Genomic DNA, 70,033 nt, shown 5'->3' on the forward strand with positions numbered 1-70,033 from the left:
TACGAGCATGGAAATAATATTAGAAGAATCAGCTATTATTAGAATCAACGAAAAAGCTCCACAGTTTATTTAGCTTCTACGCCATGGTTGTTTCAGCGATTTTTTTCTCGCTCCCGCCTTAATTCCGGTGCGGTTTTCTTTCCGGAGGTGGTACGGCTTGATGTGCTGTTCGAATTGCACCATCGCGGTGATGTATTGCGGCACAGAGAATTCTCCGGATGAGATTTCTGCGGATGCTTGATTCTGTACAACACCAAATTGCTTCCCTAGGTTCCCTTTGTTTCCATCTTGCGAGCAGCAGCGAAATCCCGTGCTTCTTCATGAATACGTCCGTAGATACTCCTGCATAGTTGTAATAATACAGTACGTACCTTCCGTAGAAATGGGCGGCCTGCGCGCTAAGCGTTATATAAAGTGTACTTAGGAATTCATTTTTTGAATGCGATTGCAGTGCTTTCTGTTGACAGAAAACTTTCACAATAAATGTAAGTTTCCGAAAGGATCACGTTAAGCATCAATCGACAGAGGCGGCCTAATTACAGCGAAAATTTGGTCTAAAATTGCCCTTATCGGTATTCGGTGCTGTCCCCACGATCGATGCCGCATTTCCTCGTTGGATTTCGAGGCTTATCCGCTGGCGAAGATATTCCGTGGCTCGTGTTTTGCCGGTTTCCTGTCGTATCATCTGGCCGAATTCCGTTACCGTGCGGGCAACGATATAAAACGTACCACCTGCCGCATACTTGCACAGTACAGCACGTACGACATGTTAATTAACGTGGCTCAAGGATCCTGTGGCATCCGCCGAATTTATCCGTTGGTCACGCTGCCAGTAATAACGGTTCGCCGCCGAATGGCGATGGCAGTGCAACGAGTGAGGAGGAGGACGTGATGGGTCCCCTGACATTGTACAGAGACTACTAGTCCTGCGTTTCCCGTTCGTTAATCGTCGGCCCATTTAGTCAACTCAGCAAACTTGCTTTATGGGACGCCAAGGGGACCCCATAACGCCAGCTTACTGAGTTGCTTGAACTTGAACTTGCTTCACAAGTTCCCCTTGTGCATCGATATACAGACGGTTCAAGGACCGTCGCGCCATCGCCGGACGAAATGCGCCCGCGTAATTATAATCGGGAGACGGGGAGGATGAGAATTGGATAATTCTCTAAGCCAGCAACACTGCGGATGTCCATTCCCTTCGTGGTGGTGGTGTCGGTGACAGTAAAGTTGAATCCAGTGTCAAAACCTATTAGTAAATTCCCGAGCCCCATCGGCATGCACGCGTCAGTCGGTTGAAAGCCAACGCAACCAGTGTTGCTTTACTTAGTAAACAGTAAGTAAACTGGCAGTAAACAGTAAACAGTAGCCTAATATTAAACAGTAAATAAACAGTAAAGTTTTTTTAGAACAGTAACAGTAAAAGTACGCAACGTGGCACATGCTTCACGTAGTCTAGCTAAATAAGCGACAGACAGAGATTGTAGATAGATTGTGCAGCTTAATTACGCTTGCAACTTGCAATCGACGACGAAAAATAAACTGACAGAGAGAGAGAGAGAGTGCCTGTATATGGCTGGGCGTGGCCACGCCGCTGCTATATTGTGAGCTGTGTTGGTGTCTGTCGTTGCAGCCGGGCGCTGTACCAAAGAAATGCGCGCAGCAGCGTGTGTACTGTACGAGCGTGGGTTAGGCACTGGGTGGGTTAGCTGCTGGGCCGGATATCGGATTAACACACAGCGTACCCGCATTTCCTGCATCTTCATCTGGATGGAGAACAAGGAGATCCGGCTTCCTTCAGCGACTGCTTCGTTAACCTGGGAAATATCTATACCAATTCAGCGTAACTCTTTACTGGAACTGCCGGAATTTCACTTCTTATAATACAACAAGCTTACAGGCCACTCTGACCAGGAGAATCACAGCGGTAACTGGCACGATTGTGGGCAGCGTGCTTCTATGTATGCCTCATCCTACTGATTCCGATCGCTGCCCGAATCCGCAAACGACGCGTCGGCGATGCCCATTTAGAAGACACGATAGCAGTGCCTTCATGTCTTCCCGGTGTGCGTTGCGGCCCCGTCGTCGGCGATAACGTACGTCAGGACAACGTGCTGTCGTAGCACGTTGTCATTACCACGCAGCACTGTGAAATCGCACGGTAAGTGTTTCGTTGTCTAATGAACGTACTTAAAATGTGTAAAACACGATAAATTACGTGGCAGCCTTGCACATTCGCCTCGGCACGCTCATACTGTAAAGGTCACGCTTTTTTTTTATTTAAACTTGGATTGCCCACTGAAGGACAGAAACATATTTTCGTGTATGTAGTTAGAAATACTTGGAAATAATTCTCTTGAACGCTTTAACAACCGCTTAAAATGACGACCACTTTCATAAATTCCTTTGTAAAATAAGGATTTAATCTGTTTTAGCGCTGTAACGTTTATAAACTGTACGGTAGTTATTTGTTTGACGGGGAGATTATGCGAATGTGCAGATTACCAGAGCGGTGTACAGCACAATCACCAATGTAACTGGTTAGTTAATCTGTAAGATTGTTCCGTTGGGTAGATTGCACGCGGTCCCGTCGGAACAGGACATGGAGATATACATTTCCGGTATATGCTCCTGTAGTGATTTATTACCATGCGGTCACATCCTAATATCCCTGCCGGAATATGCCCGAAAAGCCCATCAGCGTAACTACTGCTGTTATTTTGGAGAATAATCATGCTAACTGGCTTTTTTGGCACGATTATTCTCCTCAGGAGGAGCCAAAAGGATTGGCTGTGAAAGCAGCGCAAAGGGCCGGATGTAGTATGGGTGCGCGGAAAACCGCTGGCCGCGTCAGAAGACTTCCGGTTGTAACACTGCAGTAATTGTCAGTGAACCTCGCATCGCTTGCTGCGTGGTCTGTCAAGTTTTCCGCTTTGCTTAATTTCACACTTTCTGGCTACCTCGTTACTTCCGTTTTGCTGGCCGATTGCATGAATGAATATGTATCATAATTGTGTACGTCTATACATATGTACTGCATGCATTAATGTATAGAGAAAGTTGTGCATTTCTCGTACCTTACGTAAATGCTACCAGCCGATATAATAAAGGTCACCGTTCAACTAACCAAATACGACTTGGCTCTATAGTCTATGCATGTACACTGTAGACGGATAACTAAAGATGAAGTGGTTCTGAAATAACGTACTGCGTAATTTAGCATTTACGATTTAACCAATGTTCATTTGTATAACCCAATAAAGATTACCTTCACTAAAGATAACTGATAAATCGCAGTAATGAGCCTATATACTGCTCACACCACGGGATAAAAGTCACCATTACAACAAAAACAGGGTGCCTGAATGGCCGACTTATTGTGTTGTACCAAGTAACGACTCCGACGTCGCATCCGCGTTTCTTGTGGCTCGTCTTACAGTAACGGTCGCTGGTCACTCTCTGATTAAAAGCCCACCGCACCGCAGGCCGGGGAAAAATTTCGAGGAGAAATAATTAATTCGCCGTTTTAATTTTTGACCTCCTCGCTAATTTCATATGCTACTATTTTAAAAAGCTAGAGGTACAGCTTAGGTGACTGAAATTTGAACGTTGCCCGGTCCTAAATCACACAATACGCATTTTGGTTTTGTGAGTGACATGTACAGTACGGCTATACTATTACTTAAAGCCCCTTGACGCTTTGGGATAGCAACGAAAGGTCAGCCCTCGTAAGAAATTTGTTTTTTCTAAAGGTATAAACTATAAACACATTTTAGTAGGCTTTTGCCTCTTAGTTTTCGGCAAGAAAAGATTTCACTGCGAAAAGGATCGGGGAAAAGCGTTAGTAGTGCGAAAAGGAAGAGAATGATACATTAAACTGTGGAATTATGCTCTTGAAGTTGATAAGAGTGCTTGATAGACATTTGCGCTGGAAAGAGCACTTGGTTTTTAGTTGGGTGTTTACAGGCTGCAAAGCATAAAGGACTACAAGGAGCACTGTGGCCGGGTTCGGAAATTTTAATCGGCAGCTGTTGAAATCATTAGTCATTTAGAACGCAGGTGCCCCATCTGACCTTCCCGTGGAATGCCTTTAGAAGTGTACAAATTGACATAATAAACGAGAACGAGAACATATTTTATCACAAAAACGAAACAGCGCAACTACAGAGCACATTGTACTGTTTATACATGAAGAGCATACTTACAGAAATACATACAACTACATTAGAACGGTACTTACCTCGTTGTACAGTGAGGAAAACGTGAAAGTTTTACCCTAAACGATATAAGCAGAAAGTAATTTGTCGAGTTTGACGCGCAGTTTTAAGGGGCGCGGGAAATAAATATCAACAGAGTAGACTAGAACACCTGAGTTTTGATCGTTCTTACACGTACCCATATCTTACAAGATAGTGCAGAGGCATCTTATCGTGCAGTACTTTGTTCCTGAAACGTTCTTGGCTTCGCAAACCGCTAGCAGCAGATCTTCCACGAACTCGCGATGCTGTTTCCCGCACGGCTGGCGTCTGGGCCTGTAGAACGATGGAGTGACATGTACATTCGGCGAACCCTTACCAGGCCTCCGTAAAGCACTTCTCAATGGTGGGATGCCTGGAATAGCGATGTCTGGCATATATGCACCGGCCATTTCTCCGACGGAGATCCTGCAGGACAGCACCACGCGGCCAACAGCGCAGTGCTCCCTCGTCGCCGTGCACACATGAACGACAGGGTCTCTACATTGATTTTCTGTACTGTACAGCCAGTCAACGTAGACACCCCGGTCATTCATGTCCACCACGCGGACATGCCGCATCTGCTGGCCCTGTTGGACGACGTGAACCGCAGTACAGAGGTCAGTGGCGCTACTCAATCGTGCCAGTTCAGGCTGCGGATCGACCGAAATGAACAGTTCGCGCCGGAAACGTTGAAGAATAATGGTCCACAATTAACAAGCTAGAACCGGCGCAGATCCCCGTTGCACTCAGCGTCAACCTAGAATTAATCGGAATCGCCGGAAATGATATTATGGTCGCGCACACATGCTGTGCATACCTTCATTTCCATATTGCGCTTTTTCTGGACATTTTCCAGTGCACAGTGCAAAGTAATAGCTTACGCTACAAATAGCAGCCGATATGCCAGCACATGACTGACATCCCAAAAGTAGTACACCGCGGCGTAGGTCTTCCATGCAGCCGGCGACTTATTATGCCCAACTGCTCCGCTTGACCGCTTCGGTGCTTTCTCGCGGTTCCGGTAGGTTTGCACTTGTCGATTCGGTGATTCAGTTCACCGTTGGTTACTCTACACTATGACGACAGAATTCATTCAGTCGAAAACTATACTTTATGACATCTCCAACCAAAGAATTACTGCGACCGGCCATTTGCTCTGTTGCGCTGCTGTGTTACGGGCGCCCATTTCGTTGTGATGACGCGGTACGGAGCTGAGTCATAATTCATGGGCCAACAAACAACAACCAGAACGTGTTTTTGCAACGACAGATTTGTCTGCTTCGCCGACTATCTCCGCTGTATACCGCTCGTTACGATTCGGCTATCGCCTGGAATCGGCCGCAAAAGAAAAAGTTCAGTATCTACTGCAGATGCGCATGTGCGCGAACAAGCGAGAAAAAGCCGCTCACCTATCAGGATTTCGCAACGTACCGCGTAGCTGGCAAGTTGCAACGGCCGCAATTCTTTGCGCGCCTAAAACTTGACCAGTCAAAACATTATATTTCAGTCGATTGCACTAATTCATTCCGGACAACGTTTTGCACGACTAAAAATTAATGGCGACCGAACTGGGATTAAGTTTTTACTCTTATACGTTCACAGTTTATAATACGTATTGGAAATAATCAACAAAATCTAGCCGATTGTGTATCGTTGCAAATTATACGAGTACGTCGTGCTTTTCTCCGTCCACTTCGTATACGTTCTCTGCAATATTCATGCTGTTTCCATAACGCTATTACACTGCTCACGACGAAGCCACATAACCTGATTCGTGCCGCCTTTTTATCCAGAAGTAATGCGCTGATTGCAAAAACCGCACTCGAATAGCTGTACTCACAAGCCAGTGAAGCCGTAATATTCTATACTTAAACTCACCACTTTTACGAAAAAAACACATGACCGTTAAGAACAACCAATTCCACTTCATTATAACATGAAAGATCTGTTTCACTGTCTGCAATATCAATCCTCCCGCATTGACTCCTTCCGTTGTAACCGTTTACTGTAAATTGTAACTAAATCGATCATGCACAAGCTTGTCGAGAAATTGTAGGCGCATACAAACAGGGAAAAATTCAAATTTGTGAGTTTCTTAGGTTGTGCTGTATCTGTACTGTACTGTAATTGGCACTGTAGTCACGTAGTGTAGTGGTCGTTGCTTCATATGCAAACATTGCGCTCACAAATCAGTGCGCTGTATCAAAGTACTTACCTTTACGCCCATAATTCCTCCACAAACTTGTAAACTATTGTCACGTAATGTTTCAAAGTGCTAATGCACAGGTTACTAATAACTGATGTATGCCCTGATATGCCTAGCCTTTAACCGGACTGTGTCTGTTTATGGCTTTATGCATACTTAAATGACTGTTATACCGTAATGCATGAACCATTAGGTAACCCGATTGTACAAATCTTCCGAAGGCAACAGTACTAATCAGCATGCTGATTCCTGTTCTTACTGTTGACCAACTTTGCCATCGACCGATACTTTCCTAATAAAGCCACTTGACATGCGCTGCCGGCCGGTCTGGTCGTGACCTTTTTCCGTTCCCTAATTAGCTCTGCCAAATTGATCATATGTAACACTATTCTGACAGCAAAGCTGAAAACGCCACACGCTCACTGTGATAAGCAAAAGAGGGAGTAACTCAGTAACGGCGGTGTATGCCGAAGACAAAGCCATTGCCACGGCGCCGCCGCCGGGAACGCTCCTCAGGTGCAGAAGGACACTAGCCGCCACATCCATGGCCTCTTGTCCATACTGCACTCATCAGCTCGTGACTCGTGAGGAGGTCCTTGTTGCCACCGCGCAACAGGGTAGTGCAAGTCTTGGGCGGTTGGCAGCTCGCTAACGAGACCCCATCCTTCTCCACATCCAACAAAAGGGCCCGCGTTCCCGCATCCTCCTCTCGCATCCCGTCGCGCCGATTGGCAATGCACGCGCAACAAGCGCTACACGATAACAAAAATCTTGCCACGGGGCAAGCGGAGAGATCCAATAGTGCAACCAAGATTTTCTCAAAACACAACCTCAAAAAACCAAAACAGAAATTTTTCCAACTAACTGCCGCACGAGGGTGGCACATAGCGAATTGCACATACCGGCTACCGATGGATGGCCGCGGGATTGTTGCGGCTGCGCGACGCGGCGGGCCGGGCGACGGGGCCCTTGCACGTCGTCCCGTACCCTCGGATCCGCTATCCCGGGTCCCGGGGTGACGGCGGTCGGGGACGACGGGAGCAGTGTTCGGGCGGGAGTGCACGGCCGCGCCCGCCGGGGAGGAGGCGTTGCGGTGCTATTACGGGGTGGCCTACGCCGAGCTCTTGGTGGGTCCGGAGACGTTCGTCTTCGGCACGCTGCAGCTGCCGGCGGTGTTAGTCGCTGCGTCGGAGGGGACGCAGCGCTGTCTGATGGAGGCCTGGCTGTAGCGCTCCAACCGGGAGTGGCCGCCGTTGGAGTTGCGTCGGCTGGATGCTGGCCGCACCTGGATCTACATCGAGTACCCAGGCGGCGACCGTTCGGGGGTGAGTGGGGCGGGCTGGCTTTGGATGGCTACCCTGCACCTTTCGAAGAGCATACTGAAGTGCTTCGTTTGCAGATGGACTTCCGGGAGGCTGCAGCGCGTCGCTGGCAGGGCTGCCGCGGATGCTCCGACGGCTGGAGCTAGGTGCCCGTGAGCGAGGAGGCCGCCGCTGGCCAGGGACTGCAACAGCTGTCGGTCCCTGTCAACATAGACCAGAGAAGAAATCCTACGAGTAACCTGAACATCTGCTTATTCCCCCGTGGTGCCTGTGTTTCTTTGCATGTTGGGTTTTCCTGGGAATTGTTTGTCGTTTAGCTGCCGGTGGTTTCACAGCTTTTTATTTGTCTGTTTTTGCCATCTTGTCACGCCTGGATAATTATAACAACGGTAAGTTGGTAACATACAGCTACAAAATTTAATGTTGTCCGACCAGGTACAATTGTACAGTACAGTGCAGCCGCTGCGCTACTTGCCGCTTCTCCATAATAACCACAGAGTACGCCACTGCCTGCAGTCTCCGAGATGACCGTTGACAAGCACTGCAGCACTCACTGATCGTCATCTTGTCCATATCGTTATGTCGCTTTCCCCAGTGTGTCGTGCTGTGCATGTTGTCATCTGCAGTAGCTCTTCCTTCCAAGATTTACAAGCGCATAATTTATTAGGATAGTAAATGAACGAAACCGGCCAATTAGGCAATGGGCGCAATTACGCAATGCGTCTACTTCGGACGATAAAAATAACGGTAAAACCGGCTAAAAAGTGCTGTACATTTCTGCACTTACCACTGTTGCATCGATGATGGCAAATAATTCCGACTTCAAGTTCAAAAAATAGGCGAATGTACATATAATGAACAACAAAATTTAATCTACCAAAAACAAATGAAATGGTACTGGTAGAGCGCGTATACTGCGATCGTTGATGCTCCGTCGGAGTGGTTGCATTTGTCAGTTGCGCAGCCAGCTTGCTGCCCTGATCACAGCCGGCCGCCCACAGGCGACATCGTCGAGTCAGACTGAGCGCGGCACTTGATTGTGATGGCCGGGTGGGGCTGTTCCCACTAAGGCCACCGCCCTGACGACGCCGTTTGTCTCAACGCTCAACTGATGCTACGGCTATGTACGGTATACATGTTCGATGTTGGCAACATCGTGTTGGCGTAGCTACTGTATGTTGTATCGGCCTCAGGTGAGCCCGGCGTAAAGTACGTAGTCGACCATGTGTGCCTGTATTGAATCGAGAGGTTTCACTTTACGTTGTGCAGATATACAAGGTCTTCATTTGATTGTATATACTGACTGAGTGGTGCTCGCTGATGTACATATTGAGAATAAATGAACCCTTTTATTTACTCGTACGAATTAGTAAAGAAGCAATTAATCCCATCTTAATATGCTGAATTTATTGCGAGTAAATTACAAGAATAAACCAAAAACATATACGAGAAATAAAATGGTATAAATTCATAAGAAATTATTGAGTGTGTAGATTTCGCCGGTGAGTGGTCTGGAGGATGATGGGAGTTTCCTAGCGATCCGGTGGGCCGCGCAAATGACCTGAAGATGGACGACTGGACGGTTGATCCACCCCGGCGCCAGGCGTGGCCGGCTGGTCGGGGTGCCGTGTCGACGTCGTCCGGTGGAATAGCAAAGTACTGTCTGTACAAGCTCGTCCGGTAATTTCTGACGATTCAGTACAGCGATTTACACAAATTTGCGTGTTTCGCCAAACTTCACACTACGGCGCGCCACGCCACACTTTTTAAGCACGTAACTTGCATGTGGCTGGCTGGTGGCTTTTTACACGCCATATAATTTAATAAGAATAATAGTGACTGCCTGGCAGAAGGTGGCTGGAAAATGGTCGGTGCAGTAATCGACAATCTGACTGCGGAGCGCATTTAAGGAATTTGATAAACGTAGTGAAGTGGCCCTCGTTATAAGCGCAAAATTCGCGCTAGCTGTACCTTTACGTAGGAAATTACCGGACAAGCTTGTACATATACGCGTAATACAATAATAATGACCGACCAGCCGGATAATAGTACAGTACAGATACATCAATTGTATGGACGTATACACTGGACGTACGGCTGGATGAAGTGTACAGTATTAAATTTTACTATGTACTAAAATAATGTACTGCGTGATTCAGCGTTTAGCCAATGTTCATAATTTTGTATAACTGTGTAATAACTATTCAAACAATATTAATTCTCATGCAGTCGACGGGTCGAGCGAATGTTATCCGAGGTGAAGAGTATTACTTAATTAAATCGTATCATTTTGTATCATTTTAAGTTTGTTACACTTTTGTTACACTGATGGCCTTTGCCCAATAAACATTTATTAAATCGTAATGTTCGATGCGTATACCTCGATCGTTGTTGGTAAATACGTATATAGAAAAATTCGCAAGTGGAACTCGTTCTGTCCTTGTAATAAACAGCAGTTTATAATCCCGCTTGCTGGGCTACACACAAGGCCGGCGATACGTTGACGTGTTAATAATCAGCCAGAAAAATCGTCCATAGAATAGAATACTGTGCCGTGGAAAAATACCAGACAATCTGCATTATGCTGGCACCCACCCAACTGCAACCGGCAGCGCCGGTGTGCAGCACATCTTTGCTTCCCTGTACAAAGTTATACGTCTTAACAATTGTAAGCTGCGTTAGATATTTGGTGCAGTTTGGCGTGCATCGGCCAGTCGATCGGCATTCGGCATCGTGCTTTGTGCTTGCAGGACAACGTTAATTAGGAATTCGACGGCATTATATGTATACTAGAGAATCTGTGAAGCGGCTGGATCGATGCATCGGAGGTTGAGCGGTGGCCAGTGCCAAATCAACGTCAACGAGTGCCCGGCATTTCCCGTCTGCCGGCCATCACTGCACGGCGTCCGACGACGAGCACTGCAATTAATGGGAAGCGTGATTGAAATTAATTATTTCAGCTACACTGCACACAGTACGAGATGGACGAGCCGGATGTATATATGGACGTACACTTGTACGGGATGAGTATACTGTACTGTAAGTACATACAGCGTAGATCATATCTCGTCCTTGAGGACGTGCCACTGCGAGACGGCCTCCTTGGGGTACTGCAGCATGGCGTTCCAGTGGGCCACCGAGGCCGGGTCGCTGCGGCTGCTCAGGGTGACGCGCCCGATCAGGTCCTGTAGTCAGTACAGTGCTTCAGTCAATCGCAGTGATGACAACTTGTTGTACGTACCGGTATGTTTTATGTATATGAAGAATAATTATTATATTCCATTGCCAGCTTATAGTCTTACTGTGTATTGCAGTGGATCAGTACAGTAAAAGAACAGACTGCACTTATGATTACGTACGTTGCGCCCGATCTTGTCGTAGTCCATGACGGTGACGAGGAGGGCGGCCTCGCGGATCTTGTCCATGGGCACGCTGAAGGTGAAAGACTCGTTGAAGACCGGGTTTAAATCCCGCATGTGGATCTGCGTCTTCTTCTTCTCCATCTTCTTCCCGCCGAACATCAGCCAGATCTTCACGTACGGATCTACAATACATCCAGTTACACACATACCGCTATTACACGTAGTCAGTACAATACAGACAGCTTGTAACGACGACAAACATATTGTAAAGCTATAACTATACGTACAAGTTATTATGCAGCGAATAAAAAAATCGATTAACGTTGTTAACCACGTCACGATGTATGTGTGATGTATCTAGATTCGCGTGTTTCTTGACCTTCTTGTACTTTCTATATTTCTGTTCTCTGCCCTTTGTCCTAGCAATTTTCTGTGCTTCTCGTGTTCTCTGGTTACGGTTCTTCCCATTAACTTCAGTCAGTTCTCTGCTCAGCTGCGATACACATTAAAGTGCTACAATACGAGTCCATATCATACGCTACAATATACACACTACCGATTTCACAGTATGTAAAGGTCATTCGCTGACGCTGTATATATTTTTATAAGTAAACACTAAAACCTTTTATTATTTTTTTACTTAAGTTTCCGGTTCGGGTATAATGCACAGATCCATAAATACAGATAGATTTATACTGTAGGTACGATACGTCGAGACCGACTAATTAATTATATATAGAGCGTGCACCTGCGTAATACTGTACTGTATCTACATGTACTGCAGATACTCTGTATAACAGATACACCGGTAATTAACGGTACGGTAATGCCATGCACATACCGCTGGAGTGCGTGGCGATGTCCTGTATGCGCAGCTCCTTGCACTTGATGACGTTGACGCCGAGCTCGCCGGCGGTGACGTTGTACTTGAGCGACAGCAGGATCTCGCCGTACTTGTTCTGCAATCCAGTACACATTTAACTTACAGTACCTGTATGAGTATTGTGTAATGGTATTCGGCTAAAATGGTATTCTGTACGCTCTGTAGATGTATAGATCATACATGCACTGCAATAGCACAGAATGATGTACATACGTATATAATTATAACAGAGGTCACTCAGCAGGCTACATTTACCACAGCGATTAAAAACAGTGAGCAGACGTACTTTGGTCTCGGATTTGGGCGGGAGGAGGGGCTTCCAGACGTCGTAGTTCTGCGTGAAGTCCAGGTCCTGCAGCGGGATGAAGAGCTCGCCGATGGGGTCGTCGCGGCTGAAGCGGTCGTAGTCGAAGACGTGCAGGTGCAGCGTCCGCGTCTTCAGCTTCTCGATCGGGAAGTCTGCAGTACATAACTATCATCATCTTATTCTGTGCACGCGCTCATCAACTACGTTATAATTATATCTACAGATATGCATGTACTCGTATACACAGTGAATTACTGCCTGAATGCGATTTGATTTCCTCAGCAGACCATAATTGTCGTCCTCTTTCCGTCTTCATCATTATCCCATGAAATGATTGGTTAAGCTAACACGTGTAGGATTTAACTAATTTATATATGTACCGCGTCGAATATCAGCTGAGAATCAGCGGAAATTAATTTAATGATGAATTTTGTACATGAAGAGATACTGTAATTAGTTGTCGACTGAAAATTAATACTACAATAATAATTAGTATAAAAATTAAATGGTATTTTTCGTGCAGATGAATATGAGCGGACTGCGCGTGACTGACTCGTTCTTGTAGCCAACTTGCGCCACGACATGCAGGTAACTGAAATGCTGTACTGAAATAATAATCATGGCTGACCTTCAAAGAGAAAGGACTCGTTCCAGCGCGGATTCAGGGTGCGCTTCTTTATCTTCGTCTGCAGTTTGTACTTGTCTTTCGGCAACAACGATACCACGCAGTACGGATCTGCAACGACACATTAATTGATACAAAAATTATATAATTATAATATATGATTTCCAATTAATTTGGTTTTAATTTTGTTCCCTTCTGTAGAAATCTATTGCTATATGTAATTTCTTTTTTCTTTATGTAATCAATTAAGTAATAATGTAATTACACTTAATTACTTGCCTGAGAATCCGGAGAAGTCTTTGGCCGGCAAGCGTTTGGCCTGTGCAGAGAGAAATAATTCATAAAACGGCGTCCGTGTTGATAATTAAGAATGTTAATTAAGGTTTTATTAGACTTATCTATGACGCGGACGACGAAGGTGTTCTGCTGGAAATCGTACTTCATGGAGAAGTGGATCTCGCCGACATCCTCGGCGCTGCGCTCGCGGCTGGCGGCCGCCGAGGAGCCGCGGCCCGCGGGGAGGGCGCTGCCGGCGGCGCTGTTGGAGCCGACGGTGCTCTGGCTGCCGTAGCCGTTGGTCTGCTGCGACTCGCCGGCCACCGACGTCTGCCGGTTGCGCAGCATCGGCCGCGGCGACGGCTCACTGCGCGCCCTCTGCATTCCACCACACACTTTAGCAAAATACACCTACAAAGAATGTAATATTGGCGCTTACCGGTGTGCGAATGTTGAGCATTTCCGGTGGCTCGGAGACGGCCTCGTCGGCGCCGAAGAACAAGTGGTTGGTCGACTCAGAAATCCAGTGGCCGATCCTGCCCAAATTCAAATCCATATTTAATACAGGCGCGTAATCGGGATGAGCAATTAATCCCGTCTCGGAGCTTATAACGTTAATACACGACGAGCGGCTCAGCGCTCGATTTATATACCCCGTATTAATCACACCAACGACTCCTCTTAATTAATAAAACTATTTCCATTATACATGGCTCTCGGCAATCGATCACTGAGCAGCCGGAAATGGTACGTACACGAGGACATAATACCGATTAATAGGTGCAGCGTGATGCCGGCATTAATCAGTCCACGCTTTTCGCCGGTAATTACATTTAAGTCGCGTTATATGATTCGCCCCATTCAGAGCTTAATTACAACACTGTAAATATATATGCAGCACTTGTACTGCATCCCGTCACACGCGCCGCAATCTTCCCGAACGGAAACGGGAAGCGACAGCTGCTGCGACTGATGAGGAAGGAAGGAAACGGCGCGTGCCGAAAGAGAGGCAGCGGAAAAATTCCGCCCGGGCCGTGAGAAAGGAGAAGCACATAATACCCGGATCGCGTTACACGAGTGCCACTTGCGCCGCACAATGGACCGCCGGCCGCAGCTGCACGGGACAGGACAAACCGGGTCCCTCGGAATTTCTCCTACTTTCATTTGTGTCTTTTGATTCCCGGCATTCATACTGTAACGTAATACATACATCTGCACGCTAGATTTTTACAAGCGGGATCGTTTTTTCCACGGCTCATCTGGCCATAACGACAAAACGCCGCGGCTTTGTGTCCGCACGAAACGCCAGTCTAATTAAATAACGACCGATGACGGCAGATTATTTTACAGCACGCTAGCCGCATCCATCACGCGGAGGATGCGCGGGATGCACATCCGGTTGTGGATGTATACGCTGTATACGCACAATGCCGGGCCGCGCATTATGCGCCGATACGGCGGGCGGTTCACGCATGCCAGTGTTACGTATGCAGCGCTGCACGCTGCGGAAGCGGATGCCGAGTGTTTTTGTCAATTATAAGCAGCGCGTCAAGAGTTGTGGATAATAAATGTCAGCGGCGACATGTGTACATCTGGTACGTCTGTCGTCGACGCGGCCCACGTGTGCGGCTAGCAGCCGCTGACCGGCCGCGTTGACAAGCAGAACGGCGAATATATTTTGGACAAAAAAAATTCATTTTGGCTATGACAAATTTCTGGCTGTTAACATGGGCATCGCCGCTTATATTGCGACGGCGGCGTTTATCCAGCACGTGCCGTTGCTGGATGCAATTACAAGTTCAACTGCACATTAACGCGGCCGGCAATTCCCGCGACGCCGGCGTTTGTCGTTAGTAACCAGATTACACTCCCTGATCGCTGGTGGTTTTACGACGCGTGCGTGCGCCGGCAACGCGCCGTACGCCGGACGCCTGTGTACGGGGAACAGGCGGCCGTGGGTCCGCAATTATTTGCGCTCGACTGCCCCGCTGCATTCGCTGTAATCCCGGCGATGCAACCCTGCCGCGGGCGCCCATTAATATAATGCAAGCGCCGCTACACTGTGCAGGCTAACAGTGACAGGCAGTGTGGAATATAATCGGCGGAGGCGGTCAATTTGCTGATTAATACGCTCTTTAATTGGGTACACGATACGCGGGAAAAAGCGCAGAACTGTCGAGCTGCGCCCGGCGATATCCCGATAAACAATTACTCAAGTGGATCACCATCCACAATAACCTGATTATCTCCCCCGACTGACGCTGCGTTTCTCGCGGATCGAGCGAGGAGCGCGCGGCGCTCAAGCCGGGCTCAAGCGCTGAGCCCGGGCCATTATTTTAATTATCTCCCCGGGCGCAACCCGTCGCCACCGATTTGCACTGCTTTTTTTCCTTTTCTATCATCGATGCCAGCGCTTACGCCTAAACGCAGTAAATCCCATTTGCTTTCGTAAATCGGTATGGAAATACTTCTTATGGAGTCTACAAACAACTAACATGTTGGGCAAAAGGAAAACGACGAGCTGGACAAACACAGACCGCACTAGGAACAGCGATTAGGCAGGCGTGACATAATGAGCGGCGTAATGATGATCAGCGCATCCGATTTCCATCAGTGCGATTAGGCTGGGAAAATATCCGCTCCAGATATCCGTTGATGCCTAGGCGCACACAGAGATGGCGGATACAGAGAACAGAGAGAGAGACAACGGTTTTCGGATACACGTATAGCCGGCTTAATTATCATCAGTGCAATAAAGACAGAGATTTCCGCAGCAGCGATACACAAGGCAGAGAGAGATGATCGAGATAGAGGACAGACAGACAGATCGCGGTGTACGGATATACACCGGGTTAATTAGCACTTGACCCGGATGCACTTCGTTAGGAGATAGCGGCAAAGAAGCGGCCGCACTTAACGGCAGATTACGCGCGGCCAAACAATGCCGCGATGATTCCCTGGGAATTCTCGCGGGTTACGGCGGATATAATATTATTATATTCTGGCCGCGATGGTGTGCAGCGAACACGGCAGCAGGCAGTCGTCGCGGCACGCGTGTGCACGGCAGCGGAATCGTGACGGAAGCGGTTGCGCGGCGACAGCTGGATGAGGGAAGAGCGATTTACGGGCTCTCCTCAGGGAGAATTACGCTGCAGCCAGCGCCGGGTAAAAAACTCGCCGGGCGGATTAATTATTCCCGCACAGAACGGATTCCGGCGTATATATGTGTAGTACACAGGCTGATTATGCGGGTGAAGGCTAAGCGAGCCGGGTTGGCGCGGCGCTAACGAAATCACGCCGGTCAATGGGCGCTTAAACAAACACTCACTTGATAACAATTAAGCACGCATGCCCTCTCTGCATCTATACGCGTGCTCACACAGTGCGGCGGGAATCAGATGGGACTGATGAAATTACTGGCGATTGATGGGCCGCACGCCGGCGCACTTGTCGGCAACACGTACCGCAGTGCAGTGTGTGGATGCGGAGGCGGTTGGCTGCACTGGACCACCGCGGCACTCGTACGTCAGGCATTGTTGTTGCGATGCGATCCGCGGGCGCAATATACGTGTAATTACCCGCGCATGGCGCTGGCAGGCGGAAGGAGGCCCGGCCCGCCGCATTGTTAACACGCCGGCTGATACTTCTCCGCCGGAAGTCCCGGCCAATCCAGGCTGACGTGCTGCCGAGTAAGTCATCGCTTCCGCGGCGTAAGATGCTGTACGCGCGTACAGATTGTGCAGCTGTATTTTTGTCAAACGGATGTAGATGCACGTCACGTTTAGACGAGAGCGCCCTCTGCAGGCGGCTGGAAAGGCTCTCCAATTTCTTCGGTCAAGGCTGCTTCGTTTCTCCACTGGCCGATTATCGTCTGGATCGCCTGGAAAGCGCCGGTCGGTCTTCCGTTGCATCGCGGCTGACGCTCGTTCGCTGAAGTACGCCATATCCGGTGCTGGCGGAAGTTGTTCCTCAGCCGAGCGGACCTTACCGGAAGCCGGCCGTTCTTTTCCTCCTATTCAAAACTGCAATATGCCGCCGCTTTTTTAAAGCACAGCTTGCATTAGGCAACAACTTGAATCGGAAAGCCCTGCATTTGGCTATCTAACCGGCACCGCAGCGGCGTGACGGCCACGGCTGATTCGCCGGCAGTGCAGTTCCGGCCAGCTGACCGATCCAGCCGCGATTCGCTACGTATCTGCTTTAAAGTGCAACATGGCGTTAGTGAACCTTGTGCAGCAGCTTGCAGGCTTCTTACGCAAGCGCTCGATGGGCGTAATAGTATTTATTATCATGCCGGCAGCGGGAGTTGTTTTTTCCCATAAGGCAGCAGTTGTTTTTCCCTCTTGCTGCGATCGATACATCCAATAAATCCATCCATCGATTGGTCAGCCGCGCCCCGACTTGGATGTATAATTCATGTACGATACGTACAGTGTGCAGTTGTTTTGTTCGGGTTGTGTGTTATTAAGGATATGGATGTGGGCGGGAGGAGCCGGAAGGAAACGCAGCGGTGCAGCTGCAGCCAACACAAGTGCTCGTACGAAAATGTTTACATTACTGTCGAGATAGAGCGGGCTGTAACATATGGATGTGCGCGTTGTTTGTGACTGAGCTGGTTAATAATGCAGTACACTGGAAGCTGTAATAATACTGTACTTTATACTGTAAAACATGTAAAATACGGGACAATAAACATATAATATACATATTGCACCGCCCCACTGTTTTCATCCTGTTGGCATACTAGTGTACGTGCTAGCAGGATGAAATCTGCCACCGCCAATTTGCATGACCTCATAAAAATGAACATATCATTAGCCTGCACCTGTACGGCAAAACGTTTACCGGAAGTACTCAGAAACATACACAATAAATTTCTGACTCGATTGCACTCAGCTTCAGTACATTTCACTGAGTATCGACTTGCGAAATGATTCGGTATACTGTGCTGGTGTACGCAACCATGCAGGCGATAGTCGCAAGAGCTGGAAAATATTATATGCGCCGTGCTTAAATTACAATGTGTAATAACTGGCAATTGCTAACGTCATTTGAACTTAAATGAAATAATTGAGAAATGATCCGCACGTACAGTTGAGTGTACAGTACATTACGTTGTGCCGCCTGTACAGAATACAAATAATACGGTTAAGGAAAATATTTTGTAGCCCAGACCGGCAACATGTGGGATGAAAGTAACGTTAAACGGACTAATATAACCATAATATATAATTATACTGCACGAATACACACTGTGCACAGTACACAGCAAATACGTACTACAGCAGCTGCCGTCCCTAGCGGAGGGTGCAAGACTGCGAGAGTGCGGCACGCCGCCTGGCGCCGGCAGCTACCTGCAGCGCCAAGCGACAATAACGGGAAGTGCCGATACTTCCACAAGGGAATTTCCTGCCATCTCGGCGGAATCCCATTTTTTTGTTTTATGCCTTTAATTGATTTTTAATTCATTTTTCTTTATTTGTTTATTTGAGTGATTTCTCTAATGTGGACATTTTTTTAACATCCAACACCTACCGAATTTTATCAATAAGAAAACGCAACAACTGAGCGAGGAATTAACAGGTTCCAAACGTGCGCCGGAACTGATGAAATAAATAAACGCGTCGTTAATGGGGACACAATGACATCGTAGTTTTTCTATCCCACTCAAACACCGAACGCGCCGGCCGCGCTCGTGTACCGTATGCAAATTGCGTCGAGCAGTTTCGTTGTTTGAAGGCAGTGTCATTCTAAAGTAGTGGAGTGGGCGTCCAGAGCGGCTATTTGTCTTGGCACTCTCCCGTTCCGTAATGCAAATTTCTAATTCACTTTACACTGGCCACGACTACGATCGGCAGTGAACGGACAGAGTGTACGCGTACACCGACAGATGGATAAATATTGCTAACTACATCCGGCCACGGGGACCCATAGAATAATGATATATGCATCGATCGGCGAACATATATGTACACGGTTATACAGCGCCAGGCATTACTACGGCCATCGATCGCATCGCCGGCAGTTGACGATCATTATTCATCGCCGTTTAACAGATAAATGGGCGATTTACGCCGCCCATATATATGTAAATATTAAATTTATATACTGAAGTATGTGTTTTATATATGTAAGTATAATAGCATATATCATACAGTAATAAAAGTTTTATTAGATTTTTTATGTGTTCATATATGCGCTTTTATATATACAGTATATATATATATATATATGTTATGGATATATATGTTTATATATATGATTATATACATATATACATATACCTATATACAAATACACATATATACATATACATATATGTTATACATATATATGTTTTTTATACATATATATGTGTTTATATATGCGGTTTTGTTATACATATATATGTTATACATATTCATGTTTTCTATACATATATATGTGTTTATATAACTATGAACTTTTTATGTATATTTATAAACAGGGATTTTTTATATAACTGCAGTAAGTATTAAGGTGTATTATTTTTAGATTGGAAGCATTAAGTATTAATTTTTTGTACGTGTATAGGTACGCTGGGTAATGCGCTTGCTTAATGCGAAAACGGGATGATGAGATGGGCCGGTACAGCTGGCGGGCACTTCCGGCGGGATTACTGGCGATTTCTACAATGCGTTGTTTAGGATTAGCAGCGTGTAAGACGCAGATTAGCCGGGCCTGATTATACGCGTACGCGAATTATGCCGAACCCGGCCGACAAGTGTCAAATTGTCCAAAAGCAGCCTCTTCATTCTATAAAAGTCCAAACCGACCGGATGCGTATCCCGGCGTTCCCATTGTCGCTGTACTACGCGTTTTGACTGCTTTCACGTTGCATTTTCCAACAACAGTGAGTTAAAGCAGCGATCGATCCGCGCCGGCTAATCGATGGCAATTGTGTGCGCATCAAACATGTATGACATTGTGGCGTAGATAAACTGATTTGCTTTGCCTTTTTTTATTCCCGGGAAGACGCGCGCCAGGCCCGGTTAACGGAGCGGGCTGGTGCACGCTGTGAATGGCCGGGTTTAATTAGGGTCGCCATTTGGCGGAGCACGCCAATAATACAACGAAAGCTGGCTTATTCACAGTGGAATGAAACCGGCTGAGTGTTCCTCCCTTTTTCCTACACACGAGCGTATTCGCATGTAAATGCCGGCTCTAACGGCGCTGTCATAATGTCACTCAGTAAGCGCGTTTCCTGGATTGAGTGCTTGCTGCCGGCTTGTTATCCGTGCCTCGACAGGTGCAACGTGTGTATATATGTGCCGGTTAATACTCGCACTATTTCACGTTCGATTACGTCGCAATTTTCGATGCGGTCCGCTTCCAAACGACATATTTATAACGTAGAATGATTTTCGTAATTTACTCTACTTGTTTTAATACAAGTATTGCAGAGGAAATCATTTTTTTGTAGCGAAAATCAAACAGGAAGAGAACGGGAATTTATGTAATTTTCAAAATACAATTCGCTTTACATTGCCGCATCAAGCGGTTGCAATTGCGTCAAGCACCGGAAGTCCCTGAATTTCTTTCATTTAAAATCGTCAGCTTGGAGATTTTTGTGAAGCTAATGAGCTTTTTCGTCGGCGTGACAGGTAGTCTTCAGCGGACGGCAGTTATGTGCGTCGCGCGTGGCTCCGCCCTCCCGCACACAGCGGCCCAAGCGAGCAATTAGACGGGGCCGTGCAGCGTCGGCACGTCAGCGTGAACAAGCTTTACAGCAGCGATAAATCACAATCTCGGTTCGTTGCCGGGCCCGAAAGTGCGCATTACATCTGGGCAAACGATGCGCCGCACTCCAGTCCAGGCATAATCAGCACAGCTGTGCCGCGATGCCCGCGATTGCCGGCCATCCATCATCATCCCCTTTTGCGGGAATATGCAGCGGATAAACAGGGAAACGCTGCGGCGACAAGTGCTCTTCCGGCCACCGCCCGGTGCGCGGCTGGACAGCGATGCGCTGCTAACGACCCGGCCGGATTCATCCCACGGATTATGCAATGATTGTCAACCGCCGCGATAAGTGCCGCGCGCATTTTCCCGTCCGCGCGTGTTGATCCAGCCCGGACCCGCGGGAAGGCCGGCAGCTGTGGACGCGGCGCCGTTAGAGAGACGCATCATCTGACAAATGATCCCGGCCAACGTAACGGCCTTCCCGCCGATCCCGTAATGGGATAGATGCGCAATTGCCAGACGCCGGTCTAACTGCACTCACCTAATGTCCAATGCGATTCGCTTTATATGCGATGCGCAACATTAGACGTGTGCACATATATACGCCGCGGGACGCCGTTATCTGTTCGACACAGCGCGATCCTCCTGCTCGTTGCGGCTTGACTTAACGTTGCTGCTGCTGCAAACGGCCGAGTACAAGAAATGTGCCCTTTAAACTGAACGCATAGCGTCGAGCAATCCGGCCGGCGGGCCTGTTGCGTGCGCCGGATTAATTCCCGGTGCAGCATACAGGAGCCTGGAATTAATTGTGGCGCGGTGCAGGTCAGCGGTTAAGGAGAACGCTGTACGCGCCGATTGACAAGTCACGGCGCTGATGAATGAAGGGATGAATGGGAAAGGGACGCAGCGAACGTGCCGGCAGCCATGGCTGTTCGTTAATTATTCCGCGCCGCTGGGCCGGCGTTTTTGCGCCACTCACACTTACGCAGTACGTACGCTAACAAGGCCAATATGCCCGCCTACTTCCGGTCAACTACGCAGCGGACACTTTGCTTTCTTTACACTTAAATGTAATAGAAAGTTGAAAATTATTTCCCGTCGGTGCATTTTGTTTTAATTAATTAAACCAAGCTGTTAACTACGCATTTTTACGCTCTTAAATGCCTGTTTAAGACTTGCGTTGCAACGGTGCAAGTGACCTTGGGCGACTGGTTGAAATGACTACTCGGGTAGGTAAAGCGCGTGCACGCAGAGCATGCGTAAATGTCATAAAAAGCCCATATCCAGGCTCATCAGCGCACACACGTCCGCTTAATTTGCGCACGTGGAAGCCGTAAAAGTGCTGCGATGCAGGATCACTTACCGGGACGCGCGCTGCAGCTGGCCGGCAAAATGTGGGTTAAACCGATATACGCTGCGCAGTCGAATCCTGATGGAGTGAACGGCACAGCGCAGTTCAGTCAGGCGGCAATTGAATTACGGATGCCTTCCACTAACGTTCACGCTAACATCCAACGATCACGCCCGACGGCACATCCAGAAATTTGACCGGAAGTGGACTGGGATAGAGTTGCCGGTGAGCAGGGAAGCACTTGCCGGTCACTGCATTATGCAGGCTGCTGGCATTCCCACGCGCCGTTATAAAATATTGATACAATTATACAGCAGCAAAAACGGAGAAATGATGGGTTAGCGTCAGCGCTAATACACAGATAGATATGCGCTCATCCCGCGGAAATGTTGTCCGGGAAAATACATGTAATTAGGGACGTGTGTTGAATGGAGAAGATGAGCCGGTGTAGCGCAGTGATACAGCGCAGATTACGGCCGATGAATATTGGAGTTGTTAACGCGGGCCTGCATAAATGTCAACTGGCGGTGATGGCTGATGATCATCATCATCCCGTTGCCTTCCCTTCCTCCGTCTCGTTTTCTGCTCCGATACCATTATACAAAAATCACTCGGCGTATTTGTACGTTGCGTGGAATATTTGTACGGCCAAATGGTACTCGTTGTATCCTGTATGTACACTGTACAGCCGGCGTGCAACGCGCTTAAGTACAGCCAACGGCTGCGCGGACGTTAGCCGGCAATTTGCCGCTCTTAAACGGCATTCCAGCCCATATCTATCCCATCCATCCCGCCGGCAGCAGCAACGAGCGCAGCGCTCGCGGGACGGATTTACTGCACCGGTACGTACAAGTTAACAATTTTACTACGGTGTACAGTGTGCGTGATGTGCGCGAAAGGGGAGCACAGCAATTCCCGGAGAGACATCAGCTGATGTGCGCTGTATCCGGCCACGTACAGCCAACGAACGGGTGCCGTTATAACCGGCGCAGACAGCGATATACGGGACTTGTCATTTGGAATATTATACGATGTGGATGTACAGGAAATGCCCTAGTTGCCTGCAGCCGGATATTGCCGGGCTGCTGGCTGTGTTAGCATTATTGCCCGCCACAATGCCGGCATTCATCCCGCTGCAGTTTAGTTGTGTTGCTCCGGTGTGGCTTTGTTTAGTTAACGCGGGCGTCAAGAGTTACGAGCGCTGTGGAGTGTTGTTAATGTTGTTCTGGTATTGTGTCGGACGGTGAATGCCGGCTGTAAACGTGGGGGTGGGTGCCTGGGCGGTGAGGAGGATGGTAACGTCGAGAAGGATCGATAGACGGACCTGGGGTACGTACGCCGCCGCCCGCGAGGGCGGTTGGCTATGCCGCAGCCGCAGTTAACAAGACTTTACCGCTTCTTTCTGTTCCGCCGCGGGAAGCCGTGTAGGGTGGCGGTTACGTGGTTGGGATATGGCGCTGTTTACTAGAGTGTATTTGATTACCTGAGTAAACTATACCTCTACACAATCCCAGTCCATGGGTGATTAATACGTGTACATTTGCCGGGTGAGTCAGTGATGCAGTCAGGTGGAATTTATTGACTGCAGTTTACAGCCAACGTCATTAAGCATTTATTTACAGCCACAGGAGTTGACGCTAATATGAACTGCCTACTTCGGCCTATCCCAGCATTCGAATGGACCATCAACGCACTGCACAATACGGCAATTAAATTAATATGGTCATGATTGAAATGCTTAAAATAAATTTAATTACTAACAACGCATCTGTACGTCACACTGGATTGTACACTGCTCTGTGTACATATATTAAGCGACCGGGCAATCGTTCGATATCACGTGACCAGTGCCGCGACCAAAATTAAAATACTGCAGAAAAGCGATACAAAACGGGCAAACCGTGGCATATATATTTTGTACGGTACTGTAATAATTTCGCCAACAGACGCCAATCCATCACGATCGCAATTCGCAACAGCCGGGGCTGCTTTCACTTGTTAGTGGCGTTTATCGCGGGCCGTTATCTTTTTACTGCAGAGCAAAGATAGCGAGCAAACAAACCACACGACTATGTACCTAAGTTAACCTAACACGAGCTGCAACATGCATTAAGCACACACACCGCATTATTCTATACGCGACGACTACATGGATAAATCGTCGATGGCCGTTGCATTTACACGCTTTACTGCCTGCATTGTGCATAATACTGTATAACATGGTGGCGATTAAATCTAGATTAAGCTTCGGTCCCTGCGCCAAACCGGCGAGGCGATAATGGAGCATATATGCTGCAATACACAACGGCGCTGATACGCCGGCGCAGGAAGTTTTACTTTTGCTGATAAGACAACAACAGCCGAAACGAGCGAGCACCACTGCGGTGCGGCGCTGCGAAGCACGTACTCAACCCCAACACATAACACGGAGCAAAGTTAAACTGCAAACCCTTCGACGAGTCAATGCCACGATGGAACTTTTAACTTGACTGCTAAAGATCGTTTCCCATGCTGCACAATCGTCGCATTGCGAATGCGCGGCATCACAGTGCGAAGGTACCTGCGCCTATCAGCCTAATGGCCTGTTAAAGTGCAGCGGGATCATTAAATCCGCTAAGCAAGAGATATTGCCATCCCTATAAAATATACTCGCATCAAGCCAAAGTTCATCTTCTCGTTCTCACCATCAGCTGATACATGCGAACGACGTGCCGGAGTCCATTCGCATTCACCGCGCGGGCTATATATGCAGTTAACTAGTGACGTCAGCGCCCTTTGACATTGACCTCCGATCCCCGGCCAACAACAACCAATCAGCCATTCGCCCGCCGCAGCCACCACCGTACTCTGACTGTATCGCGGGCTTCCGGCTTCCCCGTGAATAGGCGCGCCGCCGCCGCCGCCCAGCCAAACTCCAATTCCACAGCTCGAAGGTTAGTTTATCAGCTCAGTATTATGACTGTGTAGTTTTTACATTCAGCGTAAAAACAACAACACAATAGGAAATAGGAAGCACTACATCTGCTTGACCTTTGCCTGGCTACTGTCGCTGACAGGGCGCTTGCAGTGCGGGAGCTCATCACAGACTTCGTACCGGCCCGGAAAAATTATTATTAACTCTGTCGCATTCTGTGCTCAACATACTATAGTTAGAATATCCGTACTGCATATACATGTAAATGCATTAAGAATTAAATAACTTAATCTGTATTAGTAAGTATCAAAGTAATTATGATGGTGTAAATTTCCACAGTGCGTATTCTCCTGCACAACAAAAACGGCAGTACTAGTCGTGCACCCGTACAGTTATTACGCAGCTTAAAGAAGGCTGACAGCAAAAACTGCGAGTTAACCACGTTCATTAAAGGCACGTTCATTAAAGCTTTCATAATTATTGTGTTTTTACTGCACCAAGCTTCAAGCTTGAAGGCCACAGAAATTATTAATTAATAGCAAGCTGTCCGTCACACAGGTTTTCTCGATTGCGGCCATTATCATAATTAAACAATTACATTCGGAAAAATATTACTAATTTTTTTATAGTTCTTGGTGGGTATTAAGTATTAACACTGTTATTTTTTTATGAATGCCTACGTGATTTATAGGAATTAGTTTTGCTGTATTTGATTATAGTCATGTCGTACGACGGACGCGTGCACGCAGTCGTTTTACTGGCTAGCCCAGTTAAAATTTAATAACAACTAAGTACATCGACAATGGTCTTTACAGTGGGAAGAAAATTCGATGGAGCGCGGCAGCCGCAACGTCAGTCGCTCGTCCAGCCCGGCGCTGCCGCCCGCCCGCGGCGCCAGCAACTACAGCAGCGCCCCGCCCAGCCACCACAGCACGCCGGTGCACTCGCCGCTGCCGGCGGCCAGCCACAGCGGCAGTCAAAGCGGCTCGCGGGTCAGCTCGCCCTTCGTGCAGTCCACCGGGCACAACCACACTAACCACGCCCACCATAATAACCAGCCGCTGAGCATGTCCATGTCCATGCCGCTGCCGGGTCCGCAGTCCATCCAACAAGTACTCTCCAGCAACATCAACGGACCCATCGCCATCCCCGTGGTGTCCTACGCCATGCCGGCCGGCAGCGGGTCCGCGGCCGCCGTGGCGGGCGGCGGTCTGCAGCACCTGCACTCGGCGCTGCCCATCGGCGGACTGCTGTCGCTCGGCCAGGCCGGGCTGTCGCGCAGCTACCGGACGGCGCCCAACGGTGAGTAGCGAACTAGCAAATACACTAAAAAACACTTAAAAATTATCGTTTTGTTGGGCGCAATACTGTAACAGTTAGCGGTACTTGGAAAGTGACGTAACCGGAAATCCGCGATTTTGCTCGATAATTATCTGGAGACGCAGAATACAACCGCCGATATACGTAATATTATGCTAGTTAAAATCTGGAATATCGCTCGTTTAATCGTTTTAATGCTTCTTAATACAAGTACGCTTAATGCAGTAAATTCATTAATATTCGGTTTCGAGTAAAAAATACGGATACGTATAAATTAATAACATTTATTCGAGACCGGAAGTGCTGCAATAACGTACAGCTATATGAGCAATTAATTATTCGGTATAGTCACAGCTTTGCTTGTTGGATGAAATAATTCTCTGCTAATAAAACAAAGTGGCAGTAGAGCGCGACTTTCGTGGTGAGGACAAGTGAAGAAATAAATTATTCACTCATCAGGAACGTGTAAATCTTATCTCGGTTTGACAGCGCTGTTTGTGATGCTTATCGCGCGATATGGACAGCGCTGAGCTGTAGCTGGGGAATGCTGCGCACTGGCGCTGGCTGTCTGCATGATTGCAGATGTGTTTTCTTGTGCAGTACTTAGTTAATTAGCCCGTTGTCTTTAATAAATTGTTGCGACAGTGCCGGCTGCATATACGCGTATATGACAGCGCTGCCATTGGCTAACTGCAGTCTAATATAGCGCGCTATCGCTGCTCCCGCATCTGCGCTGTGAAAGCGCTGCGCCTGTGCAATCCGCGTACGATCGTATATCCGTGATCGCGTATCACGCTCCTGCCATCTCGTACAGATAACATAACAAGGACAGTTATTAAAGCTAGCTAACACCACAACGACAGGGCGCTAATTCGTGTCACTGCGCTTGTTTTTCTCTTAGACACTGATTTAGCATCAACTAACGAACAAGGAAAAGCAACGGCCAGCCGCTCTCCTGCTGATTGAATTCGTAAACAGTCTGACCACGTAAAAATATTCATCCAATTTTTGCCGGTATCCTCCCGAAAGTCTCTGCTTGATAATGAGGTTTATTTTATATCCAGTGATAATAATTCCTGCAGAATAACAATCTTTCGTCGTTTTCTCCATGAATTTTGACCGTATCGAGAGAATCTCTAATAATCGGGAATAACGCATGTCGTTGGAATTATTCACCGTCGTTTAACTGTCGACACGCGTCGTCGTGATGGGTGTGGCGGCTGCCGTGGACCCGGCACATCTGCCGGCCTCAACGCCGGACGCGTCGGACGCCGACGCATCCCCGCCGGATGCGCACCACCAGCCCCCGCCCGCGGGCGACTACTCCTTCGTCAGCGTCAGCGTCCTGGAGGAGGCCGACCTGGCGCTGCAGGACGCCGCCGCCCGGCTCTACCACCTCCCGGACCACATGCGCAACGTCGTGGCCATCTCGCAGTGGATGAGCGCGCCGCATCCGCACCAGCCGCACTCCTTCGCGCCCACCTACTCCTCCTGTACGTCCGCAGCAACGCCTGCTGAAAAAGTGTCACTAGCGTAGATCGTTAGACGTATAAATAGTCCGGCCGAAGAGTGCCGTGGGAACGGGCCTTCGCAGAAAGGTCAAAGTGCAGCGCTGCTCGACAAGGCGGCGGTAAGAAGCATCCGCGGTGGAAGGGTCACGATTGGCCGGGCCAAAGGGTAAGCGCCGGCCCGGGGCGGTAGGCTGCAGCAGCGCAGGTCAGAGCGCTAGTTTGTCATAATGTGCGAACAGCTGCGCCGGTTAATTTATTAAGCGCCGTGAAGTGCCCTTCTTCCCAGCGCGTGGCATGCGCGTGTGCGCTAGCTGAGCGCGGACAACTCCGAGTTGCCGGCTTTAAATACACAGCGGGCGCGTAATCGCGGCGGTCCATCAGCATGGACCCGGCCTGTGACTTTGTTGTTGGCGATCGAAGCCGATAACCATCGCTTTCTTCCGCCGAGCCGAAACCCAGATTAATTGCAGCCGAACGCTTGAAAGCCACTGTGGAAACTTTGTCCACGTAGCTTGACACGAAAATATGCTTGTTAGAGTTGCGTAGTTGAATCAGAGGCAAACAGCGCGTCGCCCTTTTGCTGCATTATTAATCTGTCCTTTGACTGTACCCGTCGCTGGACCCAAACTCCAACGACTACTTCTGGCACCTTGCACTGGCAATATTAGTTCCTTCCTCGTACCCTACCACCCGCGTCCAACTGGACAATCGCTGTCTACAATAAACGGCATCGTATTGTTTGACGTCAGTATATTGTTGTCGACCGCTGCATTATTAGCGCTATCAGTATCGGTTAGCTTACCGCAGTATTACCGCATTATTGCGTATAATGTTTACTGTGAAATGACCGGAAGTAGGGACAATTAATGGATTTAATGCCAGCCGGTTATTGCCGCAGGAAGAACGGTCCTTTCCGCTAAAACACTGTTTTTAAAACGCCGGTTTCCTTCTCCGTAATATTATGTAGTTTGAGCCCGAGTAAAAACAGAAGAAAACAGGGAATTTCGCTGACGAAGTTTGGCTAATGGTTGGGATGTTTGCAGACGACGAGCGGGGAATGTTGGGCAGTCACGTGGGCGGTCTGGCCAGTCTGGGGCACGTCCAGCACCTGCACGTGCCCAGCGTCAGTCCGGCCGCCATCGCCTTCTCCATCCAGGGCACTTCCGCACCGCAGTCGCAGCCCTCCGTCATCCAGGTAAGCACATATCAAGCGGCCACCATTGCTTGACCGCTTTTTTATTAAATCTTAATTGCAGCATGTTCCCTCGTCGACCGGCGTTTTGATGGCCGGCAGCGGCAACCACAGTCCCTCCGTGCAGCAGCAGCAGCAGGCCAGCATGGCGTCCTACAGCCACGGCGAGCAGTCCAGCCCCAACTCGCCCACCTCCAACAACAACTCCGCCCGCAGCACCCCCGCGCCCATGCAGCCGCTGGCCTTCGGACAGGCGCCGGCCGGGCCGGGTGCCGGCAACAGCGCCGCTGGCCAGGGCAGTCCCCAGAGCGGATCGCCGCACGGCCAACAACTGTGCACGATCTGCGGGGATCGCGCCACCGGCAAACACTACGGCGCCTTCAGTAAGGTCACCCTTTTTAACCGATTTATGACTGCTCTTCGTATAATATGACTGTTATTCTGCAGGCTGCGATGGCTGCAAGGGCTTCTTCCGGCGAAGCGTAAGCGCACCTGTCAGCCCAGTATATATGTATCGCTGCTATAAGGACGATTTAATACGATTGCAGGTGCGAAAGAATCACGTCTACTCGTGCCGATTCAGTCGCAACTGCGTCATCGACAAGGACAAGCGCAACCAGTGCCGATACTGCCGGCTGCGCAAGTGCTTCCGCGCCGGCATGAAGAAAGAAGGTCAGTACAATTAAATTTCCATGCCGGAAGCGTTTTTTCGTTAAGCTTAATTTTTGTGCAGCGGTTCAGAACGAGCGGGATCCCATCAGCACACGTCGGCCCTGCTACGAAGACTGCAACAGCGCCGAGCTGTCGGTCAGCAGTATCTACCAGGCGGAGATTGCCGCTCGCTCTGTGGTGAGTGATCGGAACGTCCCCTTTACTGATTTAGTAAAAAAGCGACAAAAGTAGTGGTATTTCACTGGTGTGTCTGATAGGATTACACCGCGACCGGCATGATGGTGCCGCACGATCCCAACAGTCTGCCCAAACGCATCGCCACCATCCAGGACGTCTGCCAGTCCATGAAGCAGCAGCTGCTCATCCTCGTCGAGTGGGCCAAGTACATCCGGCCCTTCTGCGAGTTATCCCTCGATGACCAGGTTAGCAATTAATTTTACAATTTAATTCGTCGTGCTTTAATGTAGCGATTGTGGATGTAGGTGGCGCTGCTGCGAGCGCACGCCGGCGAGCATCTGATCCTGGGCGTGGCGCGCCGCTCGGTGCACCTCAAGGACATCTTGCTGTTGGGCAACGAGAGCATGATCGTCCCGCACTCCTCCACCGAAGTGGACATTGGCCGCATTGCCGCGCGTGTCCTGCAGGAACTCATTAAGCCCTTCCGAGAAATTCAGATCGATGATAAGGAGTTCGCCTGCACCAAGGCCATCGTCTTCTTCGATCCCGGTAGGTGGGACATGACTTCCGGCGACCGGAAGTGAACCGTAGTGTTGGCAGCAAAACGCAAATTTAAAAATTTTAATCTTAATTATATACCTGATCGACTATTATTCTACCAATTTTTATTTATTATTTATAAATATATTATACTATATATAATTTATATAAATATATAAATATAAATATATTTATAATTATATAAAATATATAAATATTTAAAAATAATTATGTATGGAATATAAGTGCCATTTTTAATTTATGTGACCTTTGTCTTTTTATATGGGTAAATATTTTATACATTTTTTAAAAATGCTGGAAGTAAAATGCAAATTGTTAACCGGCAGACGCCAAAGGCCTATCAGATCCGCAGCGCATCAAGAACATCCGCTACCAGATCCTGGTCAACCTGGAGGACTACATCAACGACCGCCAGTATGAGTCGCGCGGACGCTTCGGTGAGCTGTTGCTGCTGATTCCCTCGCTGCAGAGCATCGCCTGGCAGATGATCGAGCAGATCCAGCTGGCCAAGCTCATCGGCAAGGCGCAGATCGACAGCCTCCTGCAGGAGATGCTGCTGGGCGGTCAGATGGGCGCGCTGGCCGCCGGGGCGGGCGGTGGCGGCGCGACACCCACTACCCGGCCCCGCCCAGCTGGCCTCGCCCGCGGGGCATGCTGGATACTCGCTGGCTTCCGCCGGATCCTACCGACAAAGTACGCCGTCCTCCTTAAGAAGATACAACGATCATCTATAAGTGACCTTTCTATATATGCGTTTACTTTTATATATAGCATTATGCGGTTGACCTTTGATAAAACTTTATATATGCGTGATTGCTTGCACATATACATTATATACATTTTATATTTTATATATATATATGTATATCGTATATGTGACCTTTAATAAGTGTATATATGCGTGCTATTTTGTTATATATGTGGCATTTATAATGCCCGTAGACTGCACCCCGGGCGCGTACCCCGGCATGCACCTGCCGCTGCCGGTGAGCAGCATCACCACGGCCACCATCGTGTCCCCCGCCGGCAGTCTGCAGCAGAGCCCCGACGGCGCACAACTGTCGCCCAACGGCGCCCCGGCCCAGTCCCACCGCTTCGACTACTCGCAGCACATTAACGGCGACAAGGAGGCCTCCGCCTACTAAAATAACGGAAAGTCCGCACCTCCATCCATTCCTGTCCATGACGTTCCTCCGTGCCGTGACGGCACAATCAGCCAGAGTTGTCTCAGATGCCATTAATGATAATTCCGTGCAAATTTCCTGTTGGTCAAATATGCTCGTACATTCGTTGTGAGGCGGTGCTGATTTGCCGGCAGCCGCGAGTATTAGTGCCTGGCACGGTCATATTGACTATGTTCTACATGTTCTTATCTTTTTACCAAGGCATACCAATTTTTTTGTTATATAATCCGGGCTTTTTGCTATCGTTGCTGTTATTATAAATTATTAATTTTTTTGGAATATACTGTTAAATCATATAAAGGTCAACGTATACTCAGTATATGCGGGGATGATTTTTTTTATTATTCTGAATGTCTTCGATCCGGTTTTCTGTCAGCTTCGGTTGAACACACTAATACATTTGCACCGGTAACAATCACCGATTCACCATTGACGACATTATACGAAAGCCACTGTACGATAATAACAGAATGAGAAAATCAAGCGATCTTCTTGACGCAACACTTCCGCTTAATCCTTGTCATCCAACGCCGCAGCCGCCGCCCGGCTGTTGGTCCGGGCGTCCATGGCCGCCGCGGCCAGACTAGTGGCGGTGAAGAAGGCCGGCGCCATCGGCAGCGGTTTGCCGGCTCCGGCCGGATGCCCGCCACCGGGATTTTCCAGACGCAGGGGCCGCGCCAACGCCGCCAGGTTGTGCGCCATGGCCAGCTGCGCCGGGAACACGGTGACGGCGTTGACGTTGCCGGAAGAGGGTGTCTGGTGGGCCGCCGCCGCCGCGGCCAGTTGCTGCTGTTGTTGCTGCAGGAGGGTGCGATAGTAGATCTCCTGCATATGCGCCTGCGCCGGGTGGGCGGTCCCCGGAGCGGCGGGGTTGCACAGGCCGATGGGCAGCGGCAGTCCGCCGGCCGCCGCCGCCGGGAGGATGTTGGAGAGGTTGCCGAGGTTCCACTGCAGCATGCGCTGCATGGCCGAGTAGCTGCCGGCCGCCTCCACCATCAGCTCGAAGTGCACCGACTGGGTGCGCTTCCACTTTGTCCTACGATTAATCGGCATTAAGTTTATCCATGTTACGTTATCAAACAGTTCCGCATACTATTATAATAATGGCTGCATTTCTGTGCTTACCAGCTTACAGCTGTGTACAACGTATTGTACTTACGTTGCGCTATACAATGTATTGTACGCTGTTATGTATTAAGTGATAATTGCACTGGTACGTTGTAGCAATGTACCGATATGCATTCGCTACACCGCATACACAAATTAATGCTTTAGGTAATAATACTATTATTGTAGTATGTGTTATGTGTATACTGAAATGTTATAGGAGAGGATGCATAATATAAAATAATGCATAATATATAATACTGCATACTTCATATTATAAAATTCTGTAACTACGTACCATATAAAAGAATGTACTGTACTTGTACATGGGTATTCTATAGCGAATATGCACGGTTAATTTATATAATCATACGTAATGTCCACATTCTTTTATAGCTGCGAAAGAAATTGCATCTTCTTACTATTAATTTGATATTATACCTTTTTATTAATAATCAACGCACAATTCTGGTAAAGAAAAGAAACATGCAGTACTATTCACAGCAGCAAAACTTCATTTAAACTATCCAAACCATCCATGGTACCCAAAACAGATGCTGCATTTCCGCGCTGAATCTCAAGCGATAATCGTTGACGTAAAAATAATATAATATTTGATATAATATTATTATGGTTTTCTACGAGCACACGGCCACACGTACACCATGCACCGTACAGTATGCAAAAAAGGCCTACCCAGTAGGAAACGTGGATATACCTCGTATCTGTACAGTACACTTCACCGATTCTACACTTTTTTTAGTTAATTATTAAACATTGTCAAAGAACGCTGTCGGACCGTGAAGGCTGGAGCATATCACCGACGGCTATTTGCCTGTTGACCGGAAATGTTTGTTCCCCGAATAAACTGCAGTGGCCGCACTAAGCTACAGCGTGGGCGTGAATGCGTATGGTCTATGTTATTCGATTGCGTTTTGCCGATCCGCGTGATCAGTGTCACAGCGCCGGTCGCATGCGCATGCGCAGCCCGGTAAAGCTCGTCCGTTTGTTTGCCTGCCATCAATCACTACCAGCGTATCATTACAGCGCACGTGTTTGCGGTCCCGTGGTCAGCAATTTGCCAGCCACAAACCTTTACACCGTCTTCCCGCAAATTCTCCCCGAAATATTCAGGCAATCTGCACGCAGAGGAAATCACAGTGCTGACAGTTGTACGGTATTAACAAGTAAGGGATACTCAGATTGTATTAATGTATATCTGACTGTTTATGATAAAGCAAATACCTGCGATTTTGGAACCAGCATTTGACCTGGGCATCGGACAAGCTGAGGCTGGCGGCCAGCTCCATGCGGTCCTGCACGCTGAGATACTTTTGCCGTTCGAAGCGCTTCTCCAGCGTCTGCAGTTGGTTGTCCGTGAAGGCTGCCGGAGCAACATAATTTTATACTTGGCAATGAATTGTAAATACGTGTATGGAGACTTACAGCATTCGGCTGTAATTAATTGTGCCGACTAATTATTCACTGACCTGTGCGCGCTTTGCGCGACTTCTTCCCTTTCGGACTGCAGCCCTGACTGGCCGCGCCGGACGCGCTGTCATCCTGCTCACCTTGTGGACTGTCACCTGCAAAACGGGCAAACGCCAAATGACACCATTATCCACGCTTCCGACAACGCCAGATTTCCTGTACACTGAATGCACACAGCAGGCACTGGACATATTAATTTAATCACGATTCACCAGCATGTACTGATATTGATACCTACATTATCTGTACAGATACGTAGAATTATATGATCATATAATCATCGTAACCACAGCATAATTATGTACACTCTCAATATTCATAACACTAATAAAAAAACTTTACGTGCGCTTACAATCGTTAAATTCTGTAATTACAAGCGATACACTGATTTCTTTCGAAGGGGAGTGCCATTTTCTTTCTTGTAAATTTTCTTTCTTGTAAATTGTAAATTTCCTTCTTTGTAAACTTGAGCCTACAGACTGCGGCGAGTACGAATGTACGATAAAATAATAATTACGTCTACTACTGTAGTTAATTAAGTACGTTTTATTTGTTCCGGTAGTACATTCGCAAACAAACTTTGTTTATAACTGTTTCGGTTATTCAACAGCACATTTGCGTATCTACATACGATTGGTGTATTTATCTTGATTATAGTTCGGAAGGTCACATGAACATAAGGAAATTAAGGACAGATAAAATCACTGACCAAATCCAATACGTACAATTATTGTCAATTATTACAAGAAGATGGCTGTACGGATGAAGGAAAGGCATGAAAGTCGTAAATCAAGCGTAATTCGAAACAGGTACACACAGTACGAGTACATTATTAATGCCACAAATATAATAATCATGCTGTAACTGTGCGCACTATGCAGCAACAGTATTCGCTGCTTGTTGTTTGGCAGACGGTTTAAAAAATAAAACGCCATGCGATAGATACGGTTGTTTACTAACTGTACTTACTGGTATTCCGTTTATAACGAAATTAATTATTTTTTCCTTTAAGATCTGATAGGCGTTTCATATTGGGTAAGGGAACGTTACCGGCAACGCAAAAGCGAAGTGTTTAAAAGGTGAACTTGAGAAACGGTAAACTGCATAATCAGAGACGGCTAAATTTGTTCGAATAAAAAAGTGCCAGTTATTATCGTTTAATATAACTGACGATCGCTTTGGAGTATGTTACACAAGCCATTAGCCCGCATGCTCCGTGGGCTTGTGCAATCGTCTGACCGCTGCTGAAAACGGGAATGAATACCGGGATTCGTTGCTGCACGCATGGTGGTACGGGCGACGTTGTCGCTCGTAAAATGTATTTGATTACCTACAGGCAGCGAATTCTTACAGCTTTGCATAAATTTGCAGTGTTATGCTATGCTTGGCTTTGCTAACGAATACTTGCAGTAAATGAGCAATAGTCTGAAGGAAATGCATAGAAGTATTAATAATTTGTACTGCTTACGAGGCTTCGTGGTTAATGCAGCGACTGTTTTCTGCCGCCGGCTTTCTTATTTACGGCCGTTAGTAATTACATCTCCATTAGCGACCTTTGCAATGCCGTAGTCATATTGCAAAGTATTAAATTAGTAGTTTAATAATTAATATGGCTTATACAATATGACGTGTTAACGCGGCCGCTGTGCCAGCATGTAAACGGTGTGGGCTGGCATCAGCGCTATGAAAAGAAGTGAAACGAACTTGCTAATAATATTATGATGTTGTTGTTTTTGTTAAAATCCTTAGAATGTCAGTTGAAAAAAAAACACCATTTAATTAGCGATATCAGGCTCTAACCTGCGTCGGAGATTTCGCTGTGGGCGTCGCTGTCGCTGCTGGCCCTGTCCTGATCGAAATCCATCTCCGAGTCGACGGCGACGCCGGTGTCGAGACCGGACGCCTCGCTGGCCGCCCGTTCCTCCTTAGCGGCGAGGTCACTGGCGTCGGCAGTGACGGTGGCGCCGCCATCACCCGGCAGCGCTCCCAATGCACACCGCGGGCCAAAACGCCGCTGGTGCTTGGCGTCGGACAGCGGTTTGCTGCGGAGGATGTCCTTGATGAGAAAGGAATTCTTGGCCATCGCCGCCACGGGCGGTGGGCTCACTTGACTGGGCGCTGTCGTCTTCTTCAGTGATTCCGCTAATTTCTCGGTCACCGACGAATTAGTCAGGTAGGCAAGCGGCGCTGGACACGAATTGGCTGCCGGTGCGCCGTCGCGGTCGGTCATGATGCAAGCGAGCGTTTGCGGCGAAGAATGGGCAAATAAGCGTGCAACACTGCCTGAATGCCGACTCAGTGACTGTCGAGTGTATTCAGCGCGGTAATGCGTCGCGGCTAGCGGAGATAAAAACGCGCCCCGACAAAAGCCGATTCTCCAGTAAATAATGGCCCCTCTATCGTTCTATCGTTCTATCGTGCCGTGAACGGCCATAAAAAGCCAAATGAATAACATGGCCGACAATGCGCCGATGATGGGCCGGCACTGCACGACGCAGCGGCCCATGTCGTGCCCGGTTGATTCAGTTTATGCAGCGGAAAGCGGCGCTCATTACCCAACTGTACGTACGGCCTGAATGCCGGGAAATGACGGCGATTTGTTAAGAAATGGCTTCCGTGGTTAATCACATACTGCGCTGGCTATTGACATGACAGTGTAAGTACTTGGCTTGAAAAACATCGTGCAGTCGTTACAATCGTAGTGCTCTTTACTTCAGGGCGGTCGTTGTGATGCCTTTGTGTGGGGCCATCATTTGCCTGCATTGGGAAGATATTACGCCGGCTGAGTGCGGTGCAAGTGGACGGTTTAGACGGGAAGCGGGACGAGTGGGCCGTTTACAAACGAGCCGGTTTGCTGGCCGTCGATGGCAACTAATGCGTGACATGACGCACGGCGTTTATTATTCGTTCAGCGTAGTTTAATACTGCTGCAGTGTGCACGTACGAATCGGCTTTAAATCGATGTACGACTGCTGTGAGAGTGAGTGAACGAGCAAGTGTCACGCTTGTACGAATCGGCTTTAAATCGTTGTACGAGCGCTGTGTGAGTGAGTGTCACACGCCAATGGCGAGCACAGTGGCCGGATTAACAGCCGCAACATCTCCGTTTAGCTGACGCCCACACAGCACACATGGCACACAGCGCTGCACGGCGGCCGCGCCGCACTGGAAATTGGCCAATCAAACCGGCCATTAAGTGGTTCAATCTTTCCCATCATCCTCTTTTACATCGCTTTGCCTTTCTTCTCCCCAGAAGCAGCATAGCGGCCATCCCCAGCGCCAAGATGTGTGTTGTGGGGCTCTTAGTTGGCGGTGTTGGCGTGCGCGCTAATATGCCTCAATCCATTAGCGCGCACCGAGCATGCATAATTGATGGATGGGCATCATGGGCCGCTGCTGCTGCTGCTGCTGCAGCGGAACGGGCTGAAAGGGGGCGGCGCCAGCGCCATGCCATGATGCGGTAATCGGCACAGTGCAGCGCTGCCCCATTATCGGGCATTGATGGCCTCATCACATCAAATTAAACGCCGACTATACACCGGCTTTCATCAAAATAACCGATTGGAAATGCTTGTAATTTTTCTCATAAAACCAAATTACACTTAATACCGGGTCTGCTGGCTGGGCCGCTTTGTGCTGGGAAAATTGGCGTGATCAGCGCCGTGTTTTGTGTCTGTTAATATGCAGCTTCTTTGTAAGCGACCCAATCATGGCTTCGCGCACAACAAGCACACACGAACGGGGCTGCTGTCTTCGGCGTGTTCTCATGCCGTACTTCATGCGCAACCATTGCAGATTACACTGCGCCCGGCAAATTGCCGACAGTTACGACAGCAAAATAACTATTGACGAGGGAAACACGTTGGCATTGGCCGCATAATAAAACGCCAATTTCGCCGAGCGTGTCGTCGTTTACATCTTGAGAACAGGGGTAATTATAGTTGGAAAAAGGTAGATAAAGGACAGTAGGCGGGCACGATTAATGCGCTGTAATTGCTGGCACAACTCGCAAACATGCAGACATTGTTTACTCGCACACAAAAACTTAATGTTCAACAAAACATGAATGCGCGGTTTTATCCATGCCACCGCGGTGGTTCGAGTATCCTTGGTAATCAGAGGCTGCACCGTACCGTCTCTTTTTCCTTATATACAACTTAATTTGGATGCGGAACCAAGCCAATAATTCTATAGTATAAAATTTTGAAAGCACAACATTTACAACAAAAAATTTCAATAACATCGATTTTGATGATGCAAACGGCTTATAAAAAAACCAATTTATGCACTGCATAAAACCACGCATGTAATTTTTCTAGTCATATTTAATTTAATTTGGCAACCGATACCTCATAATCTTAAAAATATAAAAGTCTCGGCAAATATATATTTCTAAAATTGTTTTAGCTTATTTATTGGCATCCGCTGATGCTTTTAAATCCTGTCGGCAAGTTGCGACGGTGGAAATCACAAAATCTGTTAACTTACTAGAAAACAAGAGTTGAGTAATTATAATAATACGTTCTTTAGATGATAAGCTTGACAATTTTATAATATGGCGCAGTCAAAATGTATAACAGTATCATGCTCGGAGTTCAATAATTGTTACTGTAACTGCTCGCAATTATTTTTGGTGATATTCAATCATTATTCTGTTGCGATGAGTGCATACGAACATATGTAAACATGGTTAAAGCCATTATGCTTGTGAGTCCGGGCCCAATTATTAAAGTATTAGAATGCTGTAGTGGGCGTAACGCTGGCATTGCCGATATTACTGTGTTTATCGAATCAATCAATAGCGAATAGTCAGTGTAGCGATGCTGGCCTGAATTAGCCGGGCGCATGTCAGTGCCATAATGCGATTATCCAGCGCCGATCGGTTCCGACGGCGGAAACGCTAACGCAGCCCGAACGGGAGCGTTTGGCGTACACTGACGGTATAATGGCCAGGCAAGCAGCTAATGGAAACTGAAAAGCGGATATTAGTGCGTACAAAGCACTACTTAGCTGCTGCAGCGCCACTGGAGTGTAATTAATCAGCGAACAACACTTATGTAAATGATTATTACAACGTAATGGCTTCCGCGGTCGGGGACATGTTTGAAAACACATCGCGCCGCGCCCGAGCACTAATGGCATCTGACAGGCAAGACAGATGTGTTAATCTCCCGATAAGAGACGCCGATTCAATTTGACAAATTCATCAGGGCCGCGCTGGACGCGGCACGTAACCGGCTACTAAACCGCGTCAGTGTATGTCCTGATGAGATTTGTCGGGACGGCGCATGAACATTTAATGGGCGCGTGTATTATCCGCACACAGTACACACGGGCAAATTATCCCGCCGTTGCGTCCTGTTGCCGGCTTGATCTTGTGTCTGTACGAGTGCATTACCGGCCATGAATGCATGAGTCCATGCAGCGCGACTAATTCCGCATATGGCCCACTCCCAGCTAATCAACCGTACATCCCAGTCATTTTAACCTTTTCCCTGTAAATCCACTCGCTCCGCTTCCTGCCGGCTCCGCTTAAACAGTTGTCGACGGAATCGGCAAGGCTATTACGCATCAAGCAGTTTATTTTTGCAATTTAACGAACGACCCGCAGTGCCGGCTGCACGGTTTATCGCACCGAAAGGTCAACTGCCCATAGAGTCGAATTTCCGCAATCGTATTGTACAAAGATGGACAGCTGGCCGGGAATATCTGCAAAACACCTCTCGGATAGTGAAAATCTGTTGTTACTAATAAAATAATTCAACCAAGTATCCTTCTCGAGATCTGGGAATTTATGCACAGCGAAAGACAGTCTTGCTTTCAGCGGCTAGCTTTTAAAATACTGCGCTGTATGCGGCTATCCTGATGGTGCATTAATTAAATTCATGGGCGAATGCAATAAAAACACAGAGCCAATAAATTTTCAGCAAAGATAAAGGAAAGAAATGAAATTTTAGCGCAGATGTTGTGCGGGACGTTTCAATCTAATAACGCAGATCGCAATAAGTTTCCGGGGCAAACGGCATAACAGGGAAAGGTCCGGCCGGGTTAAAGAGAACCGTCGAGTATTTGACGCGAGCAAAGTGGTGCAGCGCAACGTGCACACTTACGCAGCGCCCACGCCGGGCTGGTACTGGATGCCGGCAATGGCGGCGATGGTCTGCTGCGGATGACGGTGGATGGACACCGCCAGACCGGCGACACTGCCGCTGAACACCACGCCGATCACCGCCACCACCACCATGCCGATGGAGCCGTTGAAGACGTACTCGTCGCGCGACACGTGGATCATGCCGTCGGGATCGATCTGCAACGGTCACTCTTTATATACATAGCCGTTTGCGAAACGTACAAGTCAGAAAACTCGTTCAACACCGTACAAATCAGGAGGTACGTACGATGGTGGAGAACTGCTGCGGCACGTAGAAGGTGTTGGCCAGGAAGAAAGCCAGGACGCCCAGCGCGAGGTTGAGCGCGGCGGCGATGGTGTTGATGAGGATGAGGGTCAGCGGCAGCCGGCGGAAGGGCTTTCGCTCCGAGTGGTTGTTAAAGAGCGCGATCTGGCGGATGCGGTAGCCGTGGCATAAATTCGTTATGTTGGCGCTGATGAGGGATATCCCGCTGCAGAGCGCCAGCACCGTCACGGCGAACTCCAGACTGCGGCTCTGCTTCCACGAATAACTAAACACTATTAAGACGTCCTTCGCTTAATACTGGTTTTAAGCTCTTCGCTTAATACTTCGCTTGATACTGTTTACAGTGCGCAATTCGCTGCCCAATGGAGAAAGTGTATTACTGTGACCTTTGTGCTTACCGTACGAGCTGATGGCGATGGTCAGGCAGCCGTGGACCAGCCCGCAGATGCCCAGGCAGAACACCGTCTTGGCCTTGTCGCTGCACATTCTCGCCGCTGCTGTCTTAATGTGCAGATAAAACGGTTGAAGAACAAATACGTCCCAGCATTCGATCCCGTCCAGTGGACAGTTACCAGCTGCAGATCTGGAATGCTGTTACACAGTGACACTGACCGATATTGCCCAACACCGGACTATTTTGCATTCAGCATTTACTCTGCCAACAATCACTACAGGCACAGGCGATCTTATCGGTTGTTGGCAAATAAATCGTCCAAACTGAGCAGCGGGTATTATTTGGGTGACAGTGTGCCAGTGTAAATCACCGGCACACTGTGCCATCTAGTACACGCATACTGGGACAGTGTTTTGTGCGTTATCCGGTCAGAACGGCAGTCCGATACATTTGCCAAGGCTTTCTTTTGCTGACAATACGGAAAGAAGGCTTCGACAAACGTATCTTGTCGCGCTGGCTCCCTATCGGGGAATGTACAGGCCACAATGACGACCTTTGAATGGTCCCGCTACTAACCGAGCACTGCGCTGTATGTAGTATGTACTAATACTGTAAAGGTTCACAATCAGTTGAATATGAATAGTCACTGGTGTAATAATTAATATACAATGCTGTAGTCTCTATACGCGTACCCAGTACAACTACGTACACGTATAGATATATTTAGAACTTTCAATTGTGTCCACAGTATATGTACAAGTACAGACTGTACTTGTTATAGTTCATTAAAGTAGAAGGTTTTCACTGGCAGTTTATTAAGTACTGATTAAACGCACTCAAGGTCATGTCATTATTCGGCTTTTCATTACTTTTATCAACCGATAACATGCCAACACATGTACCACGTACAACAACAGTAGCTGTTATGAGCCATCTCAACACATATTAATTTGTCATAACGTGGCGAAGCATGTTCAGTGCAAAGTTCGACGACATAATAATATTATTTTACGGCACCGTTCTCCGTACATTAGACGTTAAGGTTAATTATACAATGTACATGTACAACAATTCCAAAAACTAATTCAGCCAACAGTTACAAAATAATAATGGTCGACCGACGACGCCCCTAGCAGCAGAAGAGAATCTGGCAGCCGGTGTGGAATTCTACGTATTGGTGCACTTCCGGGTGTCCGTTTGGCGTAATTCCTGCCTGCAACATGCCGAAACGGGCGCCATCCGCAGCTCCGACCGCAAAGTCACCGGCCCAGGGACGACCTCGCCGTTGCAGCGTGTTGATTATGCGGCCGGATCCCGGAGGTGGGCGGGGTGTAGTCGTTCTGGTAGACGAGGAGCGGCGCACTGCGCTGCTGCATGCTCCGCGTCCAGCCGACGCCGCCTCGGTCCGCCGCGGAGGCGCCACGGGTCACCAACCGGCAGGCCACCACACTGCCGACGATATGCGCTACCAGGCTGATCAGCCCCGTCAACAGCATCAGCGCGTACAGCGCAATGAGGAGGACGACGTACAGCCGGTAGGTGGGTTTGTAGAAGCCAGGCGCTGATGGAGAACGGTGACCAGCAGCCACAGCGTGTACGAGCACACCGAGAGCATCCCGAGGATAAGGACGGCAGAGAGCACCGTCAGGCCGGAAAAGGTCGCCAGGCTGCAGGGGACGGAGGGGTCGGCCGTGCCCCGGAGGCGGGCGCGGCGCCGCAGCTGGCCATGGCTGACCACGCCCAGGATGCCCGTTATCAAGGTGCACGCGCCCGCCCAGATGCCGGAGCCGGCGACGATCACGTGGTAGCTGCGGAGGACTGTCACGTACATGTACTGGTCTTGCACCAGCAATACTGCTGCAGAAGAAGTTTTAATGTATTAAGGGCGCAGTCTTAAATAGTAAATAATAATACTTGTGAATTTTCTATTAAATGCTACGGCGAGCATTGACCGGAAGTCGATCAGGAGAATATTTGCACGTACCGGTTATCTGGAAGAGCACAGTTAACCCTCCACAAATAATAAATAAGACTCCCAGCCGCATCAGCGCTCGACAGCTCGCGCGATAGTCCATGGCGTTCTTCTGATTCCGTCAAATTTTGCTATGTATACATCAAGCTGTACAAATGCCAACCGAAGACAAGAACGATCAGGAGTACATCATGTGTGCTTTGTACAATTGCATGCTTCCCAAATTCCCTTCGGAACCGATCTCCATCTATTTCCGGTCAAAATTAGCAAAAATTGTAGCGAATTGTGAACGTCACTGAATAATTCCGGCCGGTGCGTAAATTATGTTGATAACTACACCATTCGAACAACATGAGCGTTGACCGGAAGTGGCGTGATTTTATGGAATAAAAGTGACACCGTAATCACAGTAATATTATTGTTAGTCAGAATAGTCTACGAAAACTGCAACCAAGATAATTTACCGGGCGCGACGAATCTGCTTGGCCATGTTGCGGATTGTTGCGGCGTGTATTTGCAGTGGTTACAAAACATGTAGCGCTTATCGGCAGCTCCCCGAGCAGCCGATTACTCAACACGGTGAGTCGGTGTATCTGCGGAGGAATGCCTCGGTGCCAGCTGTAAAGCGGGCGGCCATTTCACGCGAACCTTGTTAAATACACAGACCGTTTTACGTGGAGGAACGGACCGGTGAATGTTAACAAACATTGCGCTGGAGATAAGCGGCAAATGAAGATTAGCCGGTGTGTCGCTGCGCCCGGGAAGAACTCGTAAAGCAAACCAGCGACACCACGATAAATACGTTATTACTGCCGATAACCGCTATTATTAAGTGTATGCATGTATGAGTAACAAATGTGGGGCACCGGGTTTGGTGAGAAAAGCAACGGAAGTACGTGTATACTACGCTCACACTTGTACACCGTAGGTACCTTTGGAAACTCTCGCTACTTCCGCCGCTACTCCATGTTAAGAACTGACCATACTTTTGTTGCTCACTATATTGTGCGAAATTTAATTTACAAAATTAATCCCAAATATATATACACAGATATATTTATGTTTTTTATTGAAATTCTATTAGTACATTCTTTCAAAATATTTATTGTACATAATTATTTTGTATATAGATATAATATACGTATGTACAGTATATCCAGCAGACCTTTTGTATTACAACTTGTTTCCCAATATGCTTTATCTATGTACAACCATATGCGCACGTTAGTATTTTTTTATACAGATATAATTGTTCCTTTTACTTATATTAGTACATATATATAATCGTTACTATTTATCTAACGAGGGAGATACCCGAACACGTCCGCGTCAGATCAGCATACACTTGGTACCATTAGAATCCTTAGAATTTCAGCTATTTTCTTTGATAATCAAAATACCCCCAGATAAAGAACTCGAGTTTAGGGATCCCTGAGAAGCCAACACAGATAAGATGGCTGATTTCCATCGAAACGTCAGCAGACGCCATACAGAGCTATACGGCGCGTCTGTACGGATGCGAGATTGCGCAACCGTCTTTCAGCGAGAAGTTAAATAGCGCTTTATCGATAGCTATCGCAGTTTTTTAACTCATTAAGCGCAGCAGCATCGACTATAGCTGCATAGAGATCAATGCAACCGCGGATGCTGTGCGCGCGATAGGGCAAAATAGGTGAGACAGCCGTCAACAAAACCAATACTTCGAATGCTGCCTTATATGGGCTCCCCTTATAGTACTCTCCCTTATCTGGGCTCCCGAGCAATATGAGCAACCCTCTACATGGGCGGTTACGTTATTACCCACACTTTCGCAGCTGTTATCAGTGTTATGCCTGACAGAAAATTTTGATTTACTGTACTTTAAATACTTATTCTACCAGTATTAGGTACTTTTTTAGCATTTAGTTTGTTTCAAAGTTCTTAGGTTGCATCGACGACAGATTCAAAATCTTTCTAAAATTTATGTTTGTGACTTTGTCAAATGGACCGTGAAGATGCGATTCTGTCTGCTGTAAAGTGCGTGCAAGATGGTGTATCGTCGTTAAATGCTGCGACCAAAGCGCAAATTTTAGCATTTTTCAGTTTGTTCATTGGCAAATCCGGTTGAAATTAATGAAAAATAATATTATATAGATAATATATATGAATACAATTCGGATGTGAAATTTCGGAATTCTTAGGTGTGCTCACTTGTAAATCCGGTTGAAAGAAGTATAAAGGGGTTCTGCTATAAATCCGATAAATTTAATTTGACGGGCATTGCAAACAAGCAGGGAGCCCAGATAAGGGAGAGTAATATAAGGGGAGCCCAGATAAGGCAGCATTCGAAGTACAGAATTAACAGATTGCAGCCAGACTATGCGTAACGCATGGCGCATCCAGGCTGGACAATGCGTATGGCGCCTGCTGACGTTTCGATGGAAGTCAGCCATCATATCTATGCTGGCTTCTCAGAGATCACTAAACTCGAGTTCTTTATCTGGGGGTGTTTTGATTCTCGAAGAAAATAGCTGAAATTCTAAGGATTCTGATGGTACCAAGTGTATGCTGATCTGACGCGGACGTTTTCGGGTATCTCCCTCGTAAGTATTATTGTTTCTTCATATATTTATTGGTATCCGTTTAAACCAATCGAATAATTATTTGCTGGACGAGAAGATTATTATTTCAGATGAGTCGCAAAAATGAACACTGGACACTTTTACAACAATTAATCGTACAGATATTTCTCCAGCGTTATAGGACGAAGACGACTGCTGACTAAAATCAGTATGCTTTACTCTCAAGTAGCTGCAAACACGGTTGAACAAATCCACATATTGATCTGCGTGCTTGGTGAATTGATAGTTAATAATAGTATATTATTATTACTTAATGAAATGGCCATAATATTGGTATGTATATCTGTATGCGATAAGTGGATGCGACGGGGCCGGTGCAGGGCCACCCGCTGCGTGCTCGCTGGGATTGCCGTGGCTCTGGCATTCTTTGATCATCCTGATAATCCCATTTTGCGCGCAGATTGCCTGAATGGATACAATATCAGGTTTATTGCATTAATCTATTAAGCAGATTATACACTTCTTCAGCAACATTAATACCGATACAAGTATCGCTGCCAGGGGCGTCCATCCGCCGTGATTACCGGTATACTTGTACACGCATCTGGGAGATTCTCTAATCGACGGAGGTGGCAAATGTCTTGAGACACACACAGTTTTAAGTAGTACATTACCTACAGCGAATACCACTCTTGTATACTAGTTATTCTTGCTTATGCTTACGTGTATTAAAAAATTGTTCATGGTGGAAACTGGCTTCGTTATTATCAATCCAATTTTCATTTTATTTTTAATATTTACATCAGCGCGCACCACTCAGTAGTCAGTAAGCACAATCAAATGAAGAACATGAGAAGGGACATTACACCATACACTCATAGCAATACCACGCATAATCTCCAAACTTAAACGTTGAAGCAAAAAACCAAGTGGGACGACTCTAATCAACAGTTTCTTTCCAATCTCCTTCAACAAGAGAACTTTCCAATCTCCTTCAACAAGAGAACTGCAGCATCACAACAAGTGCCCAAAGTTCGCATGCAATCCAATTTATTAATCAATACTGAAACGTGCATTTTTCTGATTGTTTTTAAACGAAATATTGTAAAATTACTTTCTTGTAAAATTTATTTCTTGTTGTTGACAAATTATAAAATTCCTGTATTTTTTGGCGTGAGCTGTAATTGAATTCTTTGCAACGCCCAGAAAAAATTAAAATAACTTTTGAAAAAGCTTGCGCAATACTTCTGCGTTAAAAAATGATGAAGCTTTAAATTAAATTCACGAATAAACTGAAAATTTTCCAAATAATGCGCGACTCGTTTGGGCCACTGACTCTCACGCTCGAATTGGGATCGATTTTTTATATGGATGCAGTCAATTTGATCCATCGACCTTGTCAACTATACAGTTGAATAAACTGGATAAATCAAAGCAATATCTTTGCGTAATTCCTTTTAATAAACATATTTTGACGGCTGGACCATTTCTGAATTTATTATTAACATTGCTAAATTAAGGAAACGAATCTAAAAAAATGTAAAGACATGTACACGCGGTAAATTGCAAAATACCGGCTAAAAATAAAATGCTGCCTTAAATTGCCGATTGGAAATTAAATACATGGACAGCCGGCAACGGATGGGGTACGCGGTTGTTACTTGTTAGTTGTTATCGATTCAAAGCGGTGTCGACAGTGTCCGGTGAAATTGCACCGCCAGGACAGTGTCCACACCCTAACAATTAGCAGATACGGATTAGGCCGCATAGCGCACCATCTCTTTGTCGGATTAGCATAACGATCGCGGCCGTGTCCCTACAATTGATTAAGCAACAATGGACACAGATATGTACTGTACCTACCCTTTGTCGAGAGATGCCGCGGTCCCTGATCGTTGTTTACCGGCGAAGAATCGGGCGATTATGCGGCTAAGCAAGCCGGTTAATTAAAAAGCCAACGACCACACTGGGGCGCAGTGGCTGTACACTGTTGATAAATGCCGGTCATCATAATTCAACAATGACATTAGAATGATAATGGCCGCCTCTTCGCGTCTCCGCGGTGCGATATTGTGCGCGTACATATGTACATACTTTACACGCTGGAATGAAGACGACCCTTTTGCCCATACATATGGTAATGTTTCGTTCTTTTCAAGCGGATGGCATTGTTGCGCGGAAAACATGTTCCTGCTCATCTTTGTTGGCTCAAGATGTTAACAATAAACGCAGCTTGCTGTTTAATACTATACGGGTACGTTTCTGTATTTATACCAATTCGGTGTAAAAGTAATTGCCTAAAACGGCGTAATAAAGCTGATTAAAGAAAATGAATTGACTTACAGCGATACACATAATCGTAAATAATCATAACCGGCGAATTTTCACACATCACCTAATATGCTAGCCAATCGGCAATTAGTGCGCCGTTGGAAGCGATCAGGCATTATTTGCCGCGAAGCTGTTTTTGGTGCAAGCAATTTATCGTCGATGGCTCCGCTAAGCAGTCTGTATGGCCGTAAGCGCAGCATGCCTTACATAAGGTCACAGCGAGCCAAAGAGCCAAGTAGCGCACACCGCGACAACAATTGCCTAACGGTAACAAAACGCTGCAATTAGCTCTTAACGAGCCCCGATACGCCGGCAATAATGATGCGTAATGGGTACGTTTTGGATATTTTCACCATGTCAAAGAGGTTTTGTCGCTTGAATGGTGAACGTGGCTGCGGGGTCCGCACAGCGCAAATCTATGGCACGTAAACACAATCGACAGGGTCGCCATCGCCGGTTGTTATTTTACAGCGCAGTGGAAACGCTATTATTTTTGCCTATATATTATTAAACTGGCAGGCCACGCCGGCGTTTATTCGTACATAACGACGCTGAATGGCCGTGATTGCTATGTTGGTCGGAAGTATTAATAAGCGGTGTGATGCGCACTCTTGAGCGGGCATTATTATATAAAGTGCCGGTTGAAGGCAATCAGCCTGATTGGAGTGCAGTGGTTGCACCGGTTAACGAGACGTACCTGCACCGCGTACGTGTACGTACGCGTACGAGTGAGCACAAAGGACGATGAGCTTGATTGGCGCTTGTGAGTGGAAGCGCGATGGCCGATAAAGCCGATACACCGCTGAAGTTGAACGCAGCGGATATATCGCAGCACAGAAGCGTAATAAGGCAAAACGCTCCAACCCTAAAGCGGTTAAACCACTTTGCTGGCAACCACCAATAGCCATTCAGACCCAAAACGCCATTTATCTCCGGCTAACTGTCCACGTTTACGGCCAACCCTAAACACTAAATAACACACTTATACTTCGCCTGAGGCAGCCGGTTCTCCTGCGACTCGCGCGACCGTCCGCAGTTCGAACTGCAGACATATAAACGATGCTGACCGAGCCGTTATTCAGCTAATCCGAATGAACCGACCGCGAGCCGCTTGTAGGAACAGTACGGTACTGTCGTCGCATGACGCGCACAGAAGCCTGTGCAGGGCGTTTAGTAAACTGCAAAAGCGTTCAAAGAGAAACAAATTTAATGTCATAATTCGTTTACCTTCTTGGCAGCCACAGCGACTGTTTTCTTCGGCCACCAGTTGTATCGAGCGACGAAGCCGTTTGACTGCTGGTGCTAGATATTAAACGTCCTAATTAATTGCTCGACGCTTACTGCGTTGTTTATGTATTTATTTAATTAACAACCGACTTAAATAATACATAACTCGTGCTGCATTGAAGTCCAGCTATTAATTGCGTAGAATGACGCTCAGTGCACGCAGACGATGCGGCTCGCACGTCGCCGGTACAGCAGCACGGCTTCATGATCCGCGATATCCTGGATAACAGGACGCACAACCCGGAGCGGCCATTATCCCGTTCGTCGGAACCGCAGACACATGCCGCCCACGAATACCTGAGTCGGCAGGCATTCCCCAGCGCCCCGACGACACCGGGCCGGCAACTCAGCGCCCCGGCTAATGACGCTGGCCAGCAGCAGCAGCAGCAGCGGGGAGGTAAGCTGTTTACTTTGGTTGCCGCATCGGCCGGCGCGGCCGAGGTGTCGAGTTGCGCGCAGTGGGCCACCGCATTCCGCGCACGGACCCCTCGCTGCTCCCGACATTATTTACCGCTCATTACGCTGGCCGTGGCCCTGCCGCTTTTATTATGCCGGCCAAGGGCCAGCAGAATAATAAGCACTGGGCATTATATGGCTGATTATCAGTACGGGATGGCTGTACCGCATAAACGATGCCGCGCTTGTCGTTCATCATGTGCAACTTCCAAACACCGCAGTTAAATAGTTGCCGCTGTTTACGGGAGAACCACCTGCATCGATAGGCTTTTACTCGTGAATTTAATTTGACTTTGCATCCTCTAAAAATTCGAGCCCTTACGTTTTTTCATATACATACAGATACTTTGTAGTTCAATATTTTTACAATAATAAAAAAATGTTATTCGCTCGGCTGGCTTCGATAATTATATAATTATACTGGTTCTTATAAACAAAATTGGTTGGACAAGGTTCGTGATAAGTTTGCGAATGGTTACGGCGCAATTTAATTATATTAAAAAGGTTTCATGCAACGCCATTATCCAAATATATAGCACTCTTATAACGTCTTTGGTTTTATAAGAAAAATATGCCGAGATTTTGGTACACATATATAAGGTTGCGATTATACGAGTTAAGCGTGCGGCCGTGTTTTAATGGCTCAAATGAAACAAATCGCATAAGTATAGAGTGCGTCGGCTAGAATGGAAAAGTGGATGGCATTCTGAAGGTCAGGAAAATGAGCCGGAAAGAAAAATAAGATAATTGCCGATATGATAATTGACCGTTTCCCAGTTTAAAATTGAGTGAAAGACAGTTCGGGGCAGCGTGGGCATTATGATGACGGCGATCGTGGGAGGACGCTGCGGCTACTGTCCGGTGTCGGGTCAATTAAGTGAGCGGGGCGGCCAAAGTGGACAGTTAGAGCCGTTTGGCGTGCGGGAGACGAGGGGGACGGGAGCGATTACATGCAGACAATGCGCGACAAACAGACGTCTTTAATTATTTTCCTTTGATTTGCGCCGGACCGGCCGAGCGATAATTACAGCTTGCGCCGCGCTCAACGCGGCTGTTTCGGTAAATTCAATGCGAACGGCCTCGGGAGAGGCGAATCAGTGAGCGCGAGAGACACTTGTTACCGGAGAATTGGCACTTTTCAAGCAGGTTTCCGTTTGTTGTCCATCCAAACGTACAATCAACAACTTTGCTGCGTTTAATCGCTATCCACATTTTTAATAACGATTAATACCAGACAACTCTACGCTGCTTTTTATACTCGATTCAGTTTTCCGGCAATACTATCTGTATAAAGGTTTAACTTTTACCTGAAAGTTAAATTTAATTTATTCGTATCTTAAAACGATAACAAAGTAAATTTTTAAAAATCTGCATTAATTTTTGCTGTTTGAATTTCGGAGCGCTTCAGGTTAAGGCGAGGTTAGGCCGAATGAAAGAGCATTCCCAAGGCTAATTATTCGCTAGCACGACGCGCTACTGTTGCATGGTATGTGTACAGTTAGAAACGCCGGTAACAGAAGAAGGTAGAAGAAGGCCTGATTAATTAGCAGAGCGTGCTGGCCGCCAATGACTAGCGGCCAGAAGGAGCTGACCGGAAAGCAGATGGGCCGGCCGGCGCTGTCCTGACGTGTCCCGTTGCCGTGTCCGGACGAGGCTGAATTGCTTGATCGTCGATCGTGACTGGGAGATTAAGCCAAAGAGCCCCTTTCAAGTCAATTAATTACGCATTACCGGCCCATTAAATGCCGGTAAATGTAATGCCGGCAATTCACGGGCGCCTACCTGTCCATTAACGGCAGCAATTAGCTAATTTAGCAGTGCCGGCATTACACAGTCCATTGCCGGCGATGATCATGATTGACTCGCCCGCTAACTGTCGCTTAACTCAATCGCTTCCCATCCCAACACCGCTTTTACCATATTAACACCATCCCGTATTAACATATAGCAACTACCTATTAACTACAATAAATTGTAGGACGACACTCTTCCATGAATTGTGAAATGTTTCGTAATATTTTCCTGTTCCGCGTAAAGATGTACAACTCTGTATTTCCTGCTTGTAGATTTACCTATTAACAGAACATTTACTGATATACGTAAAGAAGTCTTCATTCTCATGTAAAATCGCTTCGTAGAAAAAACGTTCGCTGCGCAACGTGTATAACATAAGTTTGACCTTTAACCGGTTAGAAATACACCTACAGAAACGGGTGCTTAATACGGATTTGGCGACAACAGCAATACGACGAGCGTAGTGGTATTATTAGGATGTTATGTGAGCAGCGAAAATGATGATTAAAGATGGTTTTATCTGATGGCTTGTGAGCAACGGCATCTGTCCGGTGCAGCGAGATTCGAGATGGCTGGAAAAATAAGGCGTATAATGGGGGCATGGATGATGCGATGATGTGCAACTCCGACCGGTGCTGTTGTGGCAGGATGTGCGCTGCGACATGCCCGATGGTTGTCTGATTAGGCCGTTAAAATCAACTAGCCGAGCATAACTACCGTTCGATGGAGAGGCTAACTAGCCGCAGGTGCAGCTGCTCGGCAACGCGCAATGCGCAAAGAAACCCGTATGCAATGAATTGCAGTGAATTACACGAGCTATCTATCCATCTCGTTGTCCGGTCGCAGTGGCCATTATCTCGTCAACTCGCAACCTGAAATTACCCGGCTATTTAAACGCTCCTGTTTATATGTCCTAACTGTTGGCCGTTGCAGGGAAAATGACGACAACGACGGAAGAGGTAAGCGTGCCGGTCAAGCACGAACGTAAATCACACGCCGTCCCCGCCCCGCTGTCGCAAGCGCTCCCGCCCGCCGCTCGCGGCAAGCACCCGGCGTATGGACATAGTCAGCCCTCGGGGGCGGGGAGGAGGACAGTGATCAGGAGTCGCCGGCGTCGGAGCAGGATTCGCTGGGGAAGAAGCAGCGGAAACCCCGCACCGGTAAGACGGTTTTGACCTTTTTTTTCGTACGGCGGTTAACGCATGTTTGTTGGGGTTTTCAGCCTTCTCCGATTTCCAGCTGCAGGCGCTGGAGAAGAGCTTCGACCGGCAAAAGTATCTCAGTGTACAGGAGCGCATGGAGCTGGCCGCCAAACTGAATCTCGCCGACGCCCAAGTCAAATGCTGGTTCCAGAATCGAAGGTATGTATTTTATGCCGGTGAAAAAAAGGAAAAACTTATAAATTACTCGTATTATTGCAGAAAATATAAAAAAAACAAATAAAAACTGTATTACATAAAACTTTTAAAATTATAAAATAAAAAGGTAAGTAACCATAAGCGACTGAAATTATTACCGAGGAAAAGTAAAACCCGGTTAGATCTAATTACAGTAAATGAGGTAACTGCTGTTGATCGTGTCAGAAAAATCGGAAACTCATTATAAAGTGTTTCTGCGTCTCATATTATAAAAGAGAACATTAATGAAGATTGTAATAAACAGAAGGATACAAAAAAATAGTAAAAACTAGAAGGAGAATGAATAATTTAAAAAAATTACACAAAATAAATCAGGATTAGATTTGGGTAAATAATGTTTGTTGGTATCTATGCAGGACGAAATGGAAGCGCCAGCACTCGCTGCAGTACGACTCACCCGAGTTCTACCCGGCGCTGCACCGCATGCTGCTGCCCGGGGGCGGTCTGCCGTTCGGCCCGGCCAAGCGCCCTGGCCGCTGCCCGCGGGCGGCTTCCACGCCGCCGCACTGCACGCCGGCCTGTCGCTGCCGCCCATGGCGGCGCAGTCGCACAACAGCGCGAACTCCACTCCGTCTTCCATATCCTCGGCGGACAGCCTCAACGCCGCGCTCTACCGCCACTGCAGTCCGCTGGATATTCCCTCCGCCAACGCGCTGTACGCGCAGCGCCACCTATCCAACCTCGGCCACTCCCACAACGGACTCTTCAATGTCCTACCGCCGCCCTCCATGTCGCACACCTTTCTCCAATAATATTATGTGCCACTCGCAAAGATGTGTTGTAATTATTTAGTAATTTGTTGCGCGATATACGGAGTGTAGTATTTCTGTGCCTTTCTCGGTAAGCCTGTACGAACGAACTATATGTCTATATGGGTGTCATGCAATTTTGTGCGAATCCCGCGTTATGTCGTTTTAACAACCGAATAAACTCTACCCAGTAGCCAGCGGAAGAAGCGGTGAATAAAGGAAGCCGGAAGCAAACGTACAGATATTTGTATATATGCATAAAACTTTTGGTTGACGATCGCGCACGGCTCCGGTGGCCGCTGTACAGCCTTCGCTCTCATATAATATTATATATACACAGACTCATAATTTCACTGAAGGCGCAATTATACATCAGCAGCATGGATTGGATATTGCATATGGTAAAATTGTAATCAGAAGGGTGGCGTCTACAGAACATAACGTGGAACGAGTTGAGAAGAGGTCGTGCGTTCTGCGCTGCGCTCTTGCCGTGGTTTCCGGTGGCGCGGCCGACGCTCTGTGTTTGGCCCCACCCACGCACTGTCCTCCCACATTGTCGCGTCGGCGTGGCCACGCCCACTCCAGTCGATAGGCAGACCCGCACGCACGGAAACGGTTGCCGCAGTGTGATGAGGTGACACAGCAACGCATATTTAATTATTGTGAGCAACAGTAAGCTGCCAGTATGTGCTGTGCACTTGTGAAGTACAAAAATGAGGAAATAAATGACTTTAGGAAGACGTGACACGCAGATTAACCTGCACTGTCGGCCGAAAGCGTCCCCACTTCCGGCTGCGCTACCGGGAGCTCAACCGCGAAAAAAGCCGGTCCAGCTAGGCAACTCACGTAACCGGACAAACCAATTGCCACGGTCTTCGGACGGAAGCCAGAGACCGGAGCCCCTGCCAATTATCACGGAAAGGATCAGCCCACAAGCGGTCACCTGAGACGTCCAGCGACTCGGACCAACGACGACTGCAAGCCGGAACTGGAGCTTCCGACAAACCAGAAACTGATGCACTGGCCCAGCTCGCGGCATATAACTGCGACATGGCCTGCAGGAAAATCACCAACTCCGCCTCCTCTCCAAATTTATGAAGCAAATTAAAGGTTTAAATGATGACAGCATATTATTAATCATGAGATATGTACTAGTAAAAGTATCATTACATCCTGAAAAAAAATACCGTAATGATCAAAATAATATTTCATTAAATATGTAATTAGCTATTTAATGAAATCATATTTTTTAAGGTCACTTCTGTGCGCCCGAAAATTTTAGGGCGTATAGTTAATTTGCTATGCGCCCCAAAATTTCCTGTCTAAATGAAAAGTTATATAATTTATAGTGTCATAATACGTCAAAACAGGGTGGGATCGAATCCATAGTATTACTGTACTTTAACGTGATACAGAGTTACAGACCCAGCAAGTATTGCAAAAAGACACAAGTCTTGTACTCGTACTGTCGTACAATGCACTGCGCCGCTATGATGCAAAACATTGTAATTGTTATAAAATTAATTAATTATTATGGCTTACTAGCCGGGCCTAATCAGTTTTTTTTTTAATTCAAATACGGTAACATCACAGTTTCAAAACAATAAATCAAAACAACAAAATTTCATTTAAAGCTGCCGCCCCCTCCATTGTCCCGAGCACGGAAGCGGCGTTGCCTCGTTGAATTTCCAGCGACAGTCGTTGACGGAGGTACTCATGGGAGCGAGGCTCACCCGTATGCTGCTGAAGTCGCTTGCCAGATTTCCTTCACTAAACGGCTGGCTGACTTCCCCCATGGTCCCAGAGATTCAAAAGCCAGCGGTGCGAAGATGTATTTGCCCTGCAGCTAGGTATGAAAAAAATCCCGCTTTTCTATCCTCCGCCTGTGCGGCGGCGGATCCCGCAGTAACTGACGTAGATTTCCGGTGAGACACAGCGACGGTATCCACGCAGGTCACGTCTCATGCCAAACACATGCCGTGTTGCCACGCAAACGTGGTGCACCCTTCCGGTTGACGATCTGACGTATGGGATGCGTGTACCTCGTGGCTCCAATTTTGCGGGGATGCCGGCTGATACTAACGATCTGCACAGATTTCGGCAAAATTAATTTTTTTACTGATATAGAAGTAACAAAAAAGGTAAATACTGAAGTAAAAAAAGTTTAATTGCAATTTTTGGGGCGCATAGCAAATTGACTATGCGCCCTAAAATTTTCGGGCTTTCGATAATTTAAATATATTTTCCAGTAATAACTAATTTTCTGATAAAACTAATTAACCCGCTTTTCAAAACTATAATTATGATTTACCACGAAAAAGATAATAATAATTACAGTATTTGCCTTTATAATATTATTATGAGTAATGACAATTATGCTTATATATGTATAAGGATTAAGGTATTACCGTATTAGTAATAAATACCAAAAATAATCACCCCGGTTTTATTTACTCCGTTTTCAGCGTTTTCATATTCCGTGAATTTTATTACGGTGTACAAAACCAAATAAATAAATTGAATAAAAAATAATAACTGATCTGTGTTAATACACACAGAGTCAAGGGTCGCCTGCCGTAGGAGGTTGCTTGGTCAGTGGCCAGCCGAAAGGAAATATCGCGCGGCTGCAGCCACAAAATGTAGCCGAAATGCCGGTTTTGACGTTGAGCCGCTGTGGCAGCGCTTTACTGCCGTGCAGGATACCCTTGCTGATGATCTTCGGCCCGCTCTTTACCGGTGCGGGAGGTGGACGATGCTGGTGATGGTTATCGCGGCGGCGGGAGCGCGGCTGCGGTTGTACATAGATGGCGCTGCTGCCGTCGTCCATCCGGCTGATAATACTCGCGTCGACAACGATAAAAACAGCTGCAAAGGTCACTAACAAAGCAAGACTCCGTTTCGATATTTGCGACATGGTGGATAATAATCATTATGTTTATTATAAAGGTCACCGGCGTGATGCAGCTGGCTAAGCAGGGGCGTCAGCGTAGAGCGCAAGTACTGTGGCGTGGCGCGCCGTAGTGTGCAAACTGGCGTAATCAGTGCATTTGCATTAGCCGGTGAGTTGAAGCGATAGAAATTACGGGACAGCTTGTATGTACACTTTAGCCAGGTGAATAATTCCTTGCGGAAAGGTGTCGTCCGTGTCTGTACAGCGAGCAGTTCAGATTCATGGGTTACGAACTTATGCTAATTTAATCTCCAGACCCCGGCCCGCCACGCCACACTCCCTACGCGTTAAAAGCAGTTGCCAGTTGGCATGGCTGATGTGCGTAAAATATTGATATCGGGTATGAACATATTTATTGTAAAATTGAAAAATTTGTCAATCGAATTTATTTATCATAAAAATTCACGGTAAAATTAAATCAACCGTTTACGATAGAAATTACGGAGCAAACTTGTACAGGCACTTATCTAAATATAAGTATATCAAGGAAACAGATGATCTGCCGTCACGTGGAACATGGCTAGACAAGACCGTCACGTAAATTAAAAAAACCGACTTCACCATTATTAACTCAGCATGTTCTAAAAGGGTTGCACATGCATTTTTCTTTCAAAAATATCGGTGCCGGGGCCATCGCTCGGAAGCCGGTACCGCCGTACCGGTACAGACATAAGTTCACGGTGACCTTCGATGACCATTTGAAACACTGTTGCGTACGTGGAGCAATGAATATTCAAATAGTGTAACAGAAGAACTTTTTCTTTTGGGTAAACCTTACAAACTGTTCCAATAACCTTTTTTCAAAATGCAATAAATGGAGGCTTACCTACCAAACTTACTAGCAACAAAAACCAAACAAACGCCAATGCTGTTTGTCCATTTCATACAGTGCCGTATACAGTCCATTTCATTAATTACCGAAAAGTTCAAACTTCGAACAACGTTTGCATAGTACATGTTGCTAAATTACACGATACCCAATTAATGCATTTACATGCACGGAAACTTTCGTTTTCGCGCGCTCTCGTAAATTGTCTTTTTTAAAACACATAAACTTTGCAAAAGACATAAAATGTAGAAGTCATTTCAAAAGCTGGAAAACAATTGTGGAAGTCTGGTTCAGTGCAGAAACAATTCAGATACTCAGTTATTTACTTACATTCGCTTACATGGAAAATTTTGAGGATATCGGTTCAGGATGAGACGTTTTGTACACTCCAATGCATTTAAAGATTTGAGCGTTTTGTTCCGTTCAGGGCCGGTGGAAGATGTGCATTAAGTCAGCCGGAATCAAACATATATATGAAATATTCTTAAAATTGCGAATATACAACGAAATATACAAATAAAAAAATTAAGTAAAAAAGTATCCAAAAAAAATTTAGGTTAGACTGTGTTTTACAGCTACAAATAACAAATGGTTAAACAATGTTTACTTGAGTTGGTTAAAAATAAAACAAGCAGCATACTGAAAAGTCACATTTATGTTCTACGTGTTCTTTTCAAGTGGCAGTGCAGCTCGTAAAACGTGTATGTTCTTGAACTTCATAGGTGATCGAGCAGAACAAAACAACTAATAGAAGTATTAAATACATTTTCTGTAATTTCAATTCGTCGAGCCTTTATAGTGCAGACTGTCAGCATATGCGCGTTGATTGCCGGTAGCTTATTAGCTTGGATGGCTTCCGGTATCGGCGTATGCAGTGGATACTTCCTGTTTCGGGGCAGCGAGATCGAGTGGCGGCTGGCTGTCCAGCGACAGTACTCCAGGCTGCCGGTGCAACGCGTTGCGTGTACACGTAATCATGCCGGTATCATGTACCAATACAGTGAATTGTATCTATTTTAAAATACGGCAGCGACTGGTGTTGTTGCGTATGGTATTATTATGCGATGGGCAAGCAGAACGGCGTAATCGATAACTGTCAACAAGGGTCAGTCTGCCAGTCAGCTGCCAACGTTGGCCAACGTTGGCAGGGGACGCGCGGAACAACAAAGGTGGACAGACTGACGCTAATCCGTCACGCTACGCCGGTCAGCAAGCGGCGACCGGCAAATTGCCCGCCGCGCTCTGCAGATACAGGTAGCCGGCGTCCTTCCCGACTAATTAATCACCGCCACACACATTCATCATGCCGGTGAACTCTTAAGGATGTCCCGCGTGGCGTGCTGTGCGGCCACGACTCACGCGTCGGGATTTGAATTAATTTTGTCTACCACAGCAGAGGTCCTTGCCGTGTCCGCGTAAACCCGTGTCAAACCATCTGCTTTGGCTATTATTACCATAATTACAACAAACCGGCTTCCGGATGGCAAAATTTAAACGCTCCGGATCGTAATAGCTTTTTATGTTCTTATAAAATTCTCTTTTCAAAAAAACAGTATTCTTTTTAAAGAGCGGCAAAAATCACTTGATTTTTGCCGATTGCATGCGTATAATAATAAACAAAGACGTTATAATGCAAAAGTCTTGTTTAGCATTGCAGGAAAATTCCAAATTGTATGAATTACCGCCTGATGTAATTCATCAGGACCAATACAGAATTAAATTAGTTACATAGCGAACGTTGTATTCGAACCGTAAAGTGCGAGCCAAGGATTAGCCGCCAAAAAAACTGCTTTGTGCACATGAATTATACGGACAGCTTGCAAATTTCATATTCTTTCGCAAACGGTGTATAATAATGTAAATGAATTCGAATGTTTATCTGTAGCAATAGTTTAAATCGACCACTGGCATAACGTGTTTACACTGTACAGACAACTGCAATAGAGATAGGGTAATAGTTCCGAAGATGGAAGGTATGTACCGGAAACGGCCTGTCTGTAATAAGCCGCATACCAATATGCGCCGGACAGTGGCCAGCGCGCGTATGTTAATAGGCGGTATAGTGTGGAGATACGTAGGTGTCGGCGTTAAGCCGACGGTGCGGGAGCATGTCAGCCGCGGGTCCGTCCACCTGGCGGTGCTGTGCAGCGCGCGGCCATCCATCACATGTGCCGGGCCACAGTAATCAAACCCGCGTCCACCGTCAACACGGCGATATACACAGCTACCGGTACAGAACAGATGCAGCGCTACTGTAACCGAATCCGGGCGGATACGCGTCGTCCATATAACTGCGGCATCCACGCCGCTGCCGGCAGTATCGCCAGTACTGTATACATCGGCAGTGGGCGTCCATTGGCATTCACTGCGGCTACTATAACAACTGTTGACAGGCGAATTATTATTGTTTGACCGAATGAATATCAATATTTGATGGGCTGCCGATGATCGATACGGCAGCACTCTATGCAACATATATCAGTGTTTTTTATTTAGCCATCCATCCTGCGCTTGCGCACGCAACATGTTTGCCCCGAACAAATCGCCGATTTACCTGCGCCACTGACCGTCCTTACCGAATCGGCGCTTATCGTAATTTTAACGTTCTGAGTGGTCCCAGTTAACCAGCGGATACCGGCAGTATTTATTATTAATTATTAATAAGGATTAATTGGCCCGGATACGCCTGCTCTTGGTCAACATCTCGGCACTATCGGTATAGGCTATAGCCGATTGACTGAATGACCGGAAGTGGATTTTGTAAGGCGCCCAGATAGCCGTGTGTGGACGCGTTACTGGCCGCCACTGATCTCTAGTTAATCATGGTATTCCCCGAAGGAAAACTTGCCTGGTATAGCGTGTTGTTGCTCGTTCCCCTGATACTCTTGTGTGGGAAACGGGAAGTGTCATCGGCCAGCGCGATGACGCCGTGTCCGGCCGGCAAGCCCAACGGGCTGTACCCGCACCCGACGGACTGCGGCGCCTTCATCACGTGCCTGGACGGCACTTACCACATCCAGGCCTGTCCCGAGACGCTGCACTTCAATCCCGAGGACCAGGTCTGCGACTGGCCCGACAACGTCCGCTGCCTCTCAGGTAATGTAATGAGCAACTCAATAATCGTGTTCAGCGCACTACGGGCCATTTATGCAGCCGGAAATACAGTACGCTGTATCTAACTGTGCGGGCTGGTCATATTTACGTATTATGCTGAGTATTAGCACAACAGGATAACTATTATTATCCCTTGGTTGTTTTTGGAATTTGTAACCGTAGTATAATCGTTGTTGTTAAACACGAAGGAAACCAATTAAATATAACATACATTTGAAATTATTATCCCATTGATGACGTACGTATGTACGAAAATGGTTATTTTGCATTTATTATACGGTATATAGATATACCACCTATATACAGAGTATACCCTTACATGAAACCGTCATAGAAATAAATTGCCCTTTAAACTGGCTAATTTCTACTAAGAATGCTGCCAACGCGTTTTTTCTAAGAATGCTCTTATTAAAACGCAAGCAGCTAGGAAGAAAGTATGAGGTAATAAATATTTCAAAAAACAGCTCGTTAGCGCTTAAAAGTTATTTCCACAGACAACTGTCATCTTGTTCTCGATGATTATACATACCTGTTATTTGGACAATACAGATAGTTATATTATTAGCTCTTCAACCACAGCATTCTTAGTATTACTATATTATACATAGATACAGATCCGTACTACCGTATAGTGTATAAGCAACTGAATTACTTGCAGTTGCGGCGTTCGGTTAACGCCGGCTTAGCACGAAAAACAATACGAGTATTCCTTGTGGTTAATAATCACTATTAACTATTTAAGTTTATAATTTCGCATTAATCGTTGATTGGTTCATTTATTAATGTTTCGTAACAAATTATTATTGAGGAAGGAACTACACCGTCAGTCAGCCGTTGTTTTTATTCGGCTAAATCAATCGAAGTGGACTAATATTTATAACATAATATATAAATATACGAGCCAATTCATAACGTAACATTCATGACGATTCATAACACTATATATATATATATATATATATATATATATATATATATATATATCATATTCATGTATATATATAATATTCATAACATAATATTACATAACTCGTATATAATATTTATAATAAAAACGTGGCATGCACACTGCAGCGACCCCGCAAGAACTGGCTTCGTTCAACCAGTACGGCGCCGGGCACCCGGGCGGGCGCATCATGGCGCGGCTGGTGGAGCAGTTCAACAAGGGCGACCTGTCGTTCCAGTGCCAGACGGAGCAGGCCAGTGTGCCGCTGGAGCAGGACTGCGGGCTCTTCGTGCGTTGTCAGCAGTGGCGTAGTTTCCTCGTCACCTGTCCCGAACAGTGGGTACGTACCGCTATAATTATATAACAGCACCTCAAGTGCACTCTGCCTCTAGCAGCCACAGATTCGCAATAGGAGCGATATAATTGCCTGACCGTTTCCGTTTCGTAAGTAGATGTTCAGTCCGAAGGACGGCCGGTGTGTGCCGGAGTCCGCTCTGCCCGACACGGCGCACTGCGTCCGCCGCGCCGACTTCCGTTGCCCCACCGCCCAGGGCATCTTCCCCGACCGCCGCGATCGCAGAAAGTACTACAACTGCTGGAGCTTCCGGTACGTGCATTTCCGCTAATGTTCGCACCGCGCAGATATGCACATTCGATCTACTGTGTAATAGAGAATACCGTAATATAAAGATATAATTTACTATACATCATTATACGTACGGTAAATTATGTATACATGCATGATACGTATCTTCTTTATACATATAGATATAACATGTGTATACTTACTTTGTATAAAATTACGTACTCGTGTACATACAGTACATTTAATATATCTGTACGTAGTCGAACATTTAGATACAGTACCTTTCTTTTCCAGCAATTTGTACGTTTACATTATTTTCCTGATTTGTACAGGTGGTACCATCAAACCTGCCCCAAAGGTCAGTATTGCCGACTACATGAAAATGATCGTGCCAAAAATTTGACGTTGCTAACCAACTGATTCGTGCAGGTCTGGTGTTCAACGACAAGCAGAAATGGTGCGACTACTCGTGGAACATGGACGAGCTGCCGCCCGCCGGGAGCGCCGACAGCGCCGGGATCCCCGTGGCCGAGCTTCAACGACCCAATCCCGCCGGATCGGGCATGCAGCCGGGCAACAACAACGGCGGCTCGCAAATGTCCATCACGGCGCAGCTGCCGCCCAGCGGCGGTTTCCCCGTTCTCAACAACAACTTCCTCCCGCAAAACGATCCTCCGCTGCAGAACAACGCCGGGGGAGTGTTCCTGCAGAACCAGCAGCCTATGCGTGCGGACGACGGCCTGCCGCACTTCGACGGTCGCGTGGTGAATGCAGACGGGAACGTCCTGGCCCAGGGCGTCAACTTCGCCGTGCAGAGCCATCCACACTTCACTTCGCAGCACCAACAACCGCAGCTGCAGAGTAACGGGCTTATGGATCCATTTCTGCAGTCGATGCCGGGGAGTAACGGGGACTTCCGCGGAGACTGGAAATCCGGCTTCCCGGATGGAGGTCACCATAACCGCGAGCGCTCCGGCTTCCAGGCGCACGAGCAGCAACTGCACGCTCCCGTCAACGGTTAGTTAAAAAACTTGTAATCAATATTATGCGCAAAAATATATTTATTACAGAAAAAGATAAAATTTGTATAACATTAATATTATTTTTATACTTCCGAAGTGTATATGCGTTTAGTATGACATATACATACATATATACGACAAGCACTGCAGTTTATTTATAAGCAGTCACAGTAATCAGGCGCAGTAATTTAATACATGTACTGTATATAGTATAGCATTATTAGCATATATACAGTGAACGTTCTGCAAAAACTTCGCGAATTACAGATGACCCGCACATGGTGATGGATCCGGCCGTCGGGCCGTTGCCCGGCATGCAGCAGCTCTTCCACGACTTCGTCCGCCAGCGTTTCCTGCCCAGCTACACGATGGCCAACTCCACGCGGCACGGCAGTCACGTGGACAGCGCCGGCCACTCTGCTGAACGAGCGCAGCTAGCCGAATCCGCCAGCCAACCGCGCAAATTCCACATCAACTTCCGCACACCGGAAACGCCGCTGCCGCCGCGCCACGCCGTCGACCTTGCAGAGCTGTCCGCCGCCAACGTCTCCGCCAATAACACCGAGGCGCCGGAACCATCACCGCTGAATTCTAATCTCCTCTCGTCGGCGCCGCAGCTGCGCATCGTTCCCGCCCCGCTCCCGTCGCTGCCGGCCGTCCCCGTCAACGCCCTCGTCCCCGGCGAACTGCAGCCGGACTGGCAGAAGAAGCGCGTCGGGATCCGCCGCTATTTCAACAATTCCGCCGCCGCCGCTAAACTCGCGCTGCCCTGGACGGATCTAACGTTCAACCGCTATCTGTCGTCGGTGCCGTTCGGATGATGTTGTTAGCCGCAGTATTTATCTTGTATTAAAGCGCACTGGAACGTGATTTTGATGTGTTTGCAAAAGTACATCAAAACGCTTCGCATTGCAGGCTAATTGCGTTGTAACTTGTATCCATGACCGCAACTTCCGGTCATTGAAAGTGCCGGATTAAAATGAACACAGATTTACGGCATTTTGCTGCACCAAAGACTCTCCTGTTTTCTATCCGATGTTTCGAAACGTTTTTATAAAATGCGTTTAAAAAGGATTTTTGAACAAAATTCGGTATTATGTATAATATCAATCAAAACTTACTCATTCAAACTTACTACTTTACTAACTGCTTTACTGATTAGTGATTGCTAAATTCAAAAATAAATAATTTTGGTGCGCCAAAATGTGCTTAAATCTTTCGCATATTTTAAATGTAGTTAAATCTCTTAACACGCCATATCGCGACAAACGGGTTATTTGCGAAATCTATATTGCACAAAGTTACTAACGTGCTCCGCAAATTTAAGATACTTTTGGATACGGGCACACAGTTTAAATAGTTGAATTCTGTTGTGCAAAGAAAGACATATTATGCAAGGTGAGCAACGGTTTCGTTGCCAGTACAGTTCTCCAAACCCTTTTTATGAAATCATAATATTAAGTATGTACGAGTGCTGCGATTTTTCCAACAACCGATACCTCGCGCTATAATACGTAACGAGTTGTATGTTTTCTGGACAACTGCATAATCCAGTTTATTAAAGGTACAAAATTTTAATAGTTATTGTTTTTTGTATGGCCCTTGTTGTACATGTGACTTTATGCACAGAAATAATTAACACATCTGTACATGTAAGGATGTACGTACGATGTACATGAACCGATGTACTAAATACGTGCAATTTGTGGCGAAGTAGCTTGTTCTTAAATGCAACTTATAAATTGCCGAATACTGTGGAAGCTGCAGGCAAACCAGACACGAAATTAGCCGGCAATTAAAGTAAATGTAACGTTTGAAGTTTAGTCATTGCACAAACTACCACTGCGTGTCTGCAGTGAAATGCGAAGCCGTGTAAATCACACAAAGAGGAGGCAGTGCGCGCATCTATCTCATCTCGTAGTCGGATGATCCCTTTTCGCTCCGGCCGACTGTGAGCGAGCGCATGTCGGCGGAAAATTCGCAGGATAGGCAATTTGGCCTGCTTCACCGCTCCCGCGACTGCCAACTGGGTACTGTACACTGCGGCTATAAGGCAGTTGGAGTGACACAAATCAAAAGCAAATCTGCCTCCGATGTGTGACAATTAACCGGCAATGTCATGCCGGCCAGTTTTTCCTTTTTCCCTGATACCAGTACAGTATATCGGCGGGATGTGGATTGCGTCGCCACGGGCAGCGCATTTGTTATTCTAGCCGCGCATCCATCCGAGGGAATCACGGGATGGATGCAGCGATAATGTACAGTGTACATTAGGAAAAAATACTGACCGCCCGCTGCGCAGTAAGCCGGCTGGCTAATTATAGCGACAAACGGCGGATTAAACGGCTTTATAATGCAGTGCGGCGGCCAATCGAGCGCAGCAACATAACCATTACATTGGCGGATAAATGTTATTATAAACAGGCCACGCCCGCCTTAAATAGCAGTTTAACACCACATTAACGGATTTAATGCGATGATTGCCGGTAACATGTTTACAGTAAAGTATCGAAAAATGCTCAAACATTTATTGTTTCTTGCTCTTCAAATGAACAACGGCCATTAGACGCGGCTTATATAATAATACGGTAATAAATAACTTGTTTTATTAACTGTCAAAATGAACGTATATACATATATATAACGTATATATACGGTGGCAGATATACGTATATAAATGAATGTATACATACAGTGGTTTAGCTATGATTAATATTTAATTTCTGGATGTGCCGTGTATTGATTTGATTGTTATTGCTGTCCATTTTATTTTCCCGGTAATGCATTAGGCGAATATCTGTATTGGACGGTAATCTGAGTCTATCGCTTAATTAAAGTGCGTTTCGCGGGAAGAGGAGCGTAATCTTCCCTTAGTGCGTGCGTCAGCGCTGCCGGTGCATGGCGTGCCATAAGAGGCACTCCATTAAGATTATCGTCAGCAACATCGTGTTGTTTAAGCGGGGCCGCGCTTGTCCTCTCCTGGGCGCCCACGCGAAGGTTTAGTTTAATTGAAGCGTACGAGGTCGACGCGAGGCTCAGCAATGCGAAGAGCACTCAGCCCGTAATTTCTGTCCCGCGCATCGGATGATCGGAGCCGGGTATGTTTGGTATTTCCGGCGTTTCTACCGGTAAGAGGTTTAATTTGTAGCGGAAATTAAGCCTAACATGCTCGGCACCGCGGCAGATTAAATAACACCAGCGCCTATTAACTCCCGCGGCCCTTATATCGATCCATCCAGCAGCACGACACTTAATTGATCATCCGTCTTCTTGCAGCACTGTCGCTCCGCGATCCCGAGCATCGAGCCACTTAGGCAGCGCATTAATAACCCACGTCACAACCGGGATACGAGCTCCAGCGCGCTCCACACTCTGCAGCGCAATTTGACCCTTTTCACCGCAGTCGCAGCGCGCAGCGGGCTCTCGCGCGCAATTTCGCCGCGGCCGATCCATCGACTAATGCCAACCGCTAACGCAGATTAATGGGTTATTTGTCCGCTTGCAACCGCTATACACCGCTCTCCCGTTGGTGCCTGGTTGCGGGATGAGTTGCACCGGGCCTAATAATGCTGTTAGGCTAGATTACACTTACACTAACTCGCCAGTCATTTGCGGTCAAAACAGGATGGTAATCGTAGATGCTGTGTTTCCATATTCTCAGTGCAACCTTCAATCTAACTGAATGCAGGATTGAATAATATTATGTACTGCAAAGGTCACCGGCAATTACTCCGCTCACCAACAAGCACCGGAAACGGCGACAGCCGAAGCATTAAGTAATAAATCAGCTGCAGGCGCTGCCACTAATAACACTCGCTATAACGTAACAAGAAATTTTCTTCAGAACGGTTGAGATGCGTAATACTCAAGCTCACACTTTGATAATATAAACATATGGCGATTTCACCATTAATCATTAGACAACTTCCTTAATAATTTTTAATAATTGATGGTTGGTGGGTTTATAGTGCCAAATAATATCACGACGCAAGAAATTCATAAAATAAAATGCAAGATGCAAGTGCAAGATGATGTTCATAAAACGCAAACATTAATGTATCTGAACGCAACACGGTCGAAGAACAAATTCACAGTAGTAATAAACAGTCAAACTCGTTTCCACTACCGCATTGTTGCAGATGCAGTAATAATTCTTTTCCGTCGTTAGTACTTGGTGTCGGCTCTGCGTCAAAATAAAGCTGTAATGGTGGATTGACAAATTAAGTTTAGCATAATAAAACAGTTGAACTGCTGTGCGAAAGCTGTTTCTCTATAACTGTTTCCTGTTTTGATGGAACGCAGCTTGGTACAACGTTTTCTTGCGGGTAGTAATTTTACCAAACAGATATAAGTGGAAGTATTATAAATAAAATGTATATCATGGAACCTAAATGAAGAAGAACGATTAACTGGTCTTCGTCTTAAACGTTTTTTTTGTGCCGTGCAGCGGTACAATCCTTGTGGATGAAATGGCTCTTGTGTATCTGTACACTGCCTTGGTTTTTTTGTAAGGCAGGAGCGCGGTGGCGGCCGGAGGTGTCGTGATCCATCGGCGCCGCGCGAGCTGCGAGATATGCATGCAGCAATGCAGACTGAGTGAGTGTAAGTCGCGTACAGATCGTCACTCTGCGCCGGGAATTAACGCGCATCCCATCCATCGCTGCCGGCCACGATGGATGGAAGTGCCGGCGCTTCCCGTCTCAGCGCCGCGCACTTCCCTCCCGATCAGCCTGCAATTGCCGGGCGAGCGGTGGAAGGCCCGCTGTCGCCGCGGGGCCAGCTCAACGGGCTGCCTCAACAGCGCCGATGCCACTACAGACTAGTCCGCTCCTCCTCAATTTAATTTCCCGGCATTCCCATCAACGCCACTCTGCGAATCATTTCCCATTTCGTGGCTATTAATAATCATTAATGCCGCTAAGCACCAACCAATTCCCCGTCTCATATTTCTCCGGCAAGCGCCCACAATCACTAAAGGTCACCCGCAGAATATGTACAAACACTTCATCAAAAATTCTTAAAGTGCCTGTTATTGTTTTAACGTATTGTTGCTGACAGATTATTTGAATCGATTTATATATATAATTATACACGATTTATATACATGTATATATATAAACATGTATATACGAGTTTATATATATTTATATATATATTTACGTATATATTTACAAAATTATATATTTACGATTACATTCATGTATGTACATACGAAAGAAATTCTACATACATATAAATATGTGCTTATATAAACAGAAATAAATAAATTACACATAAACTTAAAATGGTATATAGATATTAACAGCAATGTCAAATTAAACAACATGAGCAGATAGTTGTTTTCGTTGTTTACTGGGTTGTGTGTAAAAACCCTTTGCAGGCAAGAAGCACGTTGGCGAGCAATTAAGCAATTGGCGGAGAGTAGGAGACGCTTTCGGGGTAAGCGTTGTGGCGGAGGAAAACAGCGACATAATGGAGAGGCGGATAATTATTGTTAGCGGGCTAATCCAAACGCTATTGATCGACTGCCAGCATATACATGCATGTCATGGACGGGAGGCAATTTTGTTGCGGATTAGGATGAGCAGCGGCGTTTAGGCGGACGCGCGAGTGAGCGAGCGGAAAGCGACGTGTAATGGCAGTGCGAGTGCTGCGCTGGGATTTGAACGCCGCTATCCGTCAGCGTGATATATACGCCTGCGTTACTGTGTATCGCTGCTGCCGCAATTTATCCTGATTCCGCTCTTGATTTGCCGATTAGCCGGCCGATGCGGATGCTGCGCGGATAATAGACCTATGGATGCGCTGCATCTCGTCAATTACGCGGATTCCGCGTCTGACGCGGCCGCTCAGGGGATTTGCCGGCCGTGGCAGATCTATTACTTATGTTATTAATTATGGAAAATCAAGATTCATCTGCGCGACTTTCATCACTAAATCAGCGCCGGCTGAAACGGCTGAAAGGTTAAACAATTATTGTGATGCAGCCGGATTGCACGCCAGCATTCTGTTCTGTTCTGTGCAGCGATAGGACTTCATTGCGCGAGTCCAAACAAGTGCCGCGCGTGTTGATCGCTGTCAGGCAAATAATCATCTCTCTGCTCCGCACATAAAGGTTTATAAAGGTGCACAATAAGTGCCCTATTTGTCCAGCGGGCCGCGCTGGCCACCGTTCAATCTATTAGCGGCATTAATTTACTTGAAATGTCAGCCCGCGTCTAATGCACAGATACGCCGTGTATCCGGCCTTCTTGTTAGCCCCGGCCCGCCGGTTTCCGCCGCTCATCTGACATTCAACTCTGATTTCACCGCTTCACCTTTCCAATTACGGCGATGTGCTAACAGCTAAATCACACTTAATTTGGAAACATCCACGAATGGAGTAATCACAATTAACTACGAGTCAACGCACAACAAAGTTGTGGTGACCTTTCGCGTGTAGATATATATGTGGGACAATAGAAAATCTTCTCGACAGAATTTTTATTAATACGAATGGTTATAATACTGTTAGAGCATAGAAATAAAACCGTTCAATAAATGTATCAAATCGGCGATTTTTTCGCCGGTAGCAGGGAACATTAAAGGACTAGATGATACATGCCAAATCAAGGATCTACCGCAATTCTACATAAAACAGCCGTTGGCCGTCAGGCTCACCACGCAAACAGTGCCCGGCGCGCGTCAGACGGTGGAGCGCGAGAAGGGCACGTGGTAGAGCGCCGGGTGGAGGCTGTTCGGGCAGAAGAGGTTGGCCAGCAGCCCGGCGCCGCTCTGCCGACTTCCTCCATCCCCGCCACTCCCGCCCACG

At 47.0% G+C, this 70,033-nt stretch overlaps 7 protein-coding genes and 1 pseudogene across 12 annotated transcripts in view; 3 read left to right on the forward strand and 5 right to left on the reverse strand.

The window, feature by feature from the left end:
• Nucleotides 1-10,202: 10,202 nt before the first annotated feature.
• Nucleotides 10,203-24,145, reverse strand: LOC129601263 (synaptotagmin-7-like). 5 transcript variants are annotated; one of them, XM_055500025.1, is made up of 11 exons: nt 23,767-24,145; nt 22,281-22,850; nt 13,656-13,752; nt 13,338-13,594; nt 13,220-13,260; nt 12,944-13,051; nt 12,295-12,467; nt 11,967-12,084; nt 11,123-11,307; nt 10,815-10,948; nt 10,203-10,682 (listed from the first exon to the last, which is right to left on the reverse strand). In XM_055500025.1, the coding sequence occupies exons 3-10, from the start codon at nt 13,674-13,676 to the stop codon at nt 10,823-10,825; spliced, it is 1,029 nt and encodes a 342-aa protein (XP_055356000.1). In that variant the 5' UTR covers nt 13,677-13,752; nt 22,281-22,850; nt 23,767-24,145; the 3' UTR covers nt 10,203-10,682; nt 10,815-10,822. The 5 variants fall into 5 exon arrangements, with proteins under 5 accessions (XP_055356000.1, XP_055355999.1, XP_055356001.1 ...); XM_055500024.1 differs by having other exon boundaries at nt 22,281-22,948; XM_055500026.1 differs by lacking the exon at nt 22,281-22,850.
• A 460-nt stretch (nt 24,146-24,605) lies between these two features.
• On the forward strand, nt 24,606-32,116 carry LOC129601265 (transcription factor HNF-4 homolog). 2 transcript variants are annotated; one of them, XM_055500032.1, is made up of 11 exons: nt 24,606-25,201; nt 25,998-26,484; nt 29,057-29,208; nt 29,270-29,588; nt 29,653-29,687; nt 29,754-29,877; nt 29,939-30,054; nt 30,135-30,299; nt 30,360-30,603; nt 30,942-31,308; nt 31,558-32,116. In XM_055500032.1, exons 2-11 carry the CDS (start codon nt 26,013-26,015, stop codon nt 31,730-31,732), a joined length of 2,169 nt encoding a protein of 722 aa, XP_055356007.1. In that variant the 5' UTR covers nt 24,606-25,201; nt 25,998-26,012; the 3' UTR covers nt 31,733-32,116. The 2 variants fall into 2 exon arrangements, with proteins under 2 accessions (XP_055356007.1, XP_055356008.1); XM_055500033.1 differs by lacking the exons at nt 24,606-25,201; nt 25,998-26,484 and adding an exon at nt 27,332-27,995.
• Nucleotides 32,117-32,128: 12 nt separating this feature from the next.
• On the reverse strand, nt 32,129-37,819 carry LOC129601267 (homeobox protein B-H1-like). The gene is made up of 4 exons (XM_055500035.1): nt 36,198-37,819; nt 34,397-34,492; nt 34,152-34,290; nt 32,129-32,835 (listed from the first exon to the last, which is right to left on the reverse strand). The coding sequence occupies exons 1-4, from the start codon at nt 36,625-36,627 to the stop codon at nt 32,310-32,312; spliced, it is 1,191 nt and encodes a 396-aa protein (XP_055356010.1). The 5' UTR covers nt 36,628-37,819; the 3' UTR covers nt 32,129-32,309.
• A 2,435-nt stretch (nt 37,820-40,254) lies between these two features.
• LOC129601269 (uncharacterized) lies at nt 40,255-41,602 on the reverse strand. The gene is made up of 3 exons (XM_055500036.1): nt 41,212-41,602; nt 40,796-41,085; nt 40,255-40,704 (listed from the first exon to the last, which is right to left on the reverse strand). Exons 1-3 carry the CDS (start codon nt 41,297-41,299, stop codon nt 40,504-40,506), a joined length of 579 nt encoding a protein of 192 aa, XP_055356011.1. The 5' UTR covers nt 41,300-41,602; the 3' UTR covers nt 40,255-40,503.
• Nucleotides 41,603-42,052: 450 nt separating this feature from the next.
• Nucleotides 42,053-43,810, reverse strand: LOC129601268 (uncharacterized; annotated as a pseudogene).
• A 5,752-nt stretch (nt 43,811-49,562) lies between these two features.
• Nucleotides 49,563-53,924, forward strand: LOC129601274 (homeobox protein SAX-1-like). The gene is made up of 5 exons (XM_055500046.1): nt 49,563-49,755; nt 52,542-52,567; nt 52,675-52,768; nt 52,831-52,969; nt 53,383-53,924. Exons 1-5 carry the CDS (start codon nt 49,563-49,565, stop codon nt 53,816-53,818), a joined length of 888 nt encoding a protein of 295 aa, XP_055356021.1. The 3' UTR covers nt 53,819-53,924.
• A 5,982-nt stretch (nt 53,925-59,906) lies between these two features.
• LOC129601266 (uncharacterized) lies at nt 59,907-64,128 on the forward strand. The gene is made up of 6 exons (XM_055500034.1): nt 59,907-60,650; nt 61,743-61,954; nt 62,067-62,221; nt 62,533-62,558; nt 62,630-63,217; nt 63,490-64,128. Exons 1-6 carry the CDS (start codon nt 60,377-60,379, stop codon nt 64,041-64,043), a joined length of 1,809 nt encoding a protein of 602 aa, XP_055356009.1. The 5' UTR covers nt 59,907-60,376; the 3' UTR covers nt 64,044-64,128.
• A 5,664-nt stretch (nt 64,129-69,792) lies between these two features.
• LOC129601275 (homeobox protein HMX3-like) overlaps nt 69,793-70,033 on the reverse strand; it is a 3,337-nt gene continuing 3,096 nt past the window's right edge. The window contains exon 3 of the mRNA XM_055500047.1: nt 69,793-70,033. This exon is cut by the window's right edge and continues 147 nt beyond it. Within this exon, the coding sequence (XP_055356022.1) occupies nt 69,907-70,033 (127 nt within the window). The 3' untranslated portion in view covers nt 69,793-69,906.

Source organism: Paramacrobiotus metropolitanus, unplaced genomic scaffold, assembly GCF_019649055.1.
Source record: "Paramacrobiotus metropolitanus isolate TYO unplaced genomic scaffold, Prichtersi_v1.0 Parri_scaffold0000225, whole genome shotgun sequence".
In the NCBI taxonomy this organism is placed as follows: domain Eukaryota; kingdom Metazoa; phylum Tardigrada; class Eutardigrada; order Parachela; family Macrobiotidae; genus Paramacrobiotus; species Paramacrobiotus metropolitanus.

Bases quoted from the DNA above. Each gene is read 5' to 3' on its own strand.
- LOC129601263 (XM_055500022.1), bottom strand. The intron at 12,468-12,943 runs GTCAGCCATGAT...TATGTACTGCAG, and splicing joins CGAGTCCTTTCTCTTTGAAG to ACTTCCCGATCGAGAAGCTG. The intron at 11,308-11,966 runs GTATGTGCATGG...GATGTATTGTAG, and splicing joins CATCGCCACGCACTCCAGCG to ATCCGTACGTGAAGATCTGG.
- LOC129601265 (XM_055500032.1), top strand. From the start codon at position 26,013: ATGGAGCGCGGCAGCCGCAACGTCAGTCGCTCGTCCAGCCCGGCGCTG. The intron at 29,688-29,753 runs GTAAGCGCACCT...ATACGATTGCAG, and splicing joins AGGGCTTCTTCCGGCGAAGC to GTGCGAAAGAATCACGTCTA. The intron at 29,878-29,938 runs GTCAGTACAATT...ATTTTTGTGCAG, and splicing joins CGCCGGCATGAAGAAAGAAG to CGGTTCAGAACGAGCGGGAT.
- LOC129601267 (XM_055500035.1), bottom strand. From the start codon at position 36,627: ATGACCGACCGCGACGGCGCACCGGCAGCCAATTCGTGTCCAGCGCCG. The intron at 34,493-36,197 runs GTTAGAGCCTGA...CCCGTTTTGCAG, and splicing joins CAGCGAAATCTCCGACGCAG to GTGACAGTCCACAAGGTGAG. The intron at 32,836-34,151 runs GTATTTGCTTTA...GATTAATCGTAG, and splicing joins TGCTGGTTCCAAAATCGCAG to GACAAAGTGGAAGCGCACCC.
- LOC129601269 (XM_055500036.1), bottom strand. From the start codon at position 41,299: ATGTGCAGCGACAAGGCCAAGACGGTGTTCTGCCTGGGCATCTGCGGG. The intron at 41,086-41,211 runs GTAAGCACAAAG...ACGTCTTAATAG, and splicing joins CATCGCCATCAGCTCGTACG to TGTTTAGTTATTCGTGGAAG. The intron at 40,705-40,795 runs GTACGTACCTCC...TGACCGTTGCAG, and splicing joins CGCAGCAGTTCTCCACCATC to ATCGATCCCGACGGCATGAT.
- LOC129601274 (XM_055500046.1), top strand. From the start codon at position 49,563: ATGATCCGCGATATCCTGGATAACAGGACGCACAACCCGGAGCGGCCA. The intron at 52,568-52,674 runs GTAAGCGTGCCG...GTATGGACATAG, and splicing joins TGACGACAACGACGGAAGAG to TCAGCCCTCGGGGGCGGGGA. The intron at 52,769-52,830 runs GTAAGACGGTTT...TGGGGTTTTCAG, and splicing joins GCAGCGGAAACCCCGCACCG to CCTTCTCCGATTTCCAGCTG.
- LOC129601266 (XM_055500034.1), top strand. From the start codon at position 60,377: ATGGTATTCCCCGAAGGAAAACTTGCCTGGTATAGCGTGTTGTTGCTC. The intron at 61,955-62,066 runs GTACGTACCGCT...TTTCGTAAGTAG, and splicing joins TCACCTGTCCCGAACAGTGG to ATGTTCAGTCCGAAGGACGG. The intron at 62,222-62,532 runs GTACGTGCATTT...TGATTTGTACAG, and splicing joins TACAACTGCTGGAGCTTCCG to GTGGTACCATCAAACCTGCC.